The sequence below is a fragment of the Physeter macrocephalus genome, chromosome 1 (genome assembly GCF_002837175.3).
Source record: "Physeter macrocephalus isolate SW-GA chromosome 1, ASM283717v5, whole genome shotgun sequence".
Lineage (NCBI taxonomy): Eukaryota > Metazoa > Chordata > Mammalia > Artiodactyla > Physeteridae > Physeter > Physeter macrocephalus.
The window spans coordinates 106,377,232-106,449,320 of NC_041214.2; the positions used below are offsets into that span (position 1 = coordinate 106,377,232).

At 38.8% G+C, this 72,089-nt stretch overlaps 1 protein-coding gene, 1 long non-coding RNA gene and 1 pseudogene across 2 annotated transcripts; 2 read left to right on the top strand and 1 right to left on the bottom strand.

The window, feature by feature from the left end:
- Positions 1–6,288: 6,288 nt before the first annotated feature.
- On the top strand, positions 6,289–8,157 carry LOC102991986 (actin-related protein 2/3 complex subunit 2). Its single transcript, XM_024120424.3, has 2 exons — positions 6,289–6,724; positions 7,024–8,157. The coding sequence occupies exons 1-2, from the start codon at positions 6,521–6,523 to the stop codon at positions 7,720–7,722; spliced, it is 903 nt and encodes a 300-aa protein (XP_023976192.1). The 5' UTR covers positions 6,289–6,520; the 3' UTR covers positions 7,723–8,157.
- A 9,352-nt stretch (positions 8,158–17,509) lies between these two features.
- LOC129392219 (uncharacterized) lies at positions 17,510–44,159 on the top strand. The gene is made up of 2 exons (XR_008617711.1): positions 17,510–17,619; positions 43,840–44,159. It is a non-coding gene; the product is annotated as an uncharacterized lncRNA (long non-coding RNA).
- LOC102992606 (phosphatidylinositol N-acetylglucosaminyltransferase subunit P-like) lies at positions 26,753–27,173 on the bottom strand (annotated as a pseudogene).
- Positions 44,160–72,089: the final 27,930 nt, after the last annotated feature.

Here is a 72,089-nt window from a genome sequence, read left to right on the forward strand (position 1 = left end):
TGCAAAATATTTGTGTTTGTCAGACAAAAATAAGTGCATTTTATCCGACCCCACTGATCACTTTTAGCGTTTTTTACAGGAAAATAAAAATTTATTTGCGTAGGTCATATAATATTTAGAGCTTCTCTCTCTGCCTCAATAGCTAATGGATTCTGTAACACTTTAAGAATTAGACAGGTATATCTCAAAATTGGTCTGGTTTCAAATTGTAAAGGACTCATGGGCTGGTGTTCAGGCTCAGGCACCCTTCCCTCACTTCCTACACAGACACTTACCCAGTTCTCACACTTGTACTTACCAGCATCCAAGATGTGTTTCCTAACCCTGTGCTTGTTAGGTACTCTGTGAAGAAAGGTTTTGGTGGGCAAACAGAATTGGGAAGTGGGGCATCTCAGACTGGATTCTCCAGGATGCAGACTCTGAGATGTAGCTTAACCTGCAGGATGTTTATTAAGAAGAGTGCTTGGGACCAATACTTGTAGAAAGAGGGGAAGAAACAGGAACGGGTAGAAGGAAAAGCTGAGATGTAACGCAGGTCCAACAACAGCCTTGGCCGACATCATGGAGAGCTCTGGAGTCGGAATGACCTTCAGAGTTGCCCTGAGATGGGCAAGAGAACAACTTTGTAATCTTGCACTGGTAGGTCATTGGATATGGGCAACCCCATGAAGGGGTGCGACCTTGGTTGAGTGGTTCCCTGCAGCTGAGGCAATTCCCAAAGAGGGCTGATGGCTGCAGGCTGCCTGCTAACAGTACTCCCAGCAAATGAGCAGCAAGTCCTTCCTTGAAGGGGGATCTGGGCAGTAGGTCATAATGCTGTCACAGGACCCAGATCGAATAATCTCTTGTGAAGAGCTGTACTAAATTTCCACATATTAATGGCTTTGAGAAGCTGACACTGAAGAAACCTTCCAACTTTGTTTTTCTTCTGACGTCAATTCATATCCTATGGAACTAGTGTGTCACAGAACATAATATGATAAATGTCTCACCAATCTTACAGTGCCTTGCAGGCTGTGTTAAAAGAACTGAGTACAGATGATTTTCTCCAGGCTCCTCTGCCTATAAGTCCTGATTGAAAACTTTGGTGTTGCCATAGTAATTATGGGCTTGCAAGTCACACATTCAGGTGTGTGGAAAAAGGACTTTGCTTTTCCATAATTGACCTTAATTTATTTTTTAAGCTGTCCTTCTGCCTAGTGGCAAACATACACTCACACACCCCAGATCCTTAACTTTAGTCATTTTCCAGGTATACAGACATCATATCTTAAGGTAAGTTAATACAACATCTCCTCTTCCACCCAGGGTTGCAGCTAAGCTCCAGGGGACTTCAGTCATGTCTTGGTCTTGGGGGTACATCTGATTCTTTATTGACATCTGTCCACAGCTGGCATCAGCTGAGATGAACACTGTCCTTTCTGGTCTTCACTGACATCACCTTCCATGCTGACATCTGATGGGATGTCTGCATTTCCTTCCAGTACTGCTTCAAAGAGTTCACACTCCATCTCTGGCCAAGAGGTCCCTCTAGTCTGTCAGCTCTTGAGGTCATGTTTTCAATCACAGCAAGAAAAGCATTAGCTCCATTCTTTGATTCTGTGGTCCCATAATGTCTGTGACATAGTTTAGGATCCATCTGCCTAGTTACTCAATGCCAATATATATTTTTTTAAATTGAAGTATAGTTGATTTACAATGTTGTGTTAGTTTCTGGTGTACAGCAAAGTGATTCAGTTATATATATATATATATTCTTTTTCATTATAGGTTATTACAAATATTGAATATAGTTCCCTATGCTATACAGTAGGACCTTGTTGTTTTATCTATTTCATATATAGTAGTTTGTATCTGCTAAGTCCAAACTCCTAATTTATCCCTCCCCAACCCTTTCCCCTTTGGTAACCATAAGTATGTTTTCTATGTCTGTTTACATTTTGTAAATAAGTTCATGAATATCATATTTTAGATGTTTTGTAAATAACGTCATATTTTAGATCCCACATATAAGTGGTATTATATATTTGTCTTTCTCTGCCTTACATCACTTAGTATGATAATCTCTAGGTCCATCCATGTTGCTGCAAATGGCATTATTTCATTCTTTTTTATGGCTAAGTAGTATTCCATTCCATATATATGTCACATCTTCTTTATTCATCTGTCAATGGACATTTAGTTTGCTATGAACATTGGGGTACATGTATCTTTTTGAATTAGAATTTTCTCTGGATATATGCCCAGTAGTAGGATTGCTGGATCATATGGCAACTCTATTTTTAGTTTTTTGAGGAACCTCCATACTGTTTTCCATAGTGGGTACACCAATTTACATTCCTGCCAACAGTGTAGGAGGGTTCCCTTTTCTCCACAACCTCTCCAGCATTTATTGTTTGTGGACTTTTTAATGATGGCTATTCTGAACAGTGTGAGGTAGTTTTGATTTTCAATGTAGCTATTTCTACTCCAAGTTTAATGCCACAGTGTCAAAACAACACTATGGGACTTTCTCAGGATAACCAGACAAGAAATAGGACACTGGTCTCTCCATTTTTAGTTCACATACATTTTTTCTGGGGGGTTCTTTCATGCTCTAATTTAGAATAATGAAACTCTCTTCAGAACCCTCAGCAGCAGTTAACTCTCTTGCTTTCTCTTCAACTGTGATTTACTTTCTTCTTACTTAGTGTTGAGATTTTTTTTTCTTCCTTGAATGAGTTTGGAGGAGGTAGGCATGGAAGAGATTGGCTAGACAAGTATCCCTCCAAGCCTACATTTTAGGCCATGATTTTGGTCCTTGGAATCCCAAAGCCAATAACTAACTTTTATTTTGATGAATCATCTATGGCCTTTCTTCCCCAAGGCGTGAAGCCTACAAGTATAATTTGAGTGGGGGAATGAGCTTGGGTGGGGAATGGGTGCTGGGGTAGGAACAAAGCGTTTGCTTCTAGAAAAAAAATAACCATAGTTTTACTTCACTATTCTATTCTATTAGTCTATTAATTTATCATTGTGCAAATATTACCTGTCTTTATTTCTGTAGCTTTCTGGTGGGTTTTGATATCTGGCAGTGTAAACCTTCCAACTTATTCTTCAAGACTGTCTTGGCTATTCTAGGTCCTTTCTATTTCTGTATACATTTTAGATTCAGTTTATTAATTTCCTCAAAAAAAAAACCCTGCTAGAATTTTTATTGGTATTGCACTGACTCTATAAATAAATTTGGAAAAAATTAAAAATATTGATCTTTAAAATTTTGAGTCTTCCTTCCATTAACATTGTTCATACTTCTATTTATTTAAATATTCTTTAATTTCACTTAGCAATATTTTATAGTTTTTAGTATAGAAAAATTGTATTACAATTAGTTTACTTCTAAGTATTTGATGTTTTTGATACTGGTGTAAATTTAAAATATTTTAATTTGTCCTATTGATCCAGTACAATAATATGTAGTACAATTGATTTTGATAGAGTTACCCTGTATCACAATGTTGACCTCACAGTCTAATAGTTTATTTGTTGATTATTTCAGATTTTCTACACATGGTAGATCATGGGGTAACAATTTTATTTTTTCCTCTCCAATATATATATTCCTGTTTTTTTCTCTTCTTCACTGTCCTGGCTAGGACATCAAGTGCAATGTTGAATAGAGGTGATGAGAGTGAACATCCTTGCCTTAATCTCAACCACAAGGGGAAAGATTCCATGTTTTACCATTATGTATTATGTTAGCTGTAGGTTTTTAGCAGATACTCTTATCGGGTTAGGAAAGTTCCCTTCATTTTTAGTTTGCTGATAATTTATAATGTTAATGAGTGTTGATTTGTCAATTGCTTATTCTCCATCTAGTATCATATTTTTTTCCTCATTTTTTTCTGTTATTAATGTTCAAATGTTAAGCCAACATCCTGAAGTACTAACTAACCTCTTTACATATTGCAGATTCTGTTTGATAATATTTCATTTAGTGTTCTAGCACCTACATTTGTGAGGTTTATTGGCTTCTGAGCAGGAAAGAGTTAAGTAGCTAGATTCCAAAGAATATTTCCTGGAAATGTTTCCAGGAAAGAAAGATGTTTCCAGGAAAGAAAGAAGAAAAAAAGAAGCCAGGTTAATTATCTTGTAAACATAGTGATAACAGACTTCATGTAAATAAAGTAATATTAATTAGTAGGACATGAATCCTTATCTTTGAAACATTTTTAGCAGGATCTCCCTGACCTAGAATTGATTATGGTAAACAAAATCACAATCTCTGCATTTATGGGGCATGGCTCTCAGGAAAGTATCATGTAAGTTATACAATTACCTGGATATAAAATGAAGAAGTGTCATCACCTAAAATCCTCCATGTTGTGTGAAGTGACCTCATTTAGAGAATGTATCTTTCCAGCTTTGCCAAATAGCTCATCCAATGCAAGAAGGAAGGAAATAGGAAGACATAGACGTTATTCACGACTTCTCTCTGCTTTGCCTGCGCCTCTTGATTGCTTGTATTCTTGAGATTATTAGCAAAACTATATCATGGATAAAACCTTTTATTCCTTTGTCTTTGATCTGACAATCCTATCTTTTATGTTGGCTCCATCTATAATTTTCCCTTTTTGTAATTCCATGTCAGGTTTTGGTATCAAAGTTATGCTTGTCTCATAAAACAGGTTGGGAAGAATTATGTTTTCCTATTCAGTAAAAAAATTGTGTAAGCTTGGCTTTTTTTTCTCCTTAAATGTTTGAAAGAATTTACCAGTGAAGTCATATGGGACTGCATAGTATTTTATGGAACGCTATGGACTTTTCCTGTGGTGGAAGATATCACAAAGCCCCCTTCTTGACAAGATAGTAGGTAGGTGACCCCTTATGAGATGCCTCCATCTTCATTCCAGGCTGCTGGGCAGATGACTAGAGTTAAATCCAGCATAACCTCATTTGAGAAGTGCTGGGCCTGATAAGGGAAGAAAAAGATTATACACTGAAGGTGCTACAAGAAATAGTACGTACCAGGTTTAGATTTTTGAGGGTGCTTTATCCAGGGGCCAGGATATAAGACTAGAAAAATAAGAACGTGTTTATTAAGGGACACTTTATTGGGACACAGGATTTATCATCCTAGCAAGAACCCCAGGAGATGGGACAAATTCACTGATAGGCTAACCCTTAGAAGTCTGATATAGTTATGGCCAACACAGTGAAATGGAAATGCCCAATTTGTCCTGGATAATGGTAGGACATTCAATGAAAAGGCTGAGGGAAGTGGTTATACCGGACTGGATATATTAGGAACCTAGAAAACCCAGCACATGATTTTGTTCCAAAGCAGGGCCCAGAAGACACATGATTCAAAAGGTTGCCAGGGATGTGCTTGTAAAAGGGTACGAGCATCATGGGTTCAGTGGTGGCTCTCCTCTTTAGAACAGGGCTGATTGTAGGTGAGGTGGTAACAGAGATGGGCTTGTTAATGTCATTGGGGGTGAGGGGCGCTGAAGTAATAGAGGACTGGTGCTTAACTACCGAAAGTCAGGCCACCATAATTACTGTAACAACTGGTGAAGTGGGAGGGACAGTCAAGGGGGCTTGACCCTCAGGGTGTTTGGGAGATGATTAATTGAACATAACACCCCTACAGCCAAAATAAAAGGGCAAGTGACAAGAATGCTGCTTAATATCTATAACCTGTAGGGCAAAAATGGAAAAGGAAGAGGCCGAGGACATTGTTCCCAGTGAAACCTCATGCTCCCTTGTTCACTCCCCAGATCTGAGGCAATTTTCAGATTCGGAACCCACAGATGGAAGAGGGGGCTGGATCCCTAGGAGGAAGAACCCTGCTATACAGTGGCATGAATATACTGTGATGAATCACCAAGTTCTTCCCTAAACGGACATGTGACCAGTTACTAGGGTGACACTGATACCTGGAAATCCAAAGCAGCATCACGGCCCCCTGTTAAAGTGCAGGCTCCTGGGGACTACTTGGTCCTGGCTGTCATACTGGCTGAAATCTGGTTCACAAAGGACACACTGAGTCTGTGGACCCACAGGTGGTCATGCCCACAGAACCTGAACGTGTTCTTAGAAACGATTGCAACCTACACATAAAGCCTTTCGGAAACCTCTGAAATTCCTCCTCATCCCAGGCAAAATAGGAAATCAAAAACATTTGGCCAGGGTGGGGATGGAGGGAGGTGGAGATCATTGGTGGTCCCCATCATTTCTCCATTTACTTTGCCAGTTTGGGCTTTGAAGAAACTGGAGAGAATGGCTGTAGACTACTGCAGGTATAACCTTGTATTAGCCCCGATTGCAGCTGCTGGGTAGATGTGGTTATCATTGGTGACAGAGATTAAGAAAAGCTCAGGTACCTAGTATGTGTCCATTGATCTGGTGAGTGTATACTTTTCAATCCCAATCAGGAAAGAGGATCAGAAAGAGTCGGCTAGGGGCTTGTCGATGAGGTGGCGGCGGCGGCGGCGGCGGCTTGGCAGGCGGGTTCAGGCTTCAGGGGCCAGCCGCCGCCATGATCCTGCTGGAGGTGAACAACCGCATCATCGAGGAGACGCTCGCGCTCAAGTTCGAGAACGCGGCCGCCGGAAACAAACCAGAAGCTGTAGAAGTAACATTTGCAGATTTTGATGGAGTCCTCTATCATATTTCAAATCCTAATGGAGACAAAACAAAAGTAATGGTCAGTATTTCTTTGAAATTCTACAAGGAACTTCAGGCACATGGTGCTGATGAGTTATTACAGAGAGTGTACGGGAGTTTTTTGGTAAATCCAGAATCAGGATACAATGTCTGTTTGCTATATGACCTTGAAAATCTGCCTGCATCCAAGGATTCCATCGTGCATCAGGCTGGCATGTTGAAACGAAACTGTTTTGCCTCTGTCTTTGAGAAATATTTCCAATTCCAAGAAGAGGGCAAGGAAGGACAGAACAGGGCAGTTATCCATTATAGGGATGATGAGACCATGTATGAGTAATGGTCAGTATTTCTTTGAAATTCTACAAGGAACTTCAGGCACATGGTGCTGATGAGTTATTACAGAGAGTGTACGGGAGTTTTTTGGTAAATCCAGAATCAGGATACAATGTCTCTTTGCTATATGACCTTGAAAATCTGCCTGCATCCAAGGATTCCATCGTGCATCAGGCTGGCATGTTGAAACGAAACTGTTTTGCCTCTGTCTTTGAGAAATATTTCCAATTCCAAGAAGAGGGCAAGGAAGGACAGAACAGGGCAGTTATCCATTATAGGGATGATGAGACCATGTATGTTGAGTCTAAAAAGGACAGAGTCACAGTAGTCTTCAGCACAGTGTTTAAGGATGACGACGATGTGGTCATTGGAAAGGTGTTCATGCCGGAGTTCAAAGAAGGACGCAGAGCCAGCCACACAGCCCCACAGGTCCTCTTTAGCCACGGGGAACCTCCTCTGGAGCTGAAAGACACCGATGCCGCCGTGGGCGACAACATCGGCTACATTACCTTCGTGCTGTTCCCTCGCCACACCAACGCCAGTGCTCGAGACAACACCATCAACCTGATCCACACGTTCCGGGACTACCTGCACTACCACATCAAGTGCTCAAAGGCCTATATTCACACACGTATGCGGGCAAAAACATCTGACTTCCTCAAGGTGCTGAACCGTGCACGCCCAGATGCTGAGAAAAAAGAAATGAAAACAATCACGGGGAAGACGTTTTCATCCCGCTAACTCTTGGGAACAGGAAGAGGAAGCGGCTGGCAACTGAAGGCTGGAACACTTGCTACTGGATAATCGTAGCTTTTAATGTTGCACCTCTTCAGGTTCTTAAGGGATTCTCCGTTTTGGTTCCATTTTGTACACGTTTGGAAAATAATCTGCAAAAACGAGCTGTGCTTGCAAGGACTTCATGGTTCCCAAGAATTAAAAAAAAAAAGGAAAAGAAAGAATTCCACTTGATCAACTTAATTCCTTTTCTTTATCTTCCCTCCCTCACTCCCGTTCCCCTCCCCCTCTTTTCCAAGCTGTTTTGCTTTGCAGTATGTTACTGGTAATGAGTTGCAGGATAATGCAATCTTAACTTGTTTTCTCCTAAGTATTTGAGTTCAGAACTCCTGTATCTAAAGAAACATGGTTGGGGTCATTAATAAAGAAAGTCTTTCTATCTTAAAAAAAAAAAAAAAAAAAAAAAGAAAGAGTCGGCTACATGATAGCTATGACCAGGAGTGGCCTTGAAGGTCAGTGAAAGGGCAACTCTTTCTAATAAGCAGAGCTGTGAGTGGTGTACCTGATCATCTACTTTGTGTAGAGAACTGGTTCTAGGTGAGAATGTGTACTTTACTGGCCAGTGGCTAATGGCTGAGGCATCTGTTCAGGGACTTGGATGGAAAAAGTACTGGATAATTGGAGCCAAGGAAGTCTGGTGTAGAGGTATGTGGATGGGCCTAATGGGAGTGGACACAGAGTGTGAAGATTTTTGTTTCACACATTAACGTCCACCAGAAAGCAACCATTATGAAAGGGGCACTTAGCAACCAAATAAACGTCTTGACAGTCAGGCCTTGTCATCAGACACCCCGAACCGGCATGATAAGCACATGAACGGAGTAGCTACAGTCGCAGAGCTGGAAGTTATGTTTGGGCTCAACACATGGACTCTCACTTACCAAGGCTGATCTAGCTACTGTGGCCTCTGAATGTCCAGCCTGTCAGCCACAGAGACCATCAATAAGTCCTCAGCATGGCACTGTTCCTCAAGGAGACTAACTGGTCACCTGGTGACAAGTTAACTATAACAGGACTCTCCCACCTGGGAAGAGCTATTAATTTGTCCTCACAGGGATAGAACCTAGTGCAGGTATGGGTTTGTCTTTCCTACCCGCAGAGCCTCAGCCAGCACCACTATAAAGGACTTACATAGTATCAGACCACTTGATCTTGATGAAGGTGCAAGAGTAGGCCCGTGACCATAGGATCCCCTGGTCTTATCACATACTCCACCGCCTACAGCCTGATACATGCAGCCAGCCTCGTGGAATGCTGGAACAATCTTCTAAAGGCACAGCTAAAGCATGAGCTTCGAGGCAGCATTCTGAAAGGTTGGGATGTTATCCTTCAGGATACAGTGTATTCATTAAACCAGAGACCTCTATGGTGCTGTGTCCCCAGTAGGAGGATTATGAGAGCCAAAGGGGATGGCAGAGGAGTGGCCTCATTTACAACACTCCCAATGACTTCTTATTGGAAGCATGCATGCTTCCTGCCCTGCAACTCTGCCCTCTCTAAGCTGAGGCCCTGGTTCCCAAAGTGGGGATACTCTTGCCAGGGGCTCTGGTAGCGGTCCCATTGAGCTACAAGAAATAATTGCCATTAGGGCACTTCGTACTCCTTGTGCCCAGGGGTATGCAGGTGAGGAGTCATCATATTCACATGATGAGCAGGCCGGGCTGCTTTTACAAAATGGCACAGGGAGGCATGTGTGTGGATTCCAGGTGAGGCACTTGGTGCCTCCTGTTCCTCCCTCACCCTACTGTAACTGTGAACAGACACACGTGGCAAACCCAACCTAAGAAGGGCATGGTCACTAAAAGTTCAGACCCTTAGATGTGATGAAAATTTGCATCACATCATCAGGTAAACTGCCAAGAACTGCTGAGATGATTGATAAGTGTGATGGGAACCCAAAATGGATAGTGGAGGAAGGAGAGGATGAGGACCACTTGTAGCCCTGAGGTCAACTGCCAAGAGAGGGGATGTCGTTCATCTCGCTAATGTTACTACCTCCTTCTTCTAAGTTTCCCCCAGGAAGATAGGCCCACAGGGACCACGGAGGCCTTGCTCCCTGACCTCGGCAGCACAAGGCATGGACTACAGAGCCATGGAAGTACATTACCCAGATCTACTGCAGACAGTAGCATGCCTGAGGGCCCCAGCTGCTCTCTGGATCCATTATTTTCATGTTTAGGCTACATTTCCCATGGGTTGTTTCCATTGGAACAACCACTGAGCAGGTGTCCTAACGCATGCCTATTCCTGTGAGGTAGGAACTCCTTTGAGAGGCAAGTTCTGACCTTAAACCTTCCTGGAATTATTCTGCAGTCTGGGACCCTTGCTACTCAATCCTCCTTCCTTCTCTCTTTCTTTCAAAGGGGTCAGACATGTTAGGCAGCCTGAAGACTCTACTCCTCTGGCTTCCTCTCTATTTCAACCCTTACAGGCATTTCCCCAAGTACATCTCTTGTAAATCTAATTCCATATTTGCATGTGCTTCTTGGAGGACCCGAACTAACAAATTTGGACTTGGTTCTGGCAGGTAGTTACTTGAGGATCAGCTTCATGTTACTGAGGCTTGTTTTTTGAGCAAGTCTAGATTTTATTGTCACGCTAGTTTAGCCCTACTTATGTAAGATGTAACCTTCCTGGTGTGGAGTTCTCCGTGAGGACACCCCACTATGGCTGGATGGAAGTTAGATGTTTCCCACTCTTGTGCTAGTTTTGGGAATTGTTCAGTGTTCAGCAATGGGCACAGAGGGATCCGTATGCAAATTTCTGGAAATTTTTTCTCTGCACACCTTCTTTCTTGCTGATACTCTGCCCTGAAATTCAAGACACTTGTCCCACTCGATACTAATCCTTGTCTCACCTCAGCAGGACTGCTCTGCTTTGTTCAAGCTCCTCCTCCTGCAACGAGGTCCAGAGTGCTTAAACCCAGAAAGGCAGGACAATGGTAGGGTCACCTTGTTCCACCTGCTGTGATCAGTCCTTTGCTGCCATTTGTCCCATGTCTGAAAAGCTGCTTCACACAACTATTTTCCTAGCTTCTTGAAACACTGATAGCTAACCTTTTTGTAAAGTTTCTAATATATGTATTTGGAGGTATAAATTTCCCATAAGCATGTGCTTTCACAGCATGGCACGAAGTTTTGATATGTTGTATTTTCATTAGAATTCATTTAAAAATATTTTCTAAATTCCACTGTGATTTATAGGTTGACTCAGGGGTCATTAGGGGGATGTTCCTTACATTATGACCATTTGGGAAATTTTTAATCTTTATATAACTGATTTCTGATTTCATACTCTTACAGGATTTCAATCTTTTGAAATTTGTTCTGACCATTTGTGATCAGTCATATGGTCAGTTTTGGTTAAATGTCCTGGGTATACCTTAAAATAAGTATGCATTCTGAAATGATTGGATGTAATGTTTTATATTATGTCTTACTCATATGCAGTGTGCCAATACATAGCAAATAGTAGGAGCTTGATCCATATATATATATTTTTTATAAATTTATAAATTTATTTATTTTTGGCTGTGTTGGGTCTTTTTTCTGGTGCGCGGGCTTGTCATCGCGGTGGCTTCTCTTGTTGCAGAGCACAGGCTCTAGGCACGCGGGCTTCAGTAGTTGTGGCTCGCGGACTCTAGAGCCCAGGCTCAGTAGTTGTGGCCCACGGGCTTAGTTGCTCTGCGGCATGTGGGATCTTCCGGGACCAGGGCTCGAACCCGTGTCCCCTGCATTGGCAGGTGGATTCTTAGCCACTGCACCACCAGGGAAGTCCTCGATCCATATTAAATAACTCAAAAGTTTATTCCTACTGGTGGCAGTTCCAGACCAAACAAGTGAGGATGATAATGACGTCACATGGATGTAGGCAGAGAGAAAATTATTTCTGGTAAAATGGAACTTCAAAAGAGGAACCCCAAGTCAAAATGTGCAGTTTCCCCTCTGCCTCCCCGATTCCAGCCAATATTAATGCCAACTCTTTAGGTTATGGAAATTATTCCAACATTTTTCCTTCCTGTGTTTCTACCAATTTTTCCTTTGTTGGTTGTAAGCTCTGTATCACTAGTCTATGTGATAGTAGAAAACAATATCTTAGGAAAAATTAATGATACTGATTTATAAAGCTAATAGAAATATAAGAAGTGGTTAATTTTATTTCTCCAAACAATTCATGATTACTTCTGAGATTACATGAGTTTAGAAGATATCTAATATTGCTATCCAATGGTAAAATGTTTCAAACAGAATAATTTAAAAATTTTCCAAGTTCTAGGGTCACTTTCTATTTCTTATTAGTGTCACTCAAGGTTAAAGCTGTTAACATACAGCTTCTAGGAAATACATTTAACCTTCCTATTTAACCCTTCTGCCAACCTTGTTCTGGACAATGAAATTTTGATGATAGAAAGAAGAGAGAATATGGATTTAGATAAGGCTAACAACACATTCTCTAGGCTTATGAGATGGCTTCTGTGCACTGTCTCCCATCTCTTCCACCTCTGATTCCAGCCGCAGCTTTGGTGAACAGTTCTGGGCAGGTTTCATCCTGCTCTGTGCTGACAGTGCCTCATCTCAGGGTTGCGTCAAGAATCTAGCTTCCTGTCCCAAAGCTTCTCTGTTGCAGCACATGTGATGCTGTAGTACCAGTGAGGGTCTCCTCAGGGGGGAGTTAATGCCCCATGGGAGCAGCCCTCAGCACACAGGTGATAGCTGCTGAGAGATAAATCCTTCTTTTCGTCCCTCAGGCAGACTGTTCTGAGCCAAAGTTTGTTAAGAATCCTGGGAAGGCTCTGCACTAAGTAGCCATGAACGCTAGTGGACCACTCAATAACACTACCTTGTTTTGCCTGGACTTTCTCTTTTCCGCCTGTTCACTCCCCTCTGTCTCATGCCTGTTCTCTGGGATCACATTCCCAAACAGAATGTGTCTACCTTTGTCTCAGGCTCTACTTTCAAGAATAACCCAGATTAAGACCGTAGGTAAAAAGGTTGTTGGTAGACGAAATAATACAGGAATATAATTTCCCTTGACTCTGCACACGCTATAAGGAAACACTTAAGGGAGCACAGTTCATGGTAAGTTCGATGATTTTCCATCCTTTTCCTTTTTGAAAGTTCATCATCGATCCTGACGCCTGAACGCCTGAAGAAAGAAGTTGGTACAAATTAGCTTATAATTGAATAGGCAAATTTCTTTGTGATGACAGCTCTCAGTGTTTTTTCTTTGTGAGGCAGCCCTCAGCTATTTGATTGGATATTTCAATCTAATAAGGAGAAACCCTCAGTCTACTTAATGAGGTAAAGCTTTTCGTTGCTTTGGAAACAACCATATCACATTTCTTATTCTCTTTGGTAAAAAGCTGGAGCTTTTACTGTAATCCTTTCTGCTAAGACACTCAAACATACCTTAAACATTTAAAAATTACTGGAATACTGTCAAGACTTTCTTATTCATGAAAAACTGAAGAAGTATCTTGAAAGATTTGGAGGTTATTAGGAATAAGTTAAGGTTGCCCACATGCCAGCTCTGAGAAAAATGTTATCAGTTATAATTTTTTACTCATTTAAGGTACTGAAGACACTACAGAGAACAAAATTGGTTAAATCCCCCTCCGTCTTCACCAGAACTTATACTCTACTGGTGGGGAAAGTGAGACAGTAAGGAAATTAAATAATTAAAATACATAGCATTTCAAATAAAGGCTACATATAAAAATAAACTGGGGATGGGGGAATGAACTTGCAAGTTTTTTGTTTTGTTTAATTTCTAGGTCTTACTGAGAAAATGACATTTGAACAAAGACCTGAGGAGGAGAAAAGAGTCAGTCATGTGGATGTCTGGGGGAAAACCATTCAGGAAGTGAGAAAAGCCATCCCAAAAGCCCTGAGATGGAAAGATGCCAGTGTGGTTTGCGAGAGGTGAGCGTTAGAGACGAGGTTAGAAAGGGCATGGGGCAAGGAGGAAAGGAGGCAGTGGCAGATCATGTGGGAGAGGGGTTCTCGATGGATGTAAGGCCATACTATGCACCAAGGGGATATTTTGAAAAACTGGGAGGACATTTTGGTATTACAATGATTGGGGTGGTATTATGGGCTTTAGTGGGTAGGCAACATTTATGCTCAAAGTAAAGTAATGTTCAGGACAGTTCCACCCGACAGAGTATTTTTCCACATTTTGTGTGTCTTTAAAATGCCCTGCTGCTCATTTGTGTAGATGTAAAACTTTATTTATGCTAACTTCTAAATTCCATTCATGGTAAGCTAGGTTATTGGGATCCACTCCCCATTGAAAACAAGTAAATGTCCTGTATAAAATATAGTTGATCAATTTTGGAAAGCTTTTGCTAATATTTTTTCAAATATTTTTCTGCCCCAGGCTCTCTCTCCTTGCTTTTCAGGAGTTCAATTTCATGTATGTTAGGCCATTTGATACTGTTCCATCAGTCACTGATGCTTTGTTTATTTAAAATATTTTTTTCTCAGTGGACTTATATTTGGATGATTTCTAGCAACCTGTCTTCAAGTTTAATGATGCTTTCATGACTGTGTCCAACCTACTGATAACCTATCAAATAATTTCAGACATTATATTTTTCAGTTGTAGGATTTCCATCTCATAAAAAATATTACCCGTATCTCTCTCGAAATTCTCTACTTCTTCACATATTACATCTTGTTTTAGTAAGATTCCTTAACATGTTTATCATGGCCAAAGACCTTGTCTATTAATTCCAGGATCTGTACTGATTTATGTTTCTATTGATTTATGAGAAAGGTGACACTGCAGAGTAGTGGGAAAAGAATAGTCTTTCAAGAAGAGCACCTGGGTCAGCGGGAAAGCTATATGAAAAATAAATTAACACTTAACTGCACACCATACTCCAAAATCAATCCTACATGGTTAGTAGATTTAAAGATTCAAAAAAAAATTATGTTTTTATTTTTAATTTATTATTTTTTAAAAAAATTTATGGCATGTGGGATCTTAGTTACCTGATAGGAGTCGAACCCTTGCCCTCTGCAGTGGAAGCATGGAGTCCTAACCACTGGACCGCCTGGGAAGTCCCCCAAACATGTTTTTAGATGGTAAAATAGGAGAGGGTCCTTGTAGACAATGGTTTCTTAGGATAGCAAAGGTACCAACCATAAAAGAAGACTGAAAAGTTTTAGACTTCAATAAAAATTTAAAATTTATAGTCATTAAAATTTAACAATGAAATTGTTAAAATGCAAGTCACAGATTAGGAAAAGTGCTTGTTTGTTTGCAGTACTCATACATGAAAATGGACTCACTATAAATCAAACAGAAAAAGACAACCTCACCAAAAATGGAATAAAGACCCAAAAGGCATTTTACTAAAGGGGATATTCAAATGACTAATAATTACATGAAAAGGTGCTTTTTTTCATTAGTCATCAAGAAGTGTAAACTGAAACCACACAACCACCAAATGTTGGTGAGGGTGTGGAGCAATGAAAAGTCTCACACGCTGCGGGTGGGAGTGTAAATTTGGACAACTGTTTGGCACTATCAACTATAGCTAACCATAAACATAACCTATGTTGGAGCTATTCTACTTTTAGGTATATATCCCAAGAGAAATATGTATCTATGTGATACATATATAGCTTTAGATACACATAATATGCTGATTAGTATAGTAATGTTCACAGCAGTATTATTTGCAATAGCTCCAAACCTGGAAATAACATGAATATTCAGGATCAGTATAAGGGACCAGCCACAAAAGACATATGACTCCATTTTTATGAACTATCTAGAATAGGCAAATCTATAGAGACAAAAAATAGATTAGTGGTTGCTTAGGGCTGGAGAGGATGCAGGGTAGGGGAGTGACAGCTAAAGAATATGGAGTTGTTCTGAGGTGATGAAAATGTTCTAAAACAGACTGTGCCTGTCAATGGTTGCACTTACCTGTGAATATACTAAAGAAACATTAAACTGTACATTTTAAATGGATGAAAATTGTATGGTATAGGAATTATACCTTAATATAGCTGAAATTTAAAAAATAACAGTATAAATGATAAACTGCAGCATATTCACACAATTAAATGCCATACAGCATATAATAAAATACAGACCTGTTACATGCAACAGTGAATGAATCTCAAATGTAATATGGAGTGAAAGAAATAAAATACTACAGAATATTTACTGAATAATTCATTTCATGTGAAATTAAAGAAAAGACAAAACTAATCTTTTGATTATGATTATATTTGGGGAGAAGTTGCCCTTGACTGAACAGGGGCTGGAGGAGCTAGCTAGGCACGCTCTATTTCTTGATCTGGGTTGCAGCTGCAAGGTTATGTTTGTGTGAGTCAGTCTTTGAAAGTTTACTGAACTGTATATTTACAGTTTCACCACATTTTTGGATTTTGTAATTCAACAAAAGTTTATTAAGAAATTTTTTTTAGAAATCCAGTTCAGTAAGTTGTCCTATTAATACGCATTGAAAAGCTGGACTAGAAGAATACATAAACATTTTGATAGTTCATTTTTGTGGGTTAGGAGTATGCTGAATTTTTATTTTTGTCCATATGCTTTTCATTATTTTCCAAATTACCAGAGTGGACATAAATATATTACATCTATCAATAGAAAAAATGCTATATAAATACAGTTGTCTGAGATCTTCTTGTATTGTTTATACTCATTTAATCACAGTGTGAGGACTTTGGTTTTTGCTCCCAGATAGGAAGGGATTGTCATTTTAGAGTGAAGGAGGGTGTGGCTGCTTGTCTGGAGATTTCCTGGCAGCCCTCCCTACTGCCAGGAACGCAACGGCCACTCAGCAGAGAAGAGCAGAGGTGCAGGTGTAGGGGCCCAAAAGATGGTAAACTAAGCCTCAGTAGGTAGCGCCCAGTAAGCCCGGTGGGTCGTGGTCCTCCTGGAACCTGAGTCTTTACTGCAGAACTGTGGTTGGACCAGAGACTGAAGCTCTAGACTCCGTGCTGGGTAAACTGAAAGACTAATCTAATCATAGTAATCCCCATGTTTTTGTAAAGCCCGAAGCTAAGAGCGGGGTTTTTTTCCTTACATTTTTATGAGGTTGTTAAAAAAAAAAAAAAAGAAAGACAGACAAATAAGCGACAAAGACAACTGTTCCTGCCTTGCAAATCCTAAAATATTCGCTATCTGGCTTTTTACAGAAAAAGTCTGTCAACTCCTTGATTAAGAAACTCTAGGCTGAAAATTTTTAAGGTATTTTAAAAATGTTACCTGGGTAAGCTCTTGTTGGCGAGAAGCCCGGTATGGAATGAGCCTGCCCGGGCATTTTCGGTCAGTGGTCACGAGCTGTAGCACTGCCCAGGCTCGTCAGAAAGCAAGTCAGAATCCACTAAGGAGAGTGTGAAAGCTCACCTCTGGAGAATCCAGCCTGCACGGGAATGGCCAGGCACCAGGGGCCGCACGCAACGGGCTCTTCCGGGCAGAGGGCTCCAAAGGATAATCGATGCTCCCTGCAGCCCGCAGCGGATCGCAGAGGAGCGGGGGCGGGGTTCAACTGGGAAAGCAGCGTCGTCACTCCTGGAGAAGACAGCGGAGCCCCCTCGGGAGCTTTCTCTTCTCCCTTCTGCTCCAGGCAGCCGAGGTGACTGCGAGGTCTGCCCCACTTCTGTTAACTTTTGGAGAAGCGCCGCGTGGGCGCGGCTGCCACCTAGCGCCTGCGCAGTGGTCGCTCGCAGGGTCCTCCCACCGCGCAGGCTCGGCGGGTCCGTCCGCCGTAGGAGGAGTACGACCCTGCTTCGGTACCCGAGGGAGGAGGAAAGCAGGGCGGAAGGACATGTACAGTGTGTTTTGCTGAACAATTTGAGAGTGAGTTGTGGACGTCATAACCCTTCACCCTTAAATGTTACCAATATTTGACCTGCGCGGAAGACCATTTCATTTAATTCAGCCTAATATCGCAGTACTGTCCCCTAAGAATAAGGGATTCTCCTACATCAAGGTTTATCAACTGTGGCGCTGTTGATTTTGGCGTGAAGTCTCTTTGTAGTGAGGGGAGTGGGGCTGTCGTGGGCATTGCACAGTGTTCAGTAGCACTCCTGGCCTTCACACGCTGCTGGATGCCAGTAGCACCCGGCCCTCCTCTCCCCTCCCCAACTTGTGACAACCCAAAATGTTTTCAGACATTATCACGTGGGTGTGGGGAGGGCGGGGCAGGGCAAAATCGCCCCAACTGCGGACTACTGGCCTATAGGATCACATTGCTGTGTCTTTAGGAAATGTATCCCTAGGCTTTTCAGAGCTGGGGAGGCGGAATGCACTAAACGTTGTTACATTACTCTAAGTTAATATACAGTCCATATTAGAATTTCCTTCATTGTCCCCCCACGCCACCCCAAATCCTTGCTTACCCTGTTGTTGTCTGTACAATAAAAATCCAGGATATAACAAGGATCATGTATCGATTTTAGTCATCAAGTCTCTTGAGCTTCCTTCAGTTTAGACTACTTCCTCAGCCTTCTTTGCTGATTGTTTTTTTTTCTGGCATTGACTTTTTTGGGAAAGTTCAGACCAGTAGTTTAACAGAATATCCTTCAATTTGGATGCTCAAATTGGTCCTCGTTGAAAGACTGACGTTGAATTTTTTGGCTTTTCTGGCTGGAATTCCACTTAGGTGATGTTATATCCGATGTTTTCTGTTTCACAGACCTATTTAGCTGTTATAACAACATTTAATTTTCAAAAGCCCATTTATTTCGCAGTGATTTGAGATACCACTTTTATCACATACATAAATTTCCACATTGTACGTGGCTCTACATCTATATTTACTATTTTTTTCTATTGATCTGATTGTCTACTCAAGTGCTAATATTTTACTGTTTTAATTATAGAAACTGTATAATATGTTCCAATATCTGGTAGAGCTAGGCCTGCCTTATTGCTGTTTTCTTATTTTAATTTCCTGTTTTGGGGGGAAATAATCTTGCTTATTTATTTTTTCCATGTAAACTACAGAAACTAGCTGCGTAAAAAATACTTTGAAAATTGGCATTAATTTATGATTTTGCATTATTCAATTGAGGAGCAAGGTTTATTTTTCCTTTTATTCAAGTCACAGTTTTCTATCTTTCAAGAAAGCTTTAAGTTTTTCTCATATAGGTTTTGCACAGTTCCTATAACATTTACTCCTAGGATATTTTTTCATTTTTGTTGGCAATGTAAATGGGGTCATCTCTTCTATTTTCCCCTATAATTGCTTATTGCTTAAACATATGAAGACATCGATTTCTACATGTAATTTTGTATCTCGCTCTCATATTGAATTTCCTATTGCTTCTAGTTTTGCATTGATTCTATTGGCATCTCTATTTATGCTTTTATATAATTACAGTGATTATTCATTTTAAAGCTCAAATTGCCCATCTTTGGCTTCTGTGTTCATTTGATAACTGTAAATGTCTTGATAGCTTCCTTGCTTTTGGATACTTTAAGAGTCCCAGTCTCGTGTTGGAACGGTCTCATTTACTGCTCCAGACCTAGAATCAGCCATTTCTCAAAGGAGACTTCATTGCTTTCAGTGAAAATGGTATTTGGTGACCACAGTCTGTGCACGTAGGATGTTCATGGCTAAAAGGCTTGTTGTTACTTCTCAGACATTTTAATACAAGATCTAGGAAATATGTGGTTTTTCAAAGAAAAATAAATCATAAATTTGTGCTGATACTCCAATTCTAATGAAAGGTTATAGAATTTTTTACTTATTTAATTTTATATTGAATCTCTTTTCTGCTGAAAAGCATGGTTCCTAATAATGTTAACATAATTGCTTATTTACTTTTTCCCATAATATATGTTAGTTTCAAAATAACAGAACCAGTCTTATAATGAATTATAAAAGTGCTAAATGCAGTTTGATATAGCTAGGTTTATTTGTTTCAGGTTGTTTTCAAATCTAGGTTGCTTAATTAAAAAGAAAATTAAGTCCAAAGTGGGGAGAAAAAAAAAAGCAAGTCTTAAATATTTCTAACTTTTTGAGTATAATGTGTAACTCATTTTCTCTCATTTTTATTGATACAAATATTTAAATCTATGAATCTTTTTCTAAACACTCTTTAACAGTATCCTGTAAACTCTGATGTCATGTTTTCATTATTTTTTTCTAGAAAATTTCATTATCAGTTGTTATTTTTTCCTTGAGTCAAGCGAAGTTTAATAGAAAAATTTTAAATTTCACAGTGGGAAGATTTTCTTATGTTTTGATTGTTATGGATTCATACTTTTATCATCTTGTTGATAGAGAATATTATTTGTACTTTATGTAATTTATTGAAGTATAGATGTGTCCGTAATTATGGAGTCAATTATTATAAATATTTTTTGGTACCATTTTTGGTCTTGGACCAAGGGAAGTATACTCAAGTCTGCTATTATGTATTTCTAGTCTCTTTGAGTCTCTTGTAGTTTCTGCTAAATGAAAGAAGCTACTGTGTTATTTGCTGCATATCTTTCATAAATATTTTATTTTCACTGTGAATTGTAGCATTTAGCATTTGTAAAGTGCTCTTTGACTTGGTAATAGCTTTGGGTCTAAATTCTACTTAGTTGGATTTCAAAATCTCAATTCTTTGTATTTGTGTTTTCTTGGTATACCTTTGTGCATCCTTTCATTGTTAGCATTTCTGAATTGTTTTAGGTGTGTCTTTGTCTTTTATGTGCAGCAAAGAGTTGGGTTTTGCTTTGGAATCAACTGTTTTGTCCTTTTAATAGGGGGGTTAAACCCTCTGTTGGTAGATACGTTTGTATTCAGTAGCTCATCTTTATTATATGTAAGATGTAGCATATAATATTTGATGATGATAAGTGCTATTGAGGAAGATAAAGGAGGGGGAGGAGAGTAGGAAATGCTAAGGGGGAGTTTTCTATTTTAAGTAGGTGGTCAGGGAGACACCCAGGGAAAAAGTGACTTTCGCACAAACTCTTGAAGTAGGTGAAGGAAAGAGTCGTTTGGATAAGTGGGCTAAGACTTACCCTGACTGAGAGAACAGCAAGGCCCGGAGGCACAATATTACTTGGTGTGTTTTCAGAGAACAGCAGGGAGGCTGGTGTGACTGGAGCGCGGTGTGCAGGAGAATAGTAGGAGACAGGCCAGAGGGGATAAAGTCGAGGGTTTCAGATAGGGCCCTCAGTCTCAGGGAGGGAAAAGACTATCCCTTGACGAGGAATTTTAGTGCCAGATGTTGAAATAATATTACTTCTGCCATTCCACAGTCATAAATTAATAATTCTGTGGGAATGCATTAGTAACTCTGGGAATTCCAGCCTAGGTGGGAGAAAGAAGCCAGTCTTATGGGTTTTTTATTTTGGGGTGCAACTCAAATTATGCATGAAATAGTTTAATCTCTGCTGATTTTGAAGGTTGGATTATGAAACACCTTCCAATGCAGTGGAAATGATCCTTGAATATATTCCTCAAATCTCTGATGTTCCAGTTTCTACTTTATATTCTAACCCCAAACTCATCAGATGTCGCTTCACAACTGCAGCTTTTTGCTGTTTAGCTGAAGGCGTGAATTTACAGGGGAATAACTTTATTGAAACATAGCAATGAAATGTATCTTGACTAATAAATGTTTAAAAAGCAGAAAAACATTAAAATTCTATACAGAGACGCTTGACCAAAGGCCAGCACACAGCAGTTTTTTGAATTCTTTTAAAAAGTATTCAGCTTAAAACAGTTTGTTCTTTTTATAAAGAAATATGTTGTTTTAACAGAAAACTGTATGACAGAGAAGGTAGAATGAAATGGGTGTATCTATGAGGGAAGGGTTAAGGGTGAATTAAGTCTGTAATCCAGGAAAACAATGTTTAAGATTCCAGTGGATGGGAACAGAGAAGGGACAAACTTTCAATACATGCAGGATTACTTCTTCCTTGTCTTTTTGTGTTTCATTTTGCTGCACTTTAATTTTCTCTTTCCTCTTTTTTTTTCTTCCTTCACCTTTTTTTTTTTCCTTAAGCTAAACTGTCAGTGAAATGCTGTCTGAATAAGTCACAACTCATAGAAAACTGAACAGTGCATTGTAAAATAGGACACAAAACAAAAGACTTCATCTGAGAGCTGAGATCATCGTGCTGGGGTACACAGACCCAGTGCAGCAATTCAACAGTGTTTCTTAGAGCCTGAGACAGTTTCCACAATTCTTGGTGTGCTATTGCCCCCTGCTGTTCATGTGGAAACACTGACAACAGAAATAGGTTTTCAAAACGTTCCATGTTTTAGTCTAATGTTAGCGTGCTATCAGAGAAAGTTAGACGAAGCAGTTCAAATATTTAAAACAATAATTTAAGGAATTGTTTTCTAAAAAGCTGAATATCAGAGAAATCCCAAAGCATCTTCCCTACTCCCCAATATATCAAAAAGAAATGTATGATTCTGTTATTTGGCTAATGAATCTAGTTTCCTTTTTAAGTTTCTGAAGAGAGCAAAGCACAAGGCAATTAAGGTAGCTCAGAGAAAAAGTGGTGAAGAAAGCAGGGAAAATGGAGGGCAAAATGTGCAAAAGGAGGGGGTAATGAATAATTTACGTACAACGAGGGTAAAGCAGTTCAGTCCTGAACAGATCATTCGCATTCCTCTGAGGGTGGAAGCTGTTTCGTCTCCACAGAAGAGCGTGGATGGGTCATTTGCGAGCCTTCAGGTCTTCTGCCTCCTTGTTCTTGGGTTTGGTCATGAAAACTTCTCAGAACCATTATGATGTGAATTGGGCCGCCTGAAGTAGAGCAGAAGCATATAATCCTTGGGGTTAATTTCCTGATTTACTCTGCAATTTCTAAAGAGGTCTGGGCTGTCTACTGGATGGAAGTCAGCCCATGTGCAAATATGTGTGTTTGAGCATAGGAGTTTCATGTTATTTTTTCCAGGTTTCATAACTCTAGCAACCATGGGCTGCTAGTTCCTGCATGCCAGTTCTTCCAGTGGGATTAGGTAATTAGGTTCCAGGATCCCCTCTCACTCAGTAAAAGCAATTTAAAAACTAGGGGCCTTGTTTCAGCATTTTGTTTTTGCTTAGACTCTTTCTCCATGAGGAACATGACTAGAGAAGAATCTTTTAATATTTAGAAAATCACATGCATATTTATATACAAAATTACATCCTGTTATGATAAACCTAGAAATCCAGCCTGAACTACTGTTGAAAGATTTAGTTTTGGCTGTAAATACCACTAAGAATGTCATTTCTAACTTCTGAAGTCCCCACCTCAAAGGCACAAATGGTGAATTCTGAGATAAAAATTTGAGAAAACATTTATATCATTTATTTCAGATAACAATAAGCTGATTCCATAATACTTGAGGTAGTTACATTCACAGTGTTGGTTTTAGTGCTTATAGAATTTTGTTTCTCCTGTGTGGTATTTTACTGTTTACTTACTCACTTAAATGTGTATTTTCCACTATGGCAGATGTTAAAGATATGGTGAAAAATATGATAGACTCTGCCTTTAAGCTTTTTATAGTAGTTTAGCAAAATGTAGAACAACAGTATGATAATCACATAAGAAGAAGCCAAGAGTAGAAAAATAATTTCCCATTCCTTTTCACTTTATCATTTTATTCCCTTTCATTCCGTTCCATGTCATTCCATTTCATCTCTTTACTATTTTATTTTATTTGTATTCATTTTGTTTAAATTACAAATCAGGAAAGCTGACTATCCTTTTTATTTATCTTTGCACAATCCCTAGTACTCCAGCACTTTATACAAAGTTTGCATATATTTGTAATAAATATCTGCTGAATGAAATATGAGCACTTACTAGTTGCCTTAGTACTATGCTGTGCCTATGTAAACTAGATGCACATTTGATTTCAACAGAGGAAAAGAGTGAAATTAGGGGGAATTTATATAGACCTAGATGGAAGTATTAGAAATATTTTTTTGTATTCAAACTCTAAGGGGTAATGAGAAACTTTTTAAATGAGAAAAACTAGAACACAAAAGTTCCACCATGTAAGTACTTGAATCTTTTTTTTTTAAACATCTTTATTGGAGTATAATTGCTTTACAATGGTGTGTTAGTTTCTGCTTTATAACAAAGTGAATCAGCTATACATATACATATGTTCCCATATCTCTTCCCTGTTGCATCTCCCTCCCTACCACCCTCCCTATCCCACCCCTCTAGGTGGTCACAAAGCACTGAGCTGATCTCCCTGTGCTATGTGGCTGCTTCCCACTAGCTATCTATTTTACATTTGGTAGTGTATATATGTCCATGCCACTCTCTCACTTCGTCCCAGCTTACCCTTCCCCTCCCCGTGTCCTCAAGTCCATTCTCTACGTCTGCATCTTTATTCCTGTCCTGCCCCTAGGTTCTTCACAACCTTTTTTTTTTTTAATTCCATATATATGTGTGAGCATACGGTATTTGTTTTTCTCTTTCTGACTTACTTCACTCTGTATGACAGACTCTAGGTCACTACAAATAACTCAATTTCATTTCTTCTTATGGCTGGGTAATATTCCATTGTATAGATGTGCCACATCTTCTTTATCCATTCATCTGTCGATGGACACTTAGATTGCTTCCATGTCCTGGCTATTGTAAATAGAGCTGCAATGAACATTGTGGTACATGACTGTTTTTGAATTATAGTTTTCTCAGGTTATATGCCAGTAGTGGGATTGCTGGGTAGTATGATAGTTCTATTTTTAGTTTTTTAAGGAACATCCCTACTGTTCTCCATAGTGGCCGTATTAATTTACGTTCCCACCAACAGTGCAAGAGGGTTCCCTTTTCTCCACACCCTCTCCAGCATTTATTGTTTGTAGATTTTTTTGATGATGGCCATTCTGACTGGTGTGAGGTGATACCTCATTGTAGTTTTCATTTGCATTTCTCTAATGATTAGTGATGTTGAGCATCCTTTCATTTAATCCTTTGTCAGTTGCTTCCTTTGCAAATATTTTCTCCCATTCTGAGGATTGTCTTTTCATCTTGTTTTCGTCTTTTCCTTTGCTGAGCAAAAGCTTTTAAGTTTCATTAGGTCCCTTTTGTTTATTTTTGTTTTTATTTCCATTTCTCTAGGAGGTGGGTCAAAAAGGATCTTTCTGTGATGTATGTCATGGAGTGTTCTGCCTATGTTTTCCTCTAAGAGTTTTATAGTGTCTGGCCTTCCATTTAGGTCTTTAACCCATTTTGAGTTTATTTTTGTATATGGTGTTAGGGAGTGTTCTAATTTCATTTTTTTCCATGGAGCTGTCCAGTTTTCCCAGCACCACTTACTGAAGAGGCTGTCTTTTCTCCATTGTATATTCTTGCCTCCTTTATCAAAAATAAGGTGACCATATGTGCATGGGTTTATCTCTGGGCTTTCTATTCTGCTCCACTGATCTCCCACGTTCCCTTGAATAGAAAAAGGTGCTAAATGTCTCTTCATAGCCTATGTGGCCATAGTTGTCCCACCTACAGTTTTAAAAACAGACTGAACTTGATCTTCTGAAATCCTTCCTTGAACCGCAGCTCATTCTGTTAAAGAAGTCCTGGGAGAGCGGTCCTCCTGGTATTGTCGATAGTCCCTAGGAGGCGAGGATGGTAGTTGGAATGAAGGCAGCTGGGAGGGGTCCTCAGCAAACGGAGGACTGTTGGGAAGCTGGGCAGAGGCAAATCTGGTCAACGAGATACCAGCTCCTTCGAGGAGAGCTAGCAGAATGCCACTTATCGCGGCTGACCCAGCCATAGCCACTGGTCCATTTCTTGCTGCCAGGATGGCTCCTGTTAAGGCACCACTCGGGATGCAGTTCCAGGGCTCTTCTTTCCCTCTGACTTGAACCATACTGCAGTCAATCGTGGAAAACAGACCTCCCCAACTGCAAAGCTACCTCCCAACTGCAGAGCCCTGGTTCTAATAGATGTCAGAGTCCCTCATAATCTGTGGTTTACTCCCACCCGAGAACTACGCAAACCTTTGCTTGAAAGATCCCACCACCTATGGCTCCCATCTTAAAGACCCCATCACAGCGTCCACATCACGCCAGGGGCAAGGCTTGTGCTGTGTACTCCTCCATCGTGACTCCGCCGCTCCTGAATCTCTTTTGAATGCTTATCGTAAGTTGCCAAAACATATGAATTTTCAACATTTCTGCCTGTGCAATTCTTATCAGATCTGAATACATGCAACCTATTGAAGATGTGGTAGAAACCTGAAGATAGGTAGCGAGCAATGATGATGCCTGTTTTTCAAAAGCAAGCTGAAACTTATTTTCTTTTTGAATCAAGAACTAACTTATCAGTGTTTCACTGTACAAATTTTACAGCATATTGGAACATGCATTTTGCCACCTTAATGGTGTAACCCAAATTGTCTGCTCCTATTTAATTGTTCTACTGAAATTGTATTGAATGCCAATATCTAAGAAAACTGTCAGCATAAAGGTTCCAGAATTTCATTGGGTTACTGAGAAGTGGATCTTCTCTGCAATACTATGTTATACTATAGAGTATTCTATATATGTAGTTTTCATATATAGTATCTATATGTAGTTGTACTATGAAGTTATCTATATCTATATAGTAATGCAGTATTCCATTAATGTCTAATATTTGAGAACATTTACAACATATATATATTTTCTTCTCGGTATGCGGGCCTCTCACTGTTGTGGCCTCTCCCGTTGTGGAGCACAGGCTCTGGACGCGCAGGCTCAGCAGCCATGGCTCACGGGCCCAGCTGCTCCGCAGCATGTGGGATCTTCCCGGACCGGGGCATGAACCCGTGTCCCCTGCATCGGCAGGCGGACTCTCAACCACTGCGCCACCAGGGAAGCCCGAGAACATTTACAGTATTAATGGAACTTAATCTAAGAGACGTTCAACTTACTTTTTTTTTCTTTTTACATTTAAATACTGGATATTAATAACAAAGATAGTCAAAATAATTATGATCAATATTATTATGTCAAAAATAATAAATGCTTGGTGTTAGTCTACATACAGTTCAGTTTTTGGTGTAAAGTTCTTTGGTTGCAAGAAGGAATATTTAGTTTACTTCACTAATAGAAGTATCTTCTAATGCTAGATGGCCTCTTGGTATTTCTTTTGCTGTTGATTTTTAGCTTCGTTATCTGTGATTACGTGAATGGAGTTGAGTGGGGAGGTACTCATCATGTTTATTCCAAATAAGACTATGTAACGGATTGCTATAGTAATAATGAAGTAGACAGGCAATGCAACTGCCTGATATTTTTGAGGCCAATAGGTTAAGCCTAAGGCGTTCAACCAAGATTCAGGAATAAAAGGCCACATGAGATATAGTGTGCACCAAAATTGGGAGCTTAACAGCAAAGAAAGCCATAGATCGCTCTTTCTGGAAATGGCAAGGGTGACTTTTCCACCATTTTTTCTGTGGCTGTAGACAATCTTGGGCCCGTCTTGCTGACAGCTCGGCCTCCTGAGTGCCGAGTGCCCTGCAGGAGGAGAAATTCAGGGAAAGGCCAGGTAGCGAGGGTGTCACCCGCTGGGGTGTAGGCGCACCGCCTTCGTAACGGGCCGGAGGGTTTAAGCTGTAGAGTAGGTTTATGTTCTTCTTTCTTTCCCGTCTCAAGTCCCATGGACTCCGCCTGGAAAGTTTGGAACTGTTTTCTGGTAAGTGGTCGTGTGGAAATTAGTATGGAAGAAGCTCACAGGGTTCAACAAATAGTTGACAGGAACTGTATTTTAAATAGCGTAAAGACTTCTTTTAATTTTAGTATTTTGTGACTCTTCTTCACATCAGGCATTGCCTAAAAGCATGTGGTTGAGAGTCCCCCTGCCAATGCAGGGGACACGGGTTCGTGCCCCGGTCCGGGAAGATCCCACATGCCGTGGAGCGGCTGGGTCCGTGAGCCATGGCCGCTGAGCCTGCGCGTGCAGAGCCTGTGCTCCGCAACGGGGGAGGCCACAACAGTGAGAGGCCCGCGTACGGCAAAAAAAAAAAAAAAAAAAAGCGCCAGCTTCTGAGTTTCATATGTGCGGTGGCTTCGTGTTAGTCAGTCGTCACAAGGCATTTTATAAGTGCTTCATTGCATATAGTGCTGGGCTAGGTGCTGATGAGGGAGAACAGCACAGACTGTGTTCCATCCTCGAGTTATTTATAATAGAATGTGAGAGGAATAAAAAGAAGTCCGAAAGCACAGAATTAGAAGAAAAAGTAAGGTAGATAGCATCTTGCTTCTATTTCAGTGAAGTGTCTTTGGGGAGGCTTGGTTAGTGTAGGGTGGAGTGGTTAAAACTGTTGAAGGTACAGACCTTCTCAAATTATCCACCTAAGAAGTTGGAATTCATGAATATAGATCCCCTCTGTACAGGAAGCAATCTGCCTGTCTCTGTCCCTGTCTCTGTTTTGCTTTGAAACCCAGATCTCTGTCTGGATGGCTGAAAACAGTGGAAATTATTAGAGCTCCTCATAATTGATCACTCTTGCCAAAGCCATATTGATAGATATGGTTGGGATTTAGGAAAAAAACAATAGCCCACATGACTTGGAAAATAAAAATAAATGTGCTGCTGAGATGCTGAAAATATATCATTAAATAGCCTAAGAGATATAGGAAATAATTTATGTATGTTTTAGGCTGGTCAGTATGAGGTTTGTATTTTAAATGGTCTCTTCTCTCAATTCAAATTGCCTTAGGCTTCTGGCTTTTTAAAAATATTTTGTATTCATGAACACTTCTTTTATAATTGATGGGGATGTTTGCTTATGGCCCAACTCTAATTTGTAAGCTGTAAAGTTCATTTATTTATTCATTCCACATCTATTATGTATTTACTGTGTGCCAGATATGATGATAGTGATTGGTCTTTACGTTAATTTTAAAGCATACTTAAAATTTTGTGAGCTCTATTTACCTAAATTCCAAGAAATCATGTTCAGAGAACAAATCAAGGCAAGAGCAAGTGGGTCTGTTACATTTTGTCTTGATCTCTATTGTAGCAGTTATCACACTTTCCTTTTTTACATAAATTTTACCTGCTGCAATGAGAGCAGAGCATGGTCTGGATTTGATCATCACTGTGTTCTCAGCATCTGACACAAAACTTGAAACATAATAGAGACCCAACAAGGGAGGTTTGGATGAATTTAAAGCACCACATACACAAACATAACATTGTTCTTTCTGAAGACATTTTTATTTTCACTGGGTGTCAAGGCCGTTTCACACTCTGGAATATCTTCCTCTAAGAAGAGGCAAAATCTTTTCGTAAAACCCTTGTTATCTAAATATCTTTTTTCCAGAATTAGACTGAATATTGATCTGAAGCACTTTAACTTGCCTTTGAATTTTATCTGAAGCACTAAGATTCCCTCTTAGTGGAATCTGATTAAAATCATTTTTGTTATAATTAAGGTCTTCAGGTTCCAAGTGAGTATTTGCTTGACATTTATGAGAACAATTACTTTATATTAATCTTAATAATATTTTTCAATTTGCCTGGTAGGTAAAAATCAGGCTTTAGAGAAGCACTTCTTATTTGGGAGATGCTGATGACGAGCTTTCTGAGGAACCCTTCTCGGTCATCTAGCATTTGTTGCTTTCTATGTTTTCAGTGGGTTTATGTCCACCTAAATACCTTTCATAAGTGCTTGGAGTATGAAACAGTACAGAAAGGAGACAACAATCATATGCAGCCAGAGGATTATGTAATTCATATGAAATTCTTGATGATTCCCATTTAGGGTGGGAGTTAATGGTAGTACTTCGGAGTGAAATTCCCTGATGCTACATTTATTAGATCTCATACGGGACTGATGGGCTTGTCACTTACCATTGAGTAAATTGTGCACTGTACAAAGAAACTGATCTAAGGTGCACACTGTTTATATCATAGACTTATCAATTTGAATATTTATTGAGACAATTTTATGGCAGAGGGCAGTAAAGTTTCTTGTTCAAATAAAATTAGTATATTATGATATATTTTCTGGCAAATGGAAGTAAAATGTCTTGAGGAAGAGGTACCTTGTTTTTTTTGTTTGCACAAATGCTCTGTATGGGCTAGTGGGGGCCTGAACTTGGACAAGTTACATAACTCCTTTGGCCTTCAAGTGAAGATATTAATTCCTACCTCACTAAATTGGTTGACAGTGTTAGACATGTCTGGCATATGGTCAGCATTCAAGAAGTGCTTTTGAATGAATATGAAAGCACTGAGCTTAATGTATGTGGTAAAGGTTTGATAAGTTGCAGCTCACTTTTGCCTTGAATAAGGGGAATTTTAGAGGGATTAAGTATATGTGTAAATATATGTATTTGAACCTTTGAACTTAAGTGTTTCACATTTTACACTTATTCCTATGTGGTATTACCTTGGATATCCCTACTGAGATGTTTGGGGTCCTTCTTTATTTTCCTGAGGGGTATGCATCCAGCATAAAGAAAATTATGATAATGTGACCCATTGAAAGGAAAATAGTGTCTTGTAGTTGAGTTTCTTTTGGAATCCAAAAATACTGGAATCCTAGGTTTAGAAGGGTCTGTTTGAATTTCCCTTGATTTATCAAATATGTATTCGTCAGTTATTAATGGGAGTATCCATGCTATGCACTAGGGCTGTAAAGATAACTAAGATACTATTATTGTCAAGTAGTTGCAAGTCTTTGCATGAACATTTCCAGGGACGATTCACAATTACTAACTTGATTTTTAGGAATTTCTTTTATGACAATTCAAAATTTGTCTTCCTGTAACTTTCATTTATTGGTGTTAGCTTTACTCTTTGGGGCACGAAAAATAAGTCTGATTCTGTGATAGAAAGGTCTTTCTTACTTATTAAGGTAATTAAGGCTTTTAAGAAACTTCTGTTCTTCAAGTTAAACATCACTGTATAAATCTGCTGTTTCTCAAGCCTCTTCTCCCTCTTGCTTCCATTAGTGCCTTCCAGGTCCTCTATTTACTTCTAAAGGTGTGGTAGCCACTGGGTATTCAGGGCTCCAGATGTATACCGACCACTGCAGGATACAGTAGTATGATCACTTCCTGCATCCCCGATTCTGTCCCTCAAATCTGAGTGCTCATTGTGTACTGTATTAAAAAGTATTGTATTTATTTTGCACAAGTTACCATGTAAAGTATTTTTGGGCAAAGGATAAGTGACCTCCTTGATTTCTTGAGGAGCTGTTCATATACATGTGTTAGTATCTGACATTCCAAATGGGAACTATTGAGGCTACCTCGCTAGAGTTCTGGGTTATTGAATTACGATTTGGAAGTTATTTTTGGTCCAGTTGGTTAAAGCCACTGTAATTCATACATTTTCTGACAGCTAAGAGGTGACTGACTAGCAGAGGAAGGACTTCTATAGTTTTGCACAATCCATTTCTATAAATTATTATCTCACTTAAACTTTTTTTTTTTTTTTTTTTTTTTTTTTTTTTGTGGTACGCGGGCCTCTCACTGCTGTGGCCTCTCCCGTTTGCGGAGCCCAGGCTCCGGACGCGCAGACTCAGCGACCATGGCTCACGGGCCTGGCCGCTCGGCGGCATGTGGGATCTTCCCGGACCGGGGCACGAACCCGTGTCCCCTGCATCGGCAGGTGGACTCCCAACCACTGCGCCACCAGGGAAGCCCTTTTTTTTCTTTTTGATGAACAAAGAATATGACAGGGAAAGAATTGTTCTACTTATAACTCTAAGCACTTACTAAAAAAGCTGAATATCTTAACATTTTTATTTAAGTTAACAAATGTGTGGAACTCTCTTTATACCAGGTGTACTCTGATTCAGTGTTTGGGACAAGTAGCCCTGCCTAGCAGAGTGCTGGAAGATGCCAGTTATAACTCAGCCACAATTTATAGGTGTGTGCACTGCTTTGCTTTGTTCCTTTTAGTAGAAGGAAAGGACAAAGAGAGATGCAGTAATTAATTGGAAGGTGGGAACAGGCGGGGAGTGTTTGGCAGTAGTGTGGGTTAGAATTAGATGGGTAGTGTGTTAGTTTCTTAGGGCTGCCATGACAAATTACCACAAACTTTGTGGCTTAAAACAACAGAAATTTGTTCTCTCTTAGGAGGTCAGAAGTCCAAAATCAAAGTGTTGGCAAGGCCATGCTCCCTCTGAAGGCTCCACGGAAGAATCATTCCTTGCTTCCTCCCAGCTTTGGTGGCTCCTGGCCAATCCTTGGCATTCCTTGGCATGTAGATGTATCACTTCAGTCTGTCTATGTTTTCATATGGCTTTCTTTCCTGTGTCTCCTCTTGTCTCTTTGTCCAGATCTCTCTCTTCTTTTTCTTATAAAGGCACACTGGTCATTGCATTAGGGCCCAGCCTAATCCAGCAGAACCTCATCTTAACTTGATTACATGTAAAGATGCTATTTCCAAATAAAGTCATATTTATAGGTACTGGGGGTTTGGATTTGAACATATCTTTCTGGGGAACACAATTTAACCAACAACAGGTGAGACGGCACTAAATCATGGAACACTTTAAGTGACAGGTAGAATAGTTAGGGTTTTATTTATAAGCCAGTGGAATCACTGGAAAATTTAAACAAGGGTACTGATAAGATGCTTATTACAGGAAGGTCTGGCAGCAAGCATTATGCTTCAGTATACTGAACTGAAGATGAAGTTTAGAGGCTAGGATATTAATTAGGTGTATGTTGCAATGTTCCAGGAATAACATGAACGAAAGTTTATAAAGATGGGGAAGAGTGTATTTTCCAAAGGTGGCTCCAACAGTGTCTCTTATACCACTTGCTCTTCTGCAACGAGACCTCCTTACACCTTCATCAATAGTTGGTGTCTGTTTCTCTATCCATGAACTTGGGCAGAGCCAGTGACTGCTTTGACCAATAGAATAGGGTGAAAGTGACACCACCACACCAGTTATATGCAAAGACTTTTCTTGGCCCAGCAGCTTTAACTCCCTTACCTCTTGGAAGATAGCCATGATGTAGGAGGTGTGACTCCCCTGAGACCACTGTGCTGTGGTGTGTCTCAGTTTGGTGTTTCCAAGCCATATGGAGAGGCCCTAGAGGTACGGCCAGGGCTGGGATGAGGCAAGTGGGTTTTCTAGGGTGCAAAATTTAAGGAGACACTCGCTCTCAGGTGTACTTGCACAATACTGAGAGTGAGCACCTCCTTAAATTTTGCACTCTGGGAGATGCACCCTTAAGAAGGCACTCATTCTCAGGGGTCAGTAAGTACTGGGGCAGCACTTGGGAATTAGTGCCTCCTTAAATTTTGTGGCCAAGACACCTCTTCTTGCCTTACCCTAGTCCTTGCCCTTCCTGGAGGATGACATAGCAAATGGAGAGAGAGAGGAGAGAGAGAGGGGAGAGGGGAGAGAGAGAGAGGGGAGAGAGAGAGAGAGAGAGGAGAGAGAGAGGAGAGAAGAATGGGCCGGTAAGGAGCTTGAGAGGGAGAGAGAGAAAGAATAAAGCAAGAGTGGTGCAGGACATTTAAGTGAGGAAACCATCTTGAATATTGATCTTCTGGCCTTAGCTACCAGCTGGATCAGGTAGATGAGATGAACCACTCAGCTGAGTCCTCCTGAATTCCTGATCCACAAAATCGTGAGTTTTTTATACAGCAATATATTACCCAAAGCACTCTTGCCAATTTTATGTGGGACTGAGAGTTGACTGAGAAATACCAGGTAGCTGTATATTTACTCAGTTCTGATGGAGCAAAATATGTTTGATTGCTACTTAGGGAGAAGGGATGAAGAAGGTGACGTAGAGGGATTATAGTCACTGGCAGCGTAGGAAATAGAATTTAAAGCTTTGCTTCTTCAACGCTCTGCTTAAACTACATAGCCATACAACTTTTAATGTTTGAAGTTGGCCAGAACAAAAAGATATACACACTCACAGTTTGAGTCTTTATAGAAACAAAGTCTGTTTTGATCTGACATGTAGAAGGTTGTGAAATTCTCATTTTTAAAGCAGGTGGTCTGAATTCTGATGCTAAATGAATACAATTGTCCTTGGATCTCATTAGCCCTCATATGGGATGGAGGGAACTCTGTATGGTTATTTCTTGTTGGCTTTGTCTGAACAAATCAAGCTTTGAAATGAAAGGTTTAGTTTTTACAAAGGCTGAATTTACTAATTTTTTTTGAGTACCTCTGTTTCATGGTAATTTACACATTCTTTCAAATGGTTGTTGGCACATTTATTTATTTTCCTTTGAAGTATTTTCTAATTACTTGTAAACAAGGCTGAGAGAAAAAGCAAATTTGGAAAAAAAATTAAGAAAGGGACTGTTTGGCAGAGGAATTGTATTACACATAAAATTAAATATGATGGATATATATATATTTTTAATATTTTATTTTATTTATTTATTTTTGGCTGTGTTGGGTTGTTGGGTCTTTGTTGCTGCGCGCGGCTTTCTCTAGTTGCAGCGAGCAGTGTCTACTCTGTTGCGGTCCGCGGGCTTCTCATTGCGGTGGCTCCTCTTGTTGCAGAGCATGGGCTCTAGGGTGCGCGGGCTTCAGTAGTTGTGGCACATGGGCTCAGTAGTTGTGGCTCACGGGCTCAGTAGCTGTGGCTCGCGGGCTCTAGAGTGCAGGCTCAGTAGTTGTGGCACACGGGCTTAGTGGCTCCGCGGCATGTGGGATCTTCCTGGACCAGGGACTGAACCCGTGTCCCCTGCCTTGGAAGGCGGACTCTTAACGACTGGGCCACCAGGGAAGTCCCTGATGGATATTTTTATAATCCTTCAGTTCATTTTATAGGTTTCTATGCTTGCTCCTGCAAGTGGGCAGTGAGTAAAGATTTCCTGACCCATTATTCATTTCAACAAGGTGTTAGACATTTTTATGACCTCCTAGAGTACTTATAATCTGTACTACACAATTTAGTACCTAATTATATTCTGTGTTGTATTGTTCATTATTATATCATTGTACGATTATTGTTCCCTCAAGTAGATTATATGATCTTAAAAGGCAGGGACCATATCTTATACTGCTGTATTTGTATTACATCTAGTATAGTGCTGGGCATGGTATCCACTTGGGAAAATTTAATTGATAGAAGTATATTAAGTAATTTTAGTCCCTCAAAGCTCAGTGAATGTGTCTATGGAGCATTTGTCATGGCTCTGGACTTAAGGGCACCGAGATAGGCAAGTTACTTTTCCTTTTCCCAGGGAATTTGTCGTCAAGTGGAAGTACCAAGGTGAAGGATTGCTTTGACTGATGAAGTGACTTCTCCTTTTTTCCTTTAGTGTCAGACCAGGGCAGTTGAAAAGCAGAGAGGCATGGGCCATTGTGCTACCATTATCATTTTGATATAGATGATGGTTGACATTTTTTCCTCTTCATTTCTTCAGTTGGACAAGCCAGCTAATGGTGTCTGACCTGGAGAGGGATGGGTATCTTTTTTGGCTGAGCAGCTAAGCTAAGTGGGTTGGCAGCCTTTACCTTTCTCTTGTTTTGAGTGAGAATGCTGTTTCTCAGGGCATTAGATCTACATTATTTTTTTTTATTGTGGTAAAATGTAGGTAACCCCAAATTTACCATGTTAATCATTCTTTTTAAAAATTTTTATTGAAACATAGTTGATTTACAATGTGTTAGTTTCAGGTGAATAACAAAGTGATTCAGTTTATATATATATGTATATATATATATACACATATATATGTATAAATGTATCCTTTTTTAGATTCTTTTCCATTATAGGTTATTATAAGATATTGAGTATAGTTCACTATACTTCAAGGTAGGTCCTTGTTGATTATCTGTTTTATATATAGTAGTGTGTATATTTTAATCCCAAACTCCTAATTTATCCCTCCCCAGTCTTTCCCTTCGGTAACCATAAATTTGCTTTCTATGTCTGTGAGTCTATTTCTGTTTTATAAATAAGTTCATTTGTATCATTTTTTTTTTAGATTCCACTTGTAAGTGGTATCATACGATATTTGCCTTTCTCTGTAGGGCTTACTTCATTTAGTATGATAATCTCTAGGTCCATCCTTGACATTTTTTCCTCTTCATTTCTTCAGTTGGACAAGCCAGCTAATGGTGTCTGACCTGGAGAGGGATGGGTATCTTTTTTGGCTGAGCAGCTAAGCTAAGTGGGTTGGCAGCCTTTACCTTTCTCTTGTTTTGAGTGAGAATGCTGTTTCTCAGGGCATTAGATCTACATTATTTTTTTTTATTGTGGTAAAATGTAGGTAACCCCAAATTTACCATGTTAATCATTCTTTTTAAAAATTTTTATTGAAACATAGTTGATTTACAATGTGTTAGTTTCAGGTGAATAACAAAGTGATTCAGTTTATATATATATGTATATATATATACACATATATATGTATAAATGTATCCTTTTTTAGATTCTTTTCCATTATAGGTTATTATAAGATATTGAGTATAGTTCACTATACTTCAAGGTAGGTCCTTGTTGATTATCTGTTTTATATATAGTAGTGTGTATATTTTAATCCCAAACTCCTAATTTATCCCTCCCCAGTCTTTCCCTTCGGTAACCATAAATTTGCTTTCTATGTCTGTGAGTCTATTTCTGTTTTATAAATAAGTTCATTTGTATCATTTTTTTTTTAGATTCCACTTGTAAGTGGTATCATACGATATTTGCCTTTCTCTGTAGGGCTTACTTCATTTAGTATGATAATCTCTAGGTCCATCCATATTGCTGCAAATGGCATTATTTCATTCTTTTTTATGGCTGAGTAATACTCATTTTAAACATTTTAACCATTCTTAAGTAGACAGTTAAGTAGCATTTAATATATTCATATTGTTGTGCAGCCATCACCAATATCTATCTCCAGAAGTTTATCATCTAAAATTGAAACTCTGTACCCATTCAACAGTTACTGCCCATTTCCTTTCCCCAAGCCCCTGGCAACTACCATTCTACTTTCTGTCTCTATGAATTTGATAACTAGGTACCTCTTACAGGTGGAGTCATAATGTTATTTGTCCTTTTGTGTTTGGCTTATTTCACTTAACCATAACATCTTTAAGGTTCATCCATATTGTAGCATGAATCAGAATTCCATTCCTTTTTAGGGTTGAATAGTATTCTGTTGTATGTATATATAACATTTGTTTGTCCATTCATCCATTGGTGGACATTTGGGTTGCTTCCACCTTCTGGCTAGTGTGAATAATGCTCCTATGAACATGGGTATACAAATATAGATCACATTATTATGAGCACCAATACTGATTTAATGCTCATGGTGAGCAAAATATCCTTATCACCCATTAAACTATCTGGAAGAATCAACATGTCTCTGGAATTTCATAACTTGAATTCAGAGACTTAAGTACTCATAGGAAAATGTGGCCTGACAGTATTTTTTAGATTAGGACTGTGACCAGTACTTGCATTCAGTGAGTATGTCTTGTTTATTCATCCTTCAAAATGCTTTTTATCTCCATCTTTCTACTTGTCACTGCTCCAAGGTATGTCCTCATTGCCATGCAGCAGGAGTACTGCAGTCACATCCTAACCAGTTTGTCTAACTTTTCTCCCCTTTCCAGTTTTTCTTATAAAGTACTGCTTTGGTCATTTTACTTTACTGAACAAAAACTTTCAGTCCCCGTCATTATACAGGACAAAGCTCAAACTTGTTTGAAGGACTTTTGTAACCTGCTACCAGCTTACCTTTCAAGTCTTACTTCTATTTCGTTATACAAACTCTACTCAGAGTCAAAATTGTCTTCTCATTCCCCCCTGGACAAATCATCATTATTTTGACTTTTGCTGTTCATTCCACCATGTAGAACCTTTTTCATGCTGCCTTCAAGCGTTAAGTCAAACCTCAGTGTCGCTGCTAAATCTTTTTAAAATAACCACATTTGAAAATGATTGCTTGCTCTTTTGAATATTTGTACACTCACCATAAGATTAATCATATTAATGTTTTTGTGATAGCTAACATATTTGGAGTTCTCCGGCTTGGCCTAAGGGCTTTAGTTGCATTATTTCATTTCAACTTCATAGCAACATGTGAAGTATATACTATTATTATCCATTACGCAGATGATAAACTTGAGGCTTTGAGACACTAACTTGTCCCAAATCACACATATAGTAAGTGGCAAATCTAGGGCTTGATCACAGGTTTTCTGCTGCTAAAGCATCATTTTAAATGTACTATCTTAATTAGATTATAGACCTGTAGGTGAATAGGGTATTTGCTGTTAATGGTGTCTTCCTTAGGGACTGCCTGTGGGGGTCAAAGTCAAAAAAAGACTGCCCATTGAATGGAAACTTTTTTTTCTTTTTAACTAGCTCACTGTGGATGAGCTTAGCATGATATTTCAACTGGCTATTTTCTACTGTTTCTTTAAGACCAGGAAGGCTTCCTGACTGCTCACATCTGATTAGGTATCCTTCTGAGGCACTGCCTCAGAGTACATGCAACACTGACTGTATTTATCTGCTACATGTTTGTCTTCTCAACAGCATCTTTGCTTGAATTCCTAGTACCTAGTACAATATCCAGCACATATGCGCAGTAAATGCTTATTAAATGAATTAACTGCATATGTGACCATGATCCATACAAAGAGTTGGTTTCTAAATGTGTTGCTGTTATAGAGTTGAGTAATACCTAAGTCCAATGAAGTTGAACAGGGTGTATCCTCAAGGAGGTATAATGGGAATATAAATGAAAACTGTAATTTATTTAATTGTACTGCAACTTACATTACCTGGTATAATGGTATTTGTGGTCACTTTTAACAAAAGCTGATTGATTGGAAGGAGTTGACATCTATATTAAAAGAAAAGAGATCCTGCGTTTTACAGGCATGGATGTATTTGATCTGTAGGTAATTTGGGAGCAGATAAAGTTTAATGTTTTGTATAATATTCTTTAAAATTAGCCAGTTATTTCTGGATAGATGCTGTACACATAACCTTCTGATTAATAATTGGATTTCTCAAATACCTTGATACTCAAAAACCAAATCCATAGAGAATAGATATTAATATTTTGGTCACTGGAAAAAAGTATATTCCCCACAAAAATAGCAGATGATTCTTTATATTTAATTATTTATGAGTCTGCTAACGGTATCTTAAAAAAATTGAAGCAGAAAAGCATAAGACGTTAGACAATGGTGATGTTACTAAAAAAATTTCTCCAGAGTTCTTGCCTGAGAAGCCAACAAAACTCTTCATTTCTCTTTACAGATAGGTACAGCGGCATCTGGCACAATGCTTTGCACACAGTAGACCTGCAACAAATACTTTTTAATTTTGTCAGTTCAGTAGACTACAGTAATCTAAAGCAACATTTGTCTATCATTTTTCCTTCATGACATACATGATAGATGTTGCTTCAGCCTTCTAATGCATCTCTATATGTCTACTGAAGGTTGTTTCATGGATACCAGCTGTAACTGCACTTTCTCTCTTGTGAAGCATATGGAATGTGCATGAGAATACATTATTGTAGAGGTAATAACAATAATAGTGATGATGATGATGATACAAGTAGAATATTTCAAGCATCAGTCTGATCACTGTTTTGTTTATAACCTTGCAATAGCTTCTCGTTGCCCAGTGTCAGCCTCTAAACTTTTGTTTGGGACACAGGGCTTAGCATAGTGGTAGTATCAGCTGCAGCTGGGTGCTTGTGCCCCTGTAGGATGCAGATTCACTTTGGCAAAGGCCACCAGGCCCCAACCACATTCCAGACCGTAGAACTATCTGAAAAATAACTGAAGAGAAGCAGGAATAACAACTTGGTATTCAGTGTGAGCTCAGCTTGTTTCCTAGTCAGACAGCGGGTATATATAGATTCTTGGGTGCTCAGGGATTGTGAACTACTCTTGGGAAATCTCAAAGAGGCAATGTGATATGAAGCAGCTTCCACCTCGGGACCTTACTGAAGGTTTGCTAAAAATGGAACGACAGAAATACTTTGTCGTGCTGTGAGGTTAGAGGGACCTCACAACAAGGATAGAGTTATCTGACTTTGATGGGTTTTTGAGTACCACACTGCCACTTCCCAGTCCTTTGGCAACTTAATTCTGAGAAAAACTCAGCTTTTCTATGTAACAGAATTTTAATTTTCATTGGATTTGAGGCATTAAACATTTTTTTTGTCCCTTATAAACTAGTTTATGGTACTTCCTGAAGGATTCCCAAGGCAATTTAGAGCAATTGAGTCATTGATGGACTATCCTTTAATATCCTAAGGCTAAAGTAGTAAATAATTAATTGATTTTTTCTTTTTGTATTCACATTATGGTATAATGGAAAGAGAGACTAGTTTCAAATCCTGGTTCTACAATTTACATGCTGTAGGACATTGGGCAATGCAGTTCATTCGTTCATTTATTTATATAGCAGATTATGGATTTCTTACTTTGTGCCAGACACAGTATTAAAGCTCTGAGGAGAGAAGTCAAATAGAAATGATCTCTGTATTTACAGAGATTTTTTTAGTCTACTGGGGGAGACTGGCAAGTAAACCAGCGATTTCATGAGTGTACCATGGAAGTATGTAGAATTATAGTGTTGTGTGGAACTGAAACCAAGGCGGGTGTGAACTGAGAATGGCGGAGGGCTTTAGGGAAGGCTTCTCAGGGAAAGCCATACTTAAGCTGAGTCTTAAAGCCAAGTACAATTTAGTTGACTACAGATATAGAGAGAACATTCTAGCAGCCTGAGCAAAGCTAACAGGGAAGCACGAAATAAGAAATATTTACAGATCAGTATTAACTGTTCAATATTACTGATATGCAAGTTTCATCTTGAGGAGACAAAGGAGATAAATTTAGACAAATGTTTACATTTCCTTTTCTCTAAAATGAAAATAACTATGTCTACCTCATGGATTTGTTGTAAGCACTCAGTAAAACAGCGTATGTAGAGTACCTAGCACGTAGGTGCTCAAAAATCTTAGCTCCTTTTTTCTCCACCATATACCCTCCCCTGCCCTTCCTCACTTATGATGTTGCTAAGTGGAAAAAAGACCCTAATGATGGTTAGGTTATCAGTTTGGAAATTATGGCCGCGTTTAGGAAAGTGGAGGAAGAGTCAAGAGCTTTAGAACTCTGTTCTTTTTCTGACCTGGACTGCAGAATGTTGAATCGAATGGGGGCAGTCCTTGGCAGCAACAGTACTTTATTCTGACACTGCACAGTTTCCTGTGTCATCACAATTGGTGTGTGAGGAGGGCACTGGTTCCTAAAGGGCACTGTATTCTTGGTCTGTTTGATTTGCTGAGTTCAGCGCTGAGCACAGGTCACGTGCACTGGAGTGCCTGGAAAAAACCTGGGAATGATGTTGTTGCATATGTTCTCTTTTCTTTCACTATTTTGAAGTCTCTGAATTTGGATGTGTTGCAGGGAGCTCAGTTTTTAAGTATGCATTTTTTTCTGAGTAACAGGTCCATAATTTCTGTGATCCAGTAAATATTAAGGATCACTGCTTTTGAGGATTTTTGGTCTACAGTTTGATCTTTCTTTCAAGGAGCTTTGCCTCAAGTACTGGGTTGGATTCTGATAAGAGTTACCTAGTCTGGAGAGATTTTATTCATTCTGCCATTTATTGTTAATAAGAAATTGATGTTTATACTCAAATGTAGTTTTCCCAAATGTTTGTCATTTGCAAATATCTTTCATGATTTTTGTCATACCCAGATACCTTCTGTTCTATATATTTACTCAATATTTTCTTTAAATTTCCAGCCTTTAAAAAACTTACATGAATTTAACCTTATTCTAAGCAATAATACTTGTGAATTCATGGACTTGGTATGCTAGTTACAACTTTTCAATACATATTCAGACAAGTGTTAAAATAAAAAATGATCTAATCTACCATCTAATACAGGAATCAACAAACACAGTCAAGTCTATTCATTTATGAATCATCTGTGGCTGCTTTTGACCTATAACAGCGGAGCAGTTGAGACAGAGACAGAATGGCCCACAATGACTAGCATATTTATCATTTAGCTCTTTAAGAAAAACTTTGCCAACGTCTGACCTAAAATTGTCTGCATACCATCAATACAACACATAGCACACTCTGTAAAACATTACTGTAGTGCAGTTTTGCCGAGAGAGTGTGCGTTAAATCTTTAATCACATTTTTTTTTCCAGAACCAGCAAATACTTTACCTTTTTATTCTGGAACTGAAATATTTAATTATAAATGACTTATGTTCTGAGACTCTTGGTGACAAGTCTGTTTGAGACCCAAAGGAAAACATAGACATTAAGGATAATTTGTATATTTTTAAAAGGGAATATTTGCCTATAAAAATACCTAATGGTACAAAAATGCATAAAGTGAGAAGTAAAAATTTCCCTGTAGGGCTTTCCTGGTGGTGCAGTGGTTGAGAGTCCGCCTGCCAGTGCAGGGGACGCCGGTTCGTGCCCCGGTCCGGGAGGCTCCCGCGTGCCGCGGAGCAGCTGGGCCCATGAGCCATGGCCGCTGAGCCTGTGCGTCCGGGGCCTGTGCTCCGCAACGGGAGAGGCCGCAGCGGTGAGAGGCCCGCGTACCGCAAAAAAAAAAAAAAAAATTTCCCTGCAAGGAAACTCTAATCTTACCCACTAAAAACAACATTCCTTATATTTCCTCCTAGTCATTTTCTTTTTTTTTTTTTCCTGTATGTCCCCTGCATGGGCAGGCGGAGTCTCAACCACTGCGCCACCAGGGAAGCCCATCTCCTAGTCATTTTCTGTGCATATTCAAGATTAAAGACTTTTTCTTTCTTTAAAATATAGCTTCTTTTTTTAAATGAAAAAATAGGATATCAATATTGCAACCTTTTTATAACTTAGATATATTTCTGTTTAGAAATTTAAGTAATATGGCTAAAATTATAAATTGTTTAATATTACTTCAGAGTGGGGCTTCTCTGGTGGCGCAGTGGTTGAGAATCCGCCTGCTGATGCAGGGGACACGGGTTCGTGCCCCGGTCCGGGAAGATCCCACATGCCGCGGAGCGGTTGGGCCCGTGAGCCATGGCCGCTGAGCCTGTGCTTCGCAACGGGAGAGGCCACAACAGTGAGAGGCCCGCGTACCGCCAAAAAAACAAAAAAATATTACTTCAGAGTGTTTCTTAAGAGCTTTGTTGATATATAATTTACGTATTGTGAAATTCACTCATTTTAAGTGCACCATTCAATGATTTTTAATAAATTTGCAGAGTTGTGTAGCCATCAGCACAGTCCAATTTTAGAACATTTTCATCATCCCCAAAAGATTCCTCATGCCCATTTGCAGTCAGTCTGTTCCTACCCCCAGCCCCAGGCAACCACTAATCTACTTTCTGTTTGTATAGATATGTCTTTTCTGGACATTTTACATAAATGGAATCATATATTACATGATCTTTTGTGTCTGGCTTCTTTCACTTAGCATTTCAAAGTGATTTTAAGGTAAAAGATGAAGGAAGTGTTCAAATAGCCCCAGGAATCTTCATTCTTTAGCATAGGATGCTTTAGCTACAGTCAGTATTTTGCTTTCTTTTCTTTGGAAATTAGTCTTTGAGACATGCAGTGATACAAGTACCAGGTAACTTCTGCAGTTCCTAAAATCCACAGCTTCCCAAACTTCTGTGTACACTTGGAACAGTGGTTATTTGTGCAGCACTCTGGAGTGAATAGAAGAGGCCACTCACTGCTGGTGGCAGCAGATCCTTGCCTGGCCACTTAGAGAGGAACAAGATCTTGGCACAGCTGTATCAAATGTACACCATCCCAGTGTGCTGTGCCAGGTGGGCCAGGAAGTTCTCCTGCAAGTCTTCCAGCTTTGATGAACAAAAACTTCCAAGTATTCTTATGAATGTGCTATGGTGGATCCAGCCCCAAGAACCCTTTTCTCAGCCTCGTTCCTATGCCCTTTCCTATGTAATGACGATGGCTTAAAGCTAGTTAACAGACAGTCAAAATCAGTGAGAAACTGATTTATTTTTCTCTGTCATATCAGCAGATATAGATTTACCTATTTCTTTTTAACAGAATTTCAGTGCTTTGATATCACACTCTATTTAATCAGTTTATTATTTAGTTTTTTCTCTTCTTTTTTATTATTGCAAGCAGTGGTAAATGTCACATTGTGATTTGCATATTTTTGCCTTCTCCTCAAGTGTCAGTTGGATAAATTTCTACAAGTGGACTCGCTGGATCACGGGCTGTGCACATGCCTGTGCCACATGCCGCGGGACAGCTAGGCCCGGGCGCCACAACTACTGAGCTCATGTGCCTCAACGAGAGAGCCCGCGTGCCGCAAACTACAGAGGCCACGCGCTCTGGAGCCTGCACGCCACAACTAGAGAGAGAAAAACCTGCACGTCACAACTAGAGAGAAGCCTGTGCACCGCAACGAAAGATGCCACAACTAAGACCCGACACAGCCAAAAAAATAAAGAAAATAGATATAGAAAATAAATAAATAAATAAATAACAAGTGGCCGCCTCCTGATCTCTGGAAATCTACTTTTGCACTATAATAAAATAATCCCAGGGTATAGTTTCAAGTTATAGGACAATGATACTCTGAGTTTCAAGGAGGGGAAAAAAAAAATAAAAAAGGATATTTCTAAGTGAGTGTAAAAACATTTCCAAAATTAAATAGTAATGCATTAAACTCTTCAAGTCACAGTGTACTGTGGGATCAGGAAGCAGTTGTGGGTCAACTTCAGTATTCTTGTATTTTCATCTCTGTTGGAATTTCTTGGCAGTGATTCCCACTTAAAGGTTTATAGTGAATATAATATACTATTTCTACTGATCAAAGAAAGTTACTTGGTGTCAGACAGCAACTTGGGAGCCAGAGTGTTTACTATTTCTTAATGAGCTCTGGCTCAAGGTTCTCATCTTTTTAAGAGGGAGGAATGTAACTCGGAATGCACAGAGTCAAACCATGAGCATTTTGGCAGATGTGGAGATGTAGCACAGCTGGAGAAGAACTCCCTTCTTTGAAATCTCATATCTTAAGTGCTACATCAATTTTTAAGCTTTTTCCACTGCCAGTTCAGATTTTAATATGAGCAGGAACTGGGGGATGTTTATTGATATAGTCAAGGAAACATCAGTATCTGTTCACGGGTTGCCCTCTTCTGTCTCTACAAATAATTTGTGAGGACAATGGGTGAGGGGCAATGAGGGAGGAGAATAAGGTGCTCTGTTGTTGCTGGATTGGCAGGAAGCGTGGCAACAAGGACAGCTGGGATAGTAATTTATCCTATGGCATGATCTTCACCTCCTGAATCAGAAGCCCTATGGTTAATCAGGGGGACACAAGGCACTGATAATTATTCTTTTAAAAATGCTTTTTATTTTTCATTATAAAGTTATACATGTTCAGTACATAAAATATAGGAAGTAAAGGAAAAATTGGTGAAGATGTTGCTTCGTGCAGCTGCCAGCTTTCTATCTTTACTATATCATTGTTCTTCTGGTCCAATATGACTTGAATAAAGACCTCAATTCCCCCAAGCAACAAAATATAGTTCTTCAATAGCAGCCAACAAACATATATCAAATTGCAACCACCAAATCAGGAACTGGACTAGTGCTGAAAATACAAAGGAAACAGAGATTTGGTTCCTAACAAACACACAGATCCTAATGAGTAGTGTAAATGATGAACAATTAAACTAATTGATGAAGATTGAGGAATTACAGTATAACTGGAGGCTCAATGAGTCTGTATAAATAAGAGAAGAAGAGTACAAGTGGCATGGGTCACTAACTGGTTGACTTGATGTGTTCTTCTCCGCACCTTGGCTTCTTTCCCTGTGAAATGAAGGGTCTGGACCAGATGATATGTAGAGTGAGCAACTTGTTCTGATCCGCCTGGGACTTTTTCCAGACTGAAAGTCCCAGGTCCCAGGAACTCCTTAGTCCCAATTTTAAACCTGAAAGTCCCTTGTCTTAGTAGCCTCAAAGTCCTGGGCAAACAGAGAGTTGGTCAATCTATTCTAATTTTCATATTTATGATTTGTTAAAAAAACAAAATTCAACTGAGTAAATTTTAAAGATCTTATTGGTTTTATTCAGTGATTCATGAATTGGGCAGCATCCCAATTCTAGCAGATAGAAAGGAGCTCCGAGAAGCTGTACAAAAGGAAAGACTTTTCTAGACAGAAGGGAGCAGGAACAAGGAAGTTACACTAGGCAAAAAAGTAGGTTGGTTATCCCAAGGATACTTTTCTTTAGGTGATGGTAGGGGTCTCTCAGGCAGCTGACTTAGCTAGTGATGATCAGGTGATTCCTGATTGACTGGTTTAAGATTCCATTTCTGGGAGAACCAAAGCTGTAGTTAAGTCCTGGTTTGGTGACTTGGGGCTTAACATAAGCAACTCCATATTGGGCCTGTTGTTGTTAACAGATTGTATATTGAGAAAGAATATTCGGCAAAGTGAGAAAGAATATTTGCCAAAGTTTATGATATGACCAAGTGTTAAGATGCTTAGATTGAAATGCTGTATGTACATTAACAATACTACTGTTTATGGGAAAATGGGTTTTATGATATTTATGGGAAGATGGGTTTTATTCTTCCGAGAAAATATCTCACAAATAAGTATCTGCAAACACTTTGTAGAGTCAGAGTTTTCTGCAAGCCACTGCCTTGGTTGTGATTCTCAGTTGAGTCCTCTAGGGGTCTGGTGTATACAAACAGCACTGGCTTTGTAGTCAGGCAATTTTTGCTCTTTTGTTTACTAGCCATGAGAGCTGATGAAAACTCCTCTGTGATGTAGTTTCTTCATTTTTAATATATGAATAATGATAGCTACCTTGCAAGGTTGTTAGGAGAATCACAGAGTATATTAGTAAGTAGTAAGTGCTCAACAGATGTTTGTTTTGTTTTCCTAAACAGTTTGCTTTCTATTGTTTTTAAATTAATGGGAACTGGATCCAAATTAGGACAAAAAAAAAAAAAGCATCTGAGAAAGATGCTTTTTACAGGAGCTTACCCTAAAAAAATTGCATATATAAATAGATACGTGTGTGTGTATACATATGAATACATATATATATACATTTAAATATATATAGATGTGTATATACATATGAATACATACATAGATGTATACTTAAATATATATTTTCCATTAATGTTGCCCAAGAAAGCCAAAGCATGTTCTAAGTGTTACTACTGAAAATTAGGATCCAACCTAGGTCATAGAGTTTTACAAACCCCATTTAACTGTTGAAACTAACTGTTTTAATGCAGTGATTTGACTTGTTCAATGTCCATTAAGTTTAATTATTTATTTGAATTTTAATAACAAAAAAGAAAGCTACAATTCTACAGGCAATACCTTATTGAATGCTGATGCATAGGTTACTCTCACAAGGATAACTTTAAATTTAAAAGAAATATTTAAAGTCAAAATTCTTAAATGTATACCATAAACGATGACTGATAAGTGATAATAGCTTTTAATTTATTCTAGTATGTGTATATTAGAAAAACTACTGTGGGAAGTAATGGCCTAAAGAAAAAATAAGGCACACATAAAGGAAAAAAAAGACTGATGTCATAATGCATCTGAAAAAAAAAAACTGTGAAAACTCAAAGGTTTGTTATACATGTTCACTGGTGACTTTAAGGGCAAGTGGGCCCAGCTCCTTGAGATGTATAACTATTCAGTAACAAGTCAGAGTGTTATTAGCCTGTTCTAGATAGTGAATAATATAATTCCTCCCCTCAGCTCTACATTTATACATTTCTTAGCTAAGAGACAAGTGTCAGTGTGTATTTCATAAGCCGAAGCTATTTTAACTGTCTCCATTTTCATTTGTCTGTATAGACAAAAATGTTGGCTGCCAAAAAACATAGCCTTAAATATTGAATTACCTAGTTCTAGTTCAGTTACCAAAATGCAGTTGTATACCCACTGTGTGCATGGGAGCCGTGCTAGGTTCTGGGAGGAGTGATGATAAGTCAACTCACTAGCAAACAAACAAACAGTAGGCATATTTCTTGCCTTCTAAGAGTTAACAGTTTTGCTGGGGAGGCACAATTTCACAAAATAAAATAAGCAGTTTAGTTAGGATTGTTTAAATATGAGTTTTTGAAATGTTTTCCCCCAAAGTGAAAAAAATAGGATCAGTGCCAGAGTGGCCAGTTCCAAAGTGATGTTCTAAAACTTCAGTTTCCTTGGAGTAGCAGAAACTTTCCAGGAAGTGAAGCAGTTTATAAATAGTTTTAGATCTTTGGGGAAATATACAGAGAAACTGACAGAAAATGAATCCATGGAGATTTGACACCTAAGCAAGACTCACCTAAGCAAGATCTAAAAATAAAACTGAATGGAGTTTTCCAAGGATTATGTACCTATTATCAGAGATATTCATGCAAAACTTTAGGTTAGGTGGTGACAGGATTACAACCACAACAAGAAAGTGAGATACAGTTCGTGAAATTCTAAAGTGCTCTCTTAGGCTGAGTCAACCTTAAGAAAGAACACCCCCGTTTTTGATAACAGATGAAGAAAGGCTATGCAGGAGACAGATTCTGGTAAGGCAGAGATTTCTGTAAGAAACACAATAAAGATGACATTTCTAATGTATGGGCATGGGCTTTATTTGCAGTGTTACAACTGTTTTTTGATCAGCTGTGTTGTGCAGGATTTGTGGCATAATAGGCATCAAGGGAAAAGGTTTGGATATTTTTAGAGAACTGTACCTTCAGTATGTCTCAACAGTGTGATTTGAGGGCTTTCAGGGAAAGCTTCCCATCTCCAATTAACTCTCACACTTAGGAATAAAAAGTTCCATTATTAGCAGTTTCTCTGTGGTGAACATCATCCTTTCCTTGTCTCTTTTTGAAGGTGGAAGAATTGCTGAGAATAGCAGCACTTTCTTTCCTTCACACTTCGGATCAATACTTGTTAGATCACTTTCCTGTTTGATGGGAGAGATGGGAAAACTTGAGAATGAAAGGAAGTGAGTATGGAAGGGGGCGGGGAGAGCAGAGGCCACCGAATCAGAGTCAGAGTCCTGGAAGACAATTGTGTTGGTTTAGCAACGCTTTATGGGCTCTACTGAATGAAACATGGATTTGTGTACAATGACTTGAGAGTTAAGGGATCTTTATGTAGGAAATAACCTTCTGTCCTATCTCACTGGTATATTGTTAGGATAGCAGTAATAATGAAATAATAATAATAAACAACTTTTAAAATTCTCTGAGCATTGCTGAAGAATATGATTATAATATTGTGATAGTGGACAAGTTATCAGTAATCAACTTCCATGTAAATCTGGGTCAAAGAAAATTTAACCACAGGGGGAAGAAAATAAATCCATGAGACTGCCTTTAGCAAGGTCACAGAGCAAGATACTTTCCAGCTCTGAGAACCCGCGATTTCCTTCCTGTTTCTTTTCATCTTTATCTGTTCTGTATTCCACTATTTTATGTCCCTTCTCCCACCCTTTGCCTTTCTCAGTAAGGATATTTTCTTTTCGAGACCTGAGGATATTGCCACTGTTTTGGTTATTGCTTTTGCACTTGTGTAGCAGATTTAAATTCCCATCTTTTTTAGCAGCTGCAGCCAGACAAACATGAGTCAGTGGGAGGGGTTTAGAGGAGCTGGCTCAGTTCTCCAGGGAGCAGTAACCTTTTGGCAGTCCAACAGACACACATTTAAAGTCCAATGACTGCAAAAGCTCTCTCTGTACACGTGATAGCAACTGCAGCTTTCCCAAGCTCTACCAAGAGTTTTTTTCAGAGGGAATCAGGTTTCTGCCTATAGAGAGAGACATTCCTGAAGGCTTAACTCTGACCTCAGCTAAAATCTGAAGACAGCTGGGAAGTGATAGGGCAGGGGGGATGAAATTTGGGGATATGAACGTGAAAAGGTCTTATTAAATGTTCTCATTAGGTTTTGTTGCCGTGTACCCTATACTCCAAATAGCGAATCAAAGCTAATCTTTCCTTTTTCAGTAGTTCAGAGTACCAAGATATTTCTCTTTACGGTGTTCACATAAGTGATTCTCAAAGTGTGGTTTCCAATCTGGTTATCCTTGAGGGCCTCCTGGAGGGGTGTGCATTTTCAGCTCAATCTTTTTCACCTGTTTATCCTCTGACAATGACAGTGGTCCACAGACTAAGATGTTCCTGTGAGTGAAGCTTCTACTTTGCTGATTGCTTATATTTGATTAAAAACAAAACTGCCAGTTTGATCAACTTAATATTAAGAAGAAAATAAAGATAGGAGTGGGTTGTTGATTCCTACAAGAAACCAGTAAATGATTTATTTCTCTATTTCCTTACATTGTTCTTCCTGTAGCTTTTGCTTTCTTCTTCATTGTTTATCATATAATGAAAAGAATAAGAGGATCTTGTGTAAAAGGGATGAATCATGGAAGATTTTTTCTTTGTGGCAAGTAGGAACAATTGGTTCTTTTGCTAAGTGAAAATTCAGACAATACTTTCCTTGATATGCATTTTGCTAAGATGAAGTTTCACAATAAAGTCTGTTTACACTGAAAAAGGCAACAGAATAGTATCTTAGTTAACATAGAAGAAAGTGATGATTAGAGGCCAGTTGGAAAGCCAAAGCCACAGTCTCAATGAGGCTGGACAGTTTTACTTGATGACCCAAGGTACCAGTTGGGGTTCTTGGTTTCAAATAACAGAGAACCTCTGTCTAACATAGGCAGAAAAATAATTTGTTGGAAGGATATTGGGTTTCTCACAAATTGGCTAGAGGGCTAGAGATCGAATTCAGAAAGGGACTGGGAACCAAGGGAGGATGAACAGCTGAGGACATAGCTGAGATCCCTCCACTGCTTAGAATCTGTCGCTATTCCTGTTACCATTGACATTGATGCTCCTTGGCATTTACCACCACACCACTGGCCACTGCCCTCTGCTCTGGGGGTCAGGAATATTTCCTGGCAACTCGAGTAACTTGACATCTCTCTCTCAAGAATCAAAGAGCCAGGTGGCGCAGTGGTTGGGAATCCGCCTGCCAAGGCAGGGGACACGGGTTCGAGCCCTGGTCCGGGAAGATCCCACATGCCGCGGAGCGGCTAAGCCCGTGCACCACGGCTGCTGAGCCTGCGCTTTAGAGCCCGCGAGCCACAACTACTGAATCCCACGCACCTAGAGCCGGTGCTCGGCAACAAGAGAAGCCACCGCGATGAGAAGCCTGCGCACCTCAATGAAGAGTAGCTCCCGCTCTCCTCAACTAGAGAAAGCCCGCGCACAGCAACGAAGACCCAACGCAGACAAAAATAAATAAATAAAATAAATAAATTTAAAGAAATAAAATAAAAAATGAAATAAAATAATAATAATAAAAAGAATCAAAGGACCAGTCAAGAGCACCTTATTGGCTGAGTTCAGGTCATGTGTGTGTGTTTGTCCAAACATCTAGGTCAAGAGCACCTAATTGGCTGAGTTCAGGTCATGTGTGTTTGTCCAAACATCTAGGTCAAGAGCACCTAATAGGCCGAGTTCAGGTCATGTGTGTTTGTCCACACACCTAGGGATGGTGCCTGACACAGGGGCATGTGTGCGGGGGCGAGCAGGAGATGAGGAGGTGGACCTTTTCATTTTCAATTCAATTTTATCTATCTATTCATCTCCCAACAATGACAAGAAGCCCCCTCCCCATACTTACCCTGTTGGAGGTGAAGATATCCACCTTTCTTGTCTTCTTGCAGTACTTCGTATATCGGCTTTACTGCATTGTTTTATTTATAATTGACATGTCTGCTTTGCCTTACTAGACCTAATTTATGGAGAAGGATTGAGTTATGTTTTCAGCCTCATCATCTAGAGTGCCTAAACAAGTATTAGGAGCTTAAAATATATTAGTTGAATAAATTATGTTTAGTTATATCACAGGGAAGGCTAATACAATGAAAACATATGAAATAATAATAGCAAACAAGTACTAATGGAGCACTTGTTATATACTGACCGTTCTCTCATTTCATCCTTATAACAGTCCTGTGAAATAGTTTCTATTCTTTTCTTCATTTTATGCATGAGAGACCAAGGCTCAGATTAACTAACTTGTTCTAGTTTATATAACTGAAACTGACAGAGCAGGGATTGCAGATTCAGGGCAGTCCAACTTCATCAGAACTGTACTGCCCCCTGGAGGTAAATCAGAGAGAAGAGGAAGAGGGGTCCAGTCTCAGAGAAGAGAGATCTCTAGTTTGCTATTCTCTGGTCTTAGATGTTCACCTAGGATGGATGGCATATATTTGATGGTAGACAAGCCAGGCAAGAGAGTTTTATGTTTACTGATATAAATGAGATCCTTTTTTGAATTTGATATTATCCTAAAGAAACTGGTGTTTCATCATAACTTGATTAATAAAGCATTCCTTATTTATGGAATTCTTAGCTCTGTGTTTCCCTCATAGTATAAGCAAATAAAATAAGTATAAATAAATCCACATAAATGTAGATTATTCAAATCAGAATTTACAAATTTTGTATCTCACATCAAAATCTTTGTTTTCTTTATTTAGTTAACAAAAGCCATATTTTACCCTAAAAGTTAAGAATTTTGAGTATTTTTTCTTCTCATCTTTAGAGGTAAATCTTTAGAAAATGTACTAAAAATCACGATTGTCTGCTTTTGAAAAGAATTCTTGCCTAAATATGAGTAAGAAAATAGCAGTCATCCAGATATTTTTATTGGCATAAATGTATATATTTTTATTTTTATGGTGAGTTGTATCTGAGAGAGAGTATACCTTCTTTTATCAGAAATGATGAAAACATGGGATTGCTCCTTGGGAAACATTAAAACCAGGTTTTCTTCATGATAGTTAAGAGGACAGAATAGAGTGAATTTAAATGTGATTGCTTTGTATTTGGATAACCAGTTGCTAAAGCAAGGATATAGTCTGTTATATCGTCATTTTATTCCTGGTACTTGAGGCATTATAAAAACGTGCAGAACTCATACTTGTAATTGCATTCTTATACATGTCTTGTATAGATAGCTCTGTTACTCCAGAAGGCTAATTACTAGTGTGGATTTACTCAACTTGTAAGTTTCAAGTAAATGGACAAGTAGTAAATGCAGACATAGAGGGATAATTTGAACTTAAGTAGGCTTGTGGGAAAGACTTTGTAGGTTATGGAAGATTGAGTATATTTGTGTTAGAGGGAAGAGAGAGGAGAGGGAAGGAAGGGGTAAAGGTATGAAAGAGGCAGGAGATTGTTTATAAAGATGTTAACAAAAGAGCGGAAGGAAAAAGATCAGATTCAGTAATGGAGAGATTGGCGGTGGAAGTAAGAGTAATATAGCCAGAGAAAGGAAATGCAAAGATCATAACCTTGAAGGGAGGTGGTTCTAAAAGATGATAGGATGCAGAGTGGCTGAAGTGGATCACAGTTGTAGTTGTTTGACATTGAGAAGGTCATGGAAGATGGGATGACAGATGTGGGGCTGTAGAAGATTTTCTCTTGGGTGCTAAAGTTTTTAAATAACTTGGGAATGCCCTGGAGGTCACCAGATGATAGTGCTAAAGATGTAGGAAAGTACACAAATGCTCAAGCGTGCCTCAGAAAATGTGCTGAGAGCTGGTGATGGGCAGTTGTTGGGAAGCCGCAGTGGAGATTTTGTAATGCTAGCTCCTCCAGCCCACTGAATCCAGAGGCGCGGAAGAGAGCAACATCTATTGGAGAGAAACCTGGGAGTGAGCATGAGACAGAAAAATTGAGATTTCCAATCAGGTTAGGAGAAAGTACATCTGTTTTTGGCTTTGGCTTTAATTATTAACACACTCTTAATGAGTTACAACCATGTGGTAGACATCATGCTGGATGTTGGGAATTCAGAGATTTAAAACAGTGTGTCATCATGAAGAGGGTGGATTTTGAAGCTAGCCTCAGTTGGCTTTCAAATCTGACACCATCACCACTATCTCTGTGGCCCTGTGGAGTTCTTAGCTTACCTGAGACTTTGTTTCCTCTTCTGTAAAATAAAGATATTGATAACTTATCTTGCAGCATTGTTGTGAGGATAAAATAAATTGTAAATAAAAGTTCTATCATTGTGTGGCCTTTCAGTTGCTATCATTATTATTGTTGTTATTATTTTGGTGTCTAATCTGATTGGTTGGGGCAGATGACATGCACATAACCATGAGCTGGTAGGAAGACTGAGGTTAACTAACCCCTGACAATCTTATTTGGGAATTCTGGCAGTGGGTTAAAGTTTAATGAGCCCTAGGCCAGGCAATTTTTATGAGATGAGATAAGGAGGTAGAACACACGAGGGCCACATTAACAGCACTGCCAAATGTGTAGTGATCATGGATGCAGACCCAGAAGAAACACTTGCCTCAGAAATCAGAGAAACCATCTGTCTGGGTTTCAGTTTCTTCATTTACTGAGAATGTAGACGTCCCTTCTTTCTGTTTGGTTGTTGTGAAGATGACGAGATAAGTGCGTTGACAGCTGTGAGTGGTGTGTATCTGAAAGGTTTTGTGTTTATGCATCTTTGTGGACAGAATTTCCAGTGGCTGCTGTCCCCACCATCCTTACAAGACCTGGAGAAAATGGAGAAAATACCCTCCACAGGAGATTAAACCCAAGAGTAAAAAAAGAAAATTTCTCCTCAGTGTAATTGAAACATTTGTGAATCATATGATAGGGAAAAGACAGAAAAATGTTGTAGCATGTAAATGTTGAAAAATGTAGGCGTGAGCATGCTTGGTAGCTTCTAGAGTTGTCGTCAGTCATTAGAAAATGTTTTGCTTAGTAATCAATACTGTAATACGATGAAATGTGACATTTCTCTAAGCCATTCTTGGATCCTTAAAAGAAAAAAAAAAACTTCCATTGTTTATTTGGAAGACTATCAGAAAGTGAGGATTTCTTGCCCACTAATATTTCTATCCAGACTTGTGTGACCCTTTCCTTTAACCGATCAGCCATCTCTGTCATATATTCTTCCTCCCCACTGCCTGTCTGTTGTCTGGATGGAGCAGGTTCTGCTCATCGGACTCAGCTTTGTGTTTCATTTGGCCTCCAAATGATTGGTTGGATCTAAAATTTTTAAGAGCTAGCCAGTTTAAACTATGGTAACAATAGGTAAAAGTGAGTAAGTATAAGGGATTGATTCCTCAGCAAATGCCACCCATTTAAGACCAGATGAAAGAGGTCAACATTCATAATAATAATGGCTAATATGTTGTGAATGCATCTTTTAATCAGTTTAAAATCCTCATCACTATGCGCTGAGCTTGTTATTACTACCCAATTTTAAAGGTGAGGGCATTGAAGGAGGAGATTAAGGTCACCTGCTCAAGGACTCCATTTAATTGGTGGCAGAGTTGGGGCTGGAAACCTGATAGTATAGCTTTAAGCACTAGGATGCATCATCCTTTCAGGTTTGAAAGACTTAGAGAAGAAATGTTAAAATGGAAAAAAATCAGTCAATCAATCCATCCATCAAAGGCCTGGAAAGGATTATAGTTGGTTATCAAATTTTAGAATGTGGGGAATAAGAGCACTTTTTGAAATGTGCGAGGTAAATTTAGCACAATAACTGGAAATGTGTTTCATAAATTTATGCAATTTAGTAACCCAAGAAACGATTTATACTGAAAACCTCCTTCCTTTAAAAAACCTCTGATGAAATAGATGTACATTTGAGTATCTTTTAGGGCATACATCCTCTAATTTTCAGGCTTATTTCAGGGAAAACATTAGACTCTTTGCCTTTTATTCTCATGGTGCTGTTTACAGAACCGTAGTACTGGGCTGTGGGAAAGGTTTTGTGTTCTGACTTATGAGAACTTAACTTCCTTCTGTGGGTTTGACTTTATTCTCATGTCTTTGTCTCCACAGGGAACTGTCTTACAGTTTTTCAACATCAGCCTGACAGCAATGAATGGAACAATGACATGGTGGCTGGCAAGAGGCAAGAGGTTCAGGTTTCCAATAGTTTGTATAATAATTGAATTTATGTAATTTATGAAATACTCTAAAGAGTATTCCTCTAAAGAGGAACTTTTTATTATGAAATTAACAAGGTAGATTTTCAGATCCTTAAATCTGTCTTTGAAAAAATTATCCTGTTCTAATTTGTTGAAACGTAGCCCTTGAACCTTTCATTCAAAAATATGTGTACTGTCTTGGTGTTATTTGCACTTGTGAATTTTTATGAGATTTTCATTTCAAATTGTTAAATGGAATGATTACTTCTATTTTTTTAACTTTTAGTTTTTAAAAGTTATTTCAATTTATTTTCTCTATTTTTTTAAAAATATTTATTTATTTGGCTGCACCAGGTCTCAGTTGCGGCACGAGGGAGTTTTTTGTTTTTTAGTTGTGGCACGAGGGATCTTCGTTGCATCATGCATGATCTTTAGTTGCGGCATGTGGGATCTTTTAGTTGCAGCATGTTGGATCTTTTATTTGCAGCATGCAAGCTCTTTTAGTTGTGGCATGAGGTATCTAGTTCTCTGACCAGGGATCGAACCTTGGCCCCCTGCATTGGGAGCACGGAGTCTTAACCATTAGACCATCAGGGAAGTCCCTAAATGTTTTAAAGAAACTTAAGATTTAAAAATATATTTGCAGAGCCAGAGCTATGATGTATTATTATTTTGTAAAATATTTTAGCAAAACCGCTAAATTTTTGCAAAGAAGGAATGCGATCATTCAGTAGACTTGTAGAGACATGGATAATGGTTAACTCTCAATGCAGTTACTCCTGTGTCTTTCCTGCTCTATTTGCCAATAACAAGAATTGAGTTTTTTGGATCCTGTGGTTTGGAAATAACAAATTACGCATTCCACATACTCTTTATTGAGGTATACTATGTGAGATAAATGGTGTGATGTTCTGTTTGGAGACCAGAAAGCTGAGATGTTCTAGGGGCAGTGGGCATTCCTACGCGGCGTGTGGGGAAGTAGGATAGTGTGGTGATAAGGTGATGGTTCCCAGAGGCCACGGGAGTTGGACTGGTGGCCTGGCCCAAGGGAGATACCCTGGCTTGTGGGTCACGGCTCTCTCACCCTCTGGGTTTATATGCTGCATTCGCTCAGGCACATTTCACGCTCATGTGAGAGGAAAACACCCCCACTGGCGCATTAAGGCACAAAGAGGCTTTCACAAATGCTGTCTCTGTTAGTTTCTGAAGGGGCTTTTCAGCTGTCACCATGACCCCTGCTGGACTAAACATATGTTTAAAACATGTGGAGGAATGGTCAGGTTGAGAGGCTCTGTTGCCACTTGGTATTATTCCTGGCTCTCTTTTCCAGTCGACTTGCCAACATTCTAATTGTGTGGGGCTTGCAGCTGCCACAGTCATACTAGTCTCAGTTTGGTGTTTCCAAGCTCCTGAAGATTCCACCACTTCTGCCAGAAGTCCTCCCAGTTGTTACCACCCTGATTGCTTTCAAGTTCAGAGGCAAAGTGGGGGAGTCAGTCTGTCTCTCTCTGTCTCTGTCCTCTTGTGCTCTAGATCATGTTCTGGCTTTTTCTTATTTACATGCCATATATTCATGGAGAGCAGCTCTGTTACCTTTGCTTGTGTGCAGCCTCCACAGGGCTCTGTGAAGAACACTTCATGAATGGCTTAAATATCACTCACTAATGTCTTTCTAGTCTGCTCTGTTGTTTCTTGCTGAAAGGGTATCTGGGTTAACTTAAATGCTTCTGTTAAGCAGGATCTCTTTCCTCTGTGTCAATGCAGTTATTAATGGATCATGATTAGATCAGTTGTGATATTTAATTCTGGCAGCTTTTTATAAAAGATTTACCCTGTTTATTCAAGTGATCCCCTCAATTTCCTGCTGGCTCTGGTACCTAAATGTAGTGGTCCAGATTGGTCAGGTACTATTTACTTTAGTAAAATAATGGATGTGACAAATATTTCAGTTGGTCCAAATGAAATCTCATTAAAGAGTCTGTAATGTAATTGATTCTGATGTTTTTGAGTAGCAGCACTGAAGGAAAGGAGAGAAAGGGGGATTGGAAGACAATTGACATTTGTTTCCCCCAGGAGCCATGTTTAGATCTTTATAAGCATTTTCCCATTTAATCCTGGCAAAAGCCCTTTCATCTAGTTAGTTTACTCCTGTTTTAAAAATGGGGAAACTGAGGCTCAGAGGGTTAAATATCATATTCTGGGATACATACATATCTAGTAAGTGGTAGAAATAATTTCAAATCCTGGTGGGTTTGATGCCAAAGTCAGTGTTCTTTCACTTGAATATACTGCACCCAAGGTTGCTTCACACTTACCTTGGTAAGTGTATAAATGTATATGTGGAAGTCTCCTTACCTGTCCTGTTACCATCTGCGAAGACTGCCTGCCAAAATTATTACCTGCTTTATGAGATGTAAATATAAATTAATGAGGCTCATTTAAATAATGTCCTTCCCCTACTTGTGCCAAACGAGAGCTGTCCCCACATATCACATACCTCAGGAGGTTATGAAATCATACCAAAGCCTGTCCTGGTTAGTGGCATTTTAGCAATCTCTCTTTGGGAATCGTGCAGTGCAATTAGCTTTGAACAGTGTAAGGGCCAGCTTTCTCTCAGAGATTTGTAGAAAGGAACTGAGATGGGCCAGACATCTGAGGGACTTCATGTTTGCCACCCTCAGTGTCTCTGTGCAGTAGCAGAAAATGTTTTCTTTTGAGAGCAGGGTGGGTTGCAGTGAGATGGGGTCTGGTCTTGAAGAGATGTTTGGAATGTCTGCTGTGGGGAATTAACCAGCGTCACAGGGCAGTAGTGCTGAGGGTCTAGCCCATAATTCAGAGACAACATGTTTGGTTTGTTCTAGGAGCGCTAGATGGTTGGATTGATAAGTATGTAGAGTGAGTATGGAAAAAGGAACCATGGCAGTGAGGATAATGGCAGGGTGTGGATGAGATGAAGCACTCTGGGTTCTGGTTCTAGGGAAGAAACTGAAACCATAGGAGGGGTATTGTTAAACAAGAGGATGGGATAAACATCACAAGTGAAAAATGATGTGAGTATAAAGCAGACATTTAACAGGCACAGGACTGGAAGGATGCCTGCCTTTAATCTGCTGCTCTGAGTATTTGTGGTGGGGAGGGGACAGAGGTCACCTGATCAAGTTGAGAGACTTCAAAATAGTATTTTTAAAGGGTTGTAGCTATTCTTTGTTTATAATTTCAGACTAGTGTAGAATGCCACTTTGACTATAATTTTAAAAATTCTACTAATTCTAGTGATATCTTTTGCATGATAAAAGCAAATAAAATCAATTTGTAGCTAATTACAAAATTTATATTCAATTTCAAATGTACAGTGGTAAATCAAAGTTGATAAGAAACCCATGATCTGAGGTCTTCCAGACTTTTTTATTCCATAGGTTCCAGGCCCAGGCTCCCAGTTTTTAAGTTGAGAACAGAAATTGGTTTCCATATTCTGAGATAGAACACATGAAAGTCTTTAGTTCAACGAAGTTCAGCTTATAATCAAGTTTATAATGACTGTATACAGTCTTGGTAGGTGAAATGAGCCATAAATTTGTCTTTTAGAAAACAACTGCATTTACATTAGAGAGAATTTCAAAGATAAACTAGCATGAAATTTCATGAGTATTGTCTTTCTTTATATAAACTGAACCCTACATACAATAGTGAAATCTTCTCGTATAAATTTACAACCTGTATATTCTGATAAGTTGAAGATTTTCTAAATGTCACAAAATTGTCATAAGAAATATCATCATCGAAATTGCTTTTCACAATAGCTCTCCTTTATTACTTCTACTGAATAATTTATATGTTTTGGAAATGGCGTGTGTTAATTTTTATGAAAAGTAATAATGTCGTTTATTTGAAAGGTCAGTTTTTTCTGAGAATAAATCAATGCTTCTTAATCAGTTGTCTAATCTGCAAGCATTGTAGGTATAAATCAGGTTACAAATTAAGTCAGAAATCTAAGTTAGACACAGATTGATTTTTATTTTGATTCCACTTGCCTTCAAGTGAAATAGCCTGGACCCAATAAAATTCTCTCCATTGATTTCCAGAAATGGCATTTGGGGTAGCCTCATGGTATTAATGTGATTGTAATGGCCCGGTATTTGTATTCAGCTGTGGTAGTAGAGTAAGTTTAAATTGATAAGATTGGATAAATAGCATTCTTCAGATGTTCTGGATGACAGCATATCTAATGTAATTGCATTTGTCTGCCAGTTTTTATGTGTTAGAGCACAAAAGATTTTGATCCATGAATAATTTTGATAAAGAAATTCAACTCACTTCCTTCTGTAGTATACTAAAAATTATAAATTTTCATTACAACTATTCAATCACTTGAGAAAAGAATGCATTTTAAGTCAGGTTCCATGCCAAATATCTCATTTATGGAGCTGTGCTGCTTAACATTGGACAAATTGATTACTTTGGTGAATGTTGAAAATCTCAGTTGGAAACATTAAAACCATCTTTATTAGTTCTAGGATCTAGTAATACATATACTTGTGTATTAAATATTAGGAGGTACTAATAGACCAGCTTTTAAGTGAGAGAATATCTATTTGCTTAAGTGTAGTGAATTATCGGGATATGATTATGTAGGCCTGGGTGCTGAAATATGACTAAAACATTCATGAATGCGATCAGCTCCTTTAGGAAGCTAATAAATATACCCATTAGATAGTCTTATGAGATATTGTGGGCTTTAAGGCCTGTTCATAATGGTTGATTTATGCCTGTGTAGCTACTTTTATTACAAGATCATGAAAGGCTATGCAGTCATTCACTAACTGATCACCACAATCCCTTTATGAGTGAAATGGCCGGTATTTATTGTTCCTTCAGTATCTGCTCACTTTTCAAGAGGCTAACATTTTATTCAATCTCTTTTGGTTCCAGTAGCTTTATAATTTGAATATATGATACTGAATTGAACTATAATGTTTAGAAACTCATTTATGTTTCATTTTAAAAGAGCTCATTTTATCAAAAGTTTTATTCCTACCTCCATGTAGTCTCTACTTACTTTTTTATATTAAATTTAACTCTGTAGCTTTGACAGGGTTTTCTGGATTCTGTCATGAAGAATCACAGAATTGTGATTGGAACTGACCTTTAAAGTTTCAGGTTCTGACTCCAAGCCTCAATCCACTCTGGGCATCTCTGAAAGATGGGCGTTGGGCCAGGATCATAAGTGTTTTCCCTGGAGTTTGTAGCAAGAAAGCCCTGATTTGAGTCTCTACCTAATGAACCTGGTGGGGTTATTGCAAATTTTTTGAGATCAGCTTTTCAGTTAAGAGACAGCTTGAGTGGTTATAATTTTATTTTTATACTGAGGTCAAACTTCTCTTGCAGTGACCTTAGGAATTAATAGAGTATGTAGCTTCTACTATTTTGACACTTTTAATGACTGATATGTTCTTTAGTTTTCCATATTCTGTGGTAAATATTTCTATTTCTAGTTTTTTCAATCCCAAAATAATGACATGGTTTCCGGAGGTCTTGTAGATCACTCTCATCCGTATTTTCTCCTGATATCCACAGTTGTCTTAGATTGTTGTTGCCAGAATTGCACATGCTGGTGAAAAACTGTAATAGCTAACCTTTTTTTTTTTTTCCTAAAGTAGGCATTGTACTAAGTAGTTTATATGCATTATGTATTTTAAAAAGTTAAACATTTTATTTTAAGGTAATTATATATTTTATCACAAATAGTTGTAAAAAATGATGCAGAAAGATCACATGTATCCTTTACCCCGTTTTTCCCAATGGTAATATATTCCAAAATGATAATATGTTATCATAACCAGGAAGTTGACATTGATGCGATTAATCTGTCTTTTCAGATCTCCCCAGTTTTATTTATCCTTTGTGTTGGTGTATTGAGCTCTATACAGTTGTATCAATGGCGTATGTCCACCACAGTCCAGAGATGGGATATCCATCACCTGAAAGATCCCTTGTGTTGTCCCTTATGCAGACACATCCCCTTCCTTCCTGCTTCCCCTCCCCAACCCCATCCTTAACTCCTGGCAACCACTAATCTGTTCTCCGTTTCTCTAATTTTGTCATTTCATGAACGTTGTATAAATGTAATCCTAACAGGTATGCAAACTTTTGGAGACTGGCTTTTTTTTTTTTTTAACCAAGTAAAGTTATCTGGATAAACATTCAAACTATTGTATGTATCAAGGGTTTGTTCTTTTTTATTGCTAAGGAGTATTATATGGTATGGATGTACCACAATTTGTTTATCCATTAACCTGTTAAAAGACATCTGGATAGCTTCCAGTTTTAAGCTATTAGAACATGAACAGTCGTGCACAGGTTTTTTTGTGTGAGCATGCATTTTCTCTGCGATAAATGCCCAAGAATGCAATTGCTATTGTGTGGTAATTGTATGTTTAGTTTTCGAAGAAACTGCCAAACAGTTTTTTCAGAGTTTCATACCAGCAATGTATGAGTGATCTAGTTTCTCCATATCCTTGCCTGTATTTGGTGTTGAGGTACTTTTTAAAACATTTTAGCTATTCTGATAGGTGTGTACTATCTCACTGCAGTATTGACATGCATTTTTTTAAATGGCTAATGATTTGAATATTTTTTCACGCGTTTTTTGCCATTTGTATATCCTTTTCAGTGAAACGTCTGTGCATGACTTTTGCCTATTTTCTAGATGGATTGTTTGTTGTTTTGTTTGAGAATTCTTTATATATTCTACTAGTCCTTTGTTGGTTTGGAAAATTTCCTCTCAGTCTATATCTTGTCTTTTCAGTCTTTTAACAGGGTCTTTTGCAGAGCAAGAATTCTTAATTTTGATGAAGTTCAATTTTCAATTTTTCCTTTTATAGGTTATGCTTTTGGTGCTCAGTCTAAGAACCCTTTGCCTGGCTGTAGTTCCAGATGATTTTTCTCTGTTTTTTTCCCCTGGAAAGTTTTATAGCTTTCTATTTTACATTTAAATACATGATATATTTTAGTTGATTTTTGGATAAGGTGTGTGGTTTAGGTTGAGATTCAGTTTTTTCCCCCCCTAGGGCCGTCCAGTTGCTCCAGACCATTTGTTTAAAAGGCTATTTATTCTTCCTTCACTGAGTTGCTTTTGCATCATTGGAAAAATCAATTGAATTTATTTATGTGGGTCTATTTGTGGGTTCTCTGTTTGTTCCATTTATCTATTTTCTGTCACTTCACCAGTACCACACTCTCTTGATTATGTAGACGTACTGTATATAATTAGGTAGAGTGATTATTCTCACTTTATTTTTCTATTCAAAATTGTTTTAGTTAGACAAGAGTGGCCAAGATGACAGAGTAAGAAGACTCCGAGTTCATCTCCTACAGGCACACCAAAATTACAACTCTTTACAGAGCAATTATTGATGAGAATGACCTGAAGACTAGCAGAAAAAATTTTCAGAACTAAAGATATAAAGAAAGAGCCACAATGAGATGGGTAGGAGGGGCGGAGACGTGGTACAGTCAAGACCCATACCCCAGGGTAGGTGACACAAGTGGGAGGATAATCACAATTTCTGAGGTTCTTTCCAAGGATCAAGGGGTCCGAGCCCCACACTGGGCTCCCTAGTCCAGGGGTCCTGCATCAGGAAGGTGAGCCCCAAGAATTTCTGGCTTTGAAGGGCATTGGGGCTTGTATATGTGAGACCCAGAGGGCTGTGGGATTCAGAGACTCCACTCTTAAAGGTCACATGCAAAATCTCACACCCTTTGGCACCCTGTGCCAACAGAGTACTTTGAAAATCGCCTGGGTCAGACTCACTTGCTTATCTTAGAGAAGTCTCCCAGAGAAGGCAGAAGGCCACTGGGATTCCCACCAGAGACAGAGATACTGGCAGCAGCCATTTTTGGGAGCTCGTTCTACCACGAGAACACTAGTGCTGGCAAATGCCATTTTGGAGTCTTCCCTCTAGAATGTTAGTGCTGGGACACAACCCTGGCCACTAGACAGTGGGCACCAATCCACCCCATGCTGAGCAGCCAGTTGTACTGGGATGTGACCCCTCCCACCAGCAGGCTGTCACCAGCCCCAGGTCCCCTGGCCTCACAACCAGCCACCATGGGACCCAGCTTCAGCCACCAGTGGACTGGCACCAGCTCTGGAATCCCCCAGCCCCACAGCCAGCTGCTTTGGGACCCTGGGCCCATAGCCAGCCCACTGGGACCTGTCCCTGCCTGAGGGTGGGCCAGCACCAGGCCTGGGAAGCCCTGGTCCAGGCATCCAGCTGCCCCAGGACCCCATAGGCCTGCAGTTAGCAGGATGGCACCAGTCCCAGGATGTTCAAGGCTCTGGCCCTGCCCACCAGTGGGCCAGCACCAGCCTCAGGACTCCACAGATCCCACAGCCAGCTGCCAAAGGGCACTGGCGCTGGGACCCCCCAAGGCGCCTCAGCCAATCATGCCAGGACCCAGCCCCATCCACCAGTGGGCTAGCATCAGTCCTGGGAGTCCCGAGGCCACGTAGCCAGCCTCTCCAGGGCTCAGCCTTGCCCTAGAAACAAAAGTCCAGGACTCGATGTCTTTGCAGGTGAGTTCTACCAATCATTTAGAGAAGAATTAACACCAGTCCTTCTCAAACTATTCCAAAAAATTTGCAGAGGAAGGAATGCTTCTGAACTCATTCTGTGAAGCCAGTATCACCTTGTTACCAAAACCAGACAAAGATATTACAAAAAAAAGAAAATTAATGAGATGATGGATATTCACTAAACTTATTGTGTTAATCATTTCATGATGCATGTAATTCAAATCATGCTGTACACCTTAAGCTTGCACAGTGCTGTATGTCAATTATATCTCAATAACACTGGAAAAATTGTTTTAGTTATTCTAGGTCCTGTATATTTACATAAAATATAAAAATAAGCTTGTCTATCTATGTACAACACCTCTGTGAGATTTTGATAGGAATGTTTTAAATCTATAAATCAATTTAGGGAGAATTGGCATCTTTACTATGTTAAATATTCCAATACATGAATATGGTATGTCTCCCCATTTACTTAGATCTTTGATTTCTTTCATCAGCATTTTGTAATTTTAAACATACAGATCCTGTTCATGTTTTGATAAGATTATACTTGAGTATTTCAGTGTTTTTGAGGTGACTGTAAAAGGTACTGTGTTTTTAAATTCTAGTCAGCATATTCATTGCTAGTGTATAGGAATGCTATTGATTTTTTTGTGTTGATCTTGTGTCCTTCAGCCTTGCTGAATTCACGTATTACTTCTACAAGCATTTTTGTAGATTCCTTGGGATTTCCTACACAGAAAATCATGTGATCTGCACATAAGTTTCTTACTTTCCAAACTGTATGCCTTTTATTTCTTTTTCTTGTCTTATTGCAGTGGCTAGAACTATGTTGACTAAGAGAAGTGAGAGTGGCTATCTTTGCCTTGTTCTTAATCTTAGGAGGAAAGCATTCAGTGTTTTACTATTAAGTATGTTATTAGCTATAGGCTTCTTGTAGATGCTCTTTATCAAGTTAAGGTAGTTTCCCCCATTACTAACTTGCTGAGTTTTTTTTTTCTTCTTTAGCTGTTAGTATGGCAGATTATAGTAATTGATTTTCAAATGCTGAGACAGCCTTTTATACCTGGAACAAATCCCACTGGGCCATGGTGTTTAATTCATTTTATACATCGCTCAATTTGATTTGCCAGTGTTTTTGAGGATTTTTGCATCTAAGTTTATAAGAGATACTGGTTTGCAGTTTTTGCTTTTTGTCCTATCTTTGTCTGATTTTGATATTTCGGTAAGACTGGCCTCATAAAATGAGCTTGGAAGTGTTCCCTCTTTTGTTTTCTGGAAGAGATTGTATATTTTTTCTTTAAACATTTAGTAGAATTCTCCAATGGAATCATTTGGTTGGAGATTTCTTTTTTGGAAGTTTTAAGTTGTGGGTTCAATTTCTTTAATGATTATAGGACTATTGAGATATTTCCTTCATCTTAATTGAGATTTGGTAGTTTGTGGTGTTCAAGCAGTTGGTACATATCATCTAAGTTGTTGAATATATGAACATATTTTTCTATCAACTCTGTCAATCTGTGAATTTAATTGATGATTTTAGACCATTTGCAGTTTAGGTAATTATTAATATTTTGGGGCATAAGTCTGTCATTTCAGTGTTTATTTTCTGTTTCCTGCATTTCTCATTTTTATGTTTCTTTTTGCTTTCCTTTGGGTTACTTAAACATTTCCTAGGATTCTATCTTGATTTATTTATAATGTTTTTTAGTGTATTTATTTTATAGATTTCTTAGTGGTGTCTCTGTGTATTATAATATATACACAGAGAGTATAATATAACATAATATAATATACATGTGTTTATTATCAAAGTGGTATCAGTTATTTATTTATTTATTTATTTGCGGTACGCAGGCCTCTCACTGTTGTGGCCTCTCCCGTTGCGGAGCACAGTCTCCAGACACCCAGACTCAGTGGCCATGGCTCATAGGCCCAGCTGCTCCGCGGCATGTGGGATCTTCCCAGACCAGAGCACGAACCCGTGTCCCCTGCATTGGCAGGCGGACTCTCAACCATTGCACCACCAGGGAAGCCCTTTACCACTTTTATTGAAGTGTATACCTTACTGCTGTTTAGGTCTATCTTCCCTGCTTTTTTTTTTTTTTTTTTTTTTTTGTGGTACACGGGCCTCTCACTGTTGTGGCCTCTCCTGTTGCGGAGCACAGGCTCCGGATGCGCAGGCTCAGCAGCCATGGCCCACGGGCCCAGCCACTCCGCAGCATGTGGGATCTTCCTGGACCGGGGCACGAACCCGAATGCCCTGCATCGGCAGGTGGACTCTCAACCACTGCACCACCAGGGAAGCCCAATCTTCCCTGCTTTTAAGTGTCATTGTCTTGAGTATCAGATAGTGTTACAATTTTTGTTTCAATAATTGAATATGATTTATAAAATTCATGAGGAGATAGTCTATTACATGTACTCATATTTGTGCTCTTTCAGTTGTTCTTTCTTCCTTCCTGATACTCCAAGTTTCTTTCTTTTATCATTTCCTTTCTGTTTGAAGAATTTTTTTTAGTCATTATTTATGGTCCTGTCTGCTATCAACAAATTGTTTTAGTTTTTCTTCATCAGAGACTTTCTTTATTTTCTCCATATACCTGAAGGATAGTTTCACTGGTCTTAGAATCTATAGTTGACCGTTCTTTTCTTTCAGAATTTGAAAAAAGTTGTGCCACTTTCTTCTGGCCTCCAAAGCTTCATATAAAAAATCTGCTGTTGTTCAAATTAGTTTTCCTTGTGCATGTGTTGTTTCTCTCTGGCTGCTTTTAAGATTTTCTGTTAGTCTTTAGTTTTCAGAAGTTTAATTATGGTGTATGTTGGATTAAATTTCTTTGGATTTATGTTATTTGGGGTTTGCTCAACCTCTTGAATCTGTCGCTTTATGTCCGTTGCCAAATTTGGGAAGTGTTCTGTCATTATTTCTTCAAGCACTTTTTTAGCCCTACTTTCTCCTAGTCTTCTGAGACTTTAATGATACAAGGTGTTGGGTTTTTTGCTGTTTATCCCTCAGGTCCCTCTCGCTCCCTCCCTCCCCTCTCCCTCCTTCTCTCTCTCTCTCTCTCTCTCTCTCTCTCTCTCTCTCTCTCTGTGTTGTTCAGGATGGTATAAATTCCATTGATCACTGAGCTTATCCTCTGTTATCTCTACTATACTGTTGAACCCATTCATGAGAGTCCATTCTCCACCCCCCCCATTGTATTTCTCAGTTATGTTTTTTTTGATTTGGTCATTATTATTATTATTTTACAAATTCTGTTATTTGCTGCGACTTTTTAATTTTTCATTTGTTTTAAGAGAATTTGTAATTGCTTGTTGAAATATTTTTTTTCAGTCACTTTTGGGCATTTTTATGTTTTTTATATTCAGTTTCTCTATTTTTTTAATCTTTTTTAAAAAAATTGTAGTTTGTTGAAGTATTTTTATGATGGTTGCTTTAAAATTATTGTCAGATAATTCTAACATCTAATTTACTTTGTTGTTTATATCAGTTGATTGTTTTTTTCTCCTTCAAATTGTGATTTTCCTTCTTTCCTTCCTTCCTTCCTTCTTTATTTCTTTTTTTTCTGTATTCTGACAATCTTGGTTATTATGTTATGAGACTCTGGGTCTCAATTAAATCTTTATTTTAGTAAGCAGTCATCCTGTTTAGATTTAGCTTGCAGGTCCTGGCCTACTTTCTGGGTTGTGATTCCAGTGGAAGTTTAATTTTAAGACCTTTGTGGTGCTATTTTTCATCTGTTTATTGTCTGGTGCTGCCTGGACTTCTAATGGTGCTTCCTGAAGCTGCAGGGAGCTTCCCCAGTCCAGACTTGATGGTTCCTCTAGCTGGGAGAAGGGAGTCACATGGTTCACGGGGGTGACAAGCACTTCTTAGGCCAGGCACTTGTCGTTGCCCCTGTTGGTACTGTCTGGAGAAGGAGATTCTCTAGCCTGTGGAGACTAAGAGGCTTCCTTAGTGATGTGGTCGGATTCCACCTTGCCAGTGGCGTCTGGTGACTCTTGGTGGGGGAGGGTAGTCTCAGGCCCAGCAGAGGAGAGTGCTTTGTCTGGCCTTTTATTTTCAGTGGGGTTTCTGACCAATCTCCACTGCCAGTTATTGCTGAGCTCACTAAGTGTTGTCATTGGGATCCTATTTGATCTGGGGGAAAAAAATGGACCTGTGTGGATCACCTTCTGTTGATACGTTGGAAATGCCAGGTCTGGGTTGCCTTCTTTTGTTGAGTTGGATGTTATGTCCTAGGTTCCGTAATCAGTCTGTCTTCCTCTTTACACATTTCAGGTTTCTCTTTCTCTTGCATCATTGCTAGGGTTATATTTGTTCTTAATGGGGAGAAGCAAACAGAAATGAGCCTATGCCATCTTATTTAGTATGTACTATTTATTTTAATTCTAGGGACTGCCCAGTGCCATAGGAATAATTGCCTCCCTGCTGCTGCCTGCCCAATAAGATGTTTTTTCAGTAATTGCTGTTTTAGCTGTCAAAATGTTTTGAAAATCTTAAGAGGATTTTATTTTTATATTAATTCATAGTCTAGTAAAAATTAAAATCATATATTTGGGAAGACTGTAGTTAATGTTTTCAGGGATTATCTTCTTTTTTTTTTCTTGTCTTCCTCAATAGTATAATAAGCCACTCTTGAAATTTTCTCTAAGATAAACCCAAACCTCACAGTTTCTGGAATCATTATACCTCTTTAAGAAATTTGCTTGTATTCCATCATTTGAGATCCTTAAAAACTATATGAATTCTGTATCTTTTGCTTTGGGGTATAATATTAATATAGGGACTTGCATCATTTAGATATACTCTTATTTCATTACCTATCTCTCTTTCTTTAATCATTCCAGACTATTCTCCCATCTGATTGTGTTTTACAAGGGTTTCAATATTATCATTCATTTCATTGGTGAAAATGGAAGAAGCACAGGAGTTGAATAGGTCTACGGTCTTTATCTGTTAATATTGCACTATTTTCTCCAAAAAGGAGCGTATCCATTCTTAGGCCTTCATTTGTTCTGAATACATGTTTTGTTCTTTATCACATTCTCTATCAATTTTCTTTGATCTTCACCCCGAACTTTCTTTTTTTCTGGGTCCTACAAGTCTTAACAGTTCTTCTAAATAAAGAAAATTGGTCACTGTCATTACATAAGAAATATGGTTAAATTTTTCTCAACTGTCAAGGTAATACTATTATATGTAGACAGTACATTTCATTATGTGCTGTCCATCATATGCAATGATAAAAATGATCTATTATTATCCCATGAGAATGGAGTCCCTTTCTTTGGATAGCTGTGTGTGTGTGTGTGTGTGTGTGTGTGTGTGTGTGTGTGTTAAAGGATTTTGCTTTTATCCATTTATATGATTTTATCATATAAATGATATGTGTATGTGTTAAAGGATTTTGCTTTTATCCATTTATATGATTTTATTCTTTTTTTCCTTGGAAATCATGGCCATGTTTTTGATGTAGCTGTCAGGTGTAGGGGTACAGTTAGACTAGGGAACTAGTCATATGAAATTTGAACTCATGACATGAGCCTCAAAGCAGTGTCTGGATTGAGCTGGCTGGATACTAAATTATAGTATGCAGAATTTTTGTCAACTGAGTGGGCTTTACAGTAGGGTTAAGAAGTTCCTTTTGCCATGCATAGGAGATTATTTCAGTTTTTGAGTACTATACTCAATATTTTGTTCTACCTATTCATACATGGTCATGAAAGAGCTATTCATTATCCATGACTAACTTACTCAGATGAAACTTATTTTGCTGATCATTCTTATTTTTAGACAAACCCTATAGCCCAAGATTATTTCTCATCCTTATTTTCCATGTAAATAAACATACCTCCCCTATTTTTAATATTATTTTATATCTCCTTCCATTTCTCTGGATAGTAACTGTCCTGTCTAATGTGAGGAATTACCTTACCCTCAGACCAGAGAAGGCAGCAAGTAGATGCTGTAGTTAAGTGTATGGCTTTGTAATCAGAATGCATCCTAACTTCACAACTGAGTAGCTTAGCTTTGTGACTTTGGACAAGTCAGTTAAAGTTCTTAAAACCTCAGAACAAACTGAAAAGGTGATGGTTTATTCTTTCCAGTTCCAACGGTTAAATTGATCTAATTATAGTTGAGTTTTTTATCTGTTCTGAGGTCCACCCATAGGACTCATCCAGTGGTGTTTCTTTCTTCTTTCCTTTCTTCCTTCCATCCCTCCCTCCCTCCCTTCTTCCCTTCCTTCCTTATTGTTTTAATTGATATATAATTTAGATACCACAAAATTAACCTGCTTAAAAGTGCACAGTTAATGGTTTTTGGTACATTCAGAAGGTTGTACAACCACCACCATTATCTAATTCCAGAACGTTTTCATCACCCCAGAAAGAAATGCTGTATCCATTAACATTAACTCTGTTTCCCCTCCCCCTGGCAACCACTAATCTACTTTCTGTTTCTATGAATTTGCCTATTCTGGATAGTTCATATAATGGAATCATAAAACATATGGCCTTTTGTGTCTGGCTTCTTTCACTTAGCATGATGTTTTCAAGGTTTATCCATGTTATAGCATGTATCATACTTCATTCCTTTTTGTGGCTTAATAATATTCCATTGTATGGAATGGATGCACCATATTTTATTTATCCATTCATCAGTTGATGTATATTTGGGTGGTTTCCACTTTTTGGCTTTTTGCTGCTATAAACATTCATGTATAGGTTTTTGTATGCATATATGTGTTCGTATATGTTTTAAGTCTCTCAATTATGTATCTGGTGGAATTACTGAGTCATCTGATTAATCTATGCTTAGCTTTTTAAGGAACTAACAAACTGTTTTCCAAAGAGGTTGCACTATTTTATACTCCCAGCAGTGTATAAGGTTCTGATTTTTCTCTACATCCTCACCAACACTTATAATTTTTTTTATAGCCATCTTTGTGAGTGAAGTGGTGTCTCATTGTGGTTTTGATTTGCATTTCCCTAATGACTTCAAGCTCATCTCCCACCTTTTCTAAATATATTACACTGTTAACTCAGTAAAAGCTTGTCTACCTGTGTCTTTTTTTAATCTCTTTTGTTTCCTATACCTAGAATGCCCTTATCTGTACCTCTTTTGATAACACTTGTCATCCTCAAAGACTCATGGTTAAATCAACACTTTTTCCATGAAATAACTACTCCATATAAAAGTGACCTTGCAATTATTTAAACCTTCATAACACTTAATGCTTCCTTTATTATAATTACTTTACCATTTGTCATAATTTTATAGTGGTATTGTACCTCTGCATAACAGATTTTAATTAATTTAAAATAAAGGATAGTCTCTACAATTTTGGTTTTCTCTAAAGTGACAATATGTATTTTCTATATCATGGACAATCAGATATTAGTGAATTGAACTGATTATCCTGCAACTCTCTCCTTTCCTTTTGTGTTCCACAGTAATTCGGGCTCTTAATAGTTCCTGTCTGCCTTAATTTGATAAAATCCTAACCAATTTGCGTGACTCTATCTGTTTTCAGTCTAAATCAATCTATATATTGTGTGATAATAATTTTACAACCCAGGACAAATCATGTCTTTTTTTTTTGCTCCAAACACACTGTTGCCTTCTAAATAAGATCCAGTTTGGTTAATATGGCACCCAAGACCCTCCTGCCTCTTCTCCTTATCTACTCAGTGCCTAAACTCTACGCATTCATCTTGATTCCTTAAATAAGCTCTTTGGTGTCATGGTACACATAGGAATAACATTAGTAAGTCACCCTGGGGTAGCTGCACACAACTACTTCTGACAGTGGTAATTGGCCTGTGGTCTCTGGCTACTCAGTGTTCACCCAATTGTCTTGAGAGTTGAGGGGAATTTAT

Excerpts from the sequence above, each read along its gene's own strand:
- LOC102991986 (XM_024120424.3), top strand. The coding sequence starts at position 6,521 with ATGATCCTGCTGGAGGTGAACAACCGCATCATCGAGGAGACGCTCGCG. Across the intron at positions 6,725-7,023 it reads AATTCTACAAGGAACTTCAG|GCACATGGTGCTGATGAGTT; the intron begins GCACATGGTGCT and ends AAGGAACTTCAG.